This window comes from Nothobranchius furzeri, chromosome 1, assembly GCF_043380555.1.
Source record: "Nothobranchius furzeri strain GRZ-AD chromosome 1, NfurGRZ-RIMD1, whole genome shotgun sequence".
NCBI classification, from domain to species: Eukaryota; Metazoa; Chordata; class Actinopteri; order Cyprinodontiformes; family Nothobranchiidae; genus Nothobranchius; species Nothobranchius furzeri.
The window spans coordinates 99,255,925-99,326,619 of record NC_091741.1 but is presented as its reverse complement, the minus strand read 5'-3'; the positions used below and the strand labels follow the sequence as shown (position 1 = coordinate 99,326,619).

Sequence of the window (70,695 nt, the reverse complement as noted above, 5' to 3'; positions counted from 1 at the left end):
TTGGTGCTACAGTACAAACGGCGAGCATGATCATGGTTTGTTAAGTCACCAAGGAACTTCAGAAATTTAGTATCAGGTTTCTCTGGGGGGTAGATTTCAGGAGACTCCTGTGATCTACCAGTAGTGTTCCCCCAGCTGATCAGGTAGGTCCTGGCCACGCTGGGAGGTTGAGCCACGCCTAGTCATGCGGACGTTGGCTCTGGGTCTGGCTTCTTAGAAGCAGACTTTGGTGCAGGGGTCTCATCTGCAGATCTCAGCTGTTCCTTCTGTTTAGCTAGGAACTGCTGAAACATCTCCTGGACGTCGGCTTTGGTCAAGTACTCACCTGCGGACTCGTGTTCAGGACCTACCTGTGGGCGGCGCTCCTTAAACCTTCCATTGTTCCGACCTGCCTGCCGTTGGTTTTGGTTGGGCCACTTCCTGTCTGATTGTCCAGACCTAGGCGGCCAATCAGCACCCCCCTTCCCCTGTTGAGGAGATTGGGACTGCTTTCGCGGTTTAGCAGGTCTAGGTTTAGCAGATTTTGGCTTAGTGGGTGGAGCTTCTGTGCCTTCGAGCTCCAAACGCGGCTCGGCGTCGGGAGCTAGGTGCATGACGCGGTGATGTGCGTCAGGCTTTTGGGGCTTTCCGCCGGCTTCCCAAGCCTGTTGAGCGTATCTCCTAATCTCCTGAGTTGTCAGTTTTTTCATCCGACAATACATTGAGACTTCGGAGCGAACACACTCGTGCAGGTTGTGAATGAACAGGGATCTGAAGGCAGGGTCTTCCTCGAGCCCAGGGCCGTTTCGACCTTGGAAGTAAGCACTTTTGAGTCGGCGATAATACTCTCTGGGGGGTTCGTTCCTCCCGTGTTTGATGGAGAAGGCCCCCATTGTAGCTGACGCAGAGTCTGCATACGTGGCGTATTCATCTCTCAACGCTCGGCAGAGCGAGGAGTACCGATCACGAATGTCAGGTGGTAGAGTTTCCATGAAACCGTGCACCGTTCTAGATGTGGTTTTCCAAATTAGCTTGAGCTTTTCCCTTGAAGAGGGTGCTGGAAGATCAAGCAGACAACGTTCTATCTCCCTGAGATAATCGTCGACATTGGATTCATTGGTGTTAGGATCAAAGCGTTCTATGTCTTTAGCTAGCGATTCAATTTGACGTACACGGAGCCCTGACTCACGGTACGGCACGTTATCCTCTGACTCTGACCCACGGTCTGTCTCAGAGGGCGCTGGATATCGCTGGTGTGCTCTGGGCTCCCAATGTTGACTCCTGGGACCCAAATTGGGGTCTGGCATGCTGTGGCGAGCTGCTGGCACGTCACGTGGGTGTCCTGGGAGGTCCTCCTCCCGGGGCACGTCTGCGTAGTATGCTCTGTCATGCAGCTGGTTATCGGCATGCCGAATACCGGAGTAGCTAGGATGGGTAGATGGTTGAGGTGCAGCTTGGGGTGCATAACCCCAATCGGCACCTTGCACCCTTCGTGGACTGGGGGAGCGGTCTAAATAGAGGTGCCGCTCGGCTGGTCGGCTTCTCACTAATTGAGAAGGCCGTGAAGATGAGGGTGGTGGTCCAACCTGGGGTTCGAGGGCGAACTGCCCTCAGCCCCTAGGTGGTCCTGAATGCCCTATAGTGTGTGTAGGGAACGGGGCCGCAGGTTGGGACAGATGAGCTTCATCTCTCCCCTGCGGCGTGCGTCCGTCCAGAGAGTCCTGGTGTTTCCCCCCTTCCCACTGTCTGTTGTCATCAGCAGAAGGGGGCGGGGTCTTCTCCCCATCTTCCCCAGAATCGGTGCTGGTGTTGTCTTCCTCGATCAGCCTTCCATTTCGCTGTTTTTCAGCTAGCATACTCTGGAGGTTCATGATCTTCTGACCACGTTGGAGTCCTCTCTGATAGAGGATCAGGGCTAACTTAGCTAAGTGAACCTGGATTGGTTTTGTACCATCCGGGTTTTCTATTTGATCAATTACAGCTTCTAGCTCGTCGCTACGCTGTTCTTCAGTGAAATCCCTAGAAGGGTAGTCGGGTTCTCGAGCAACCGCGACCAGTTTGGACAATATTTGTCCAGAAAGTAGGCCAGGTTCATAGTCGTGGGCCGCAGCGCCACCTGGTTGCTGGGAGTTGGTCAGTTCACTACTCTGTCCCTCCATTTTAACAACCGAACCAAAAATAGCCTAGTAGAGCTTCTGCAGATAGCTCAAGGCTGCACCTTTGGCAGCAACTGCTAGCTTTGTAGCAGAAAAACACTAAATTAACCTTTGTGCGCACAGGTTTTAGCGTTTTAAGATTGCATGGAATGCCGTGACTAACGCCTAAAATACTATTCCTTTCAGTATTTTAGCAAAAGCTGGTGCGTTGCCGTAGCAACGTCTTACAACACTTGCAGTGTTAAATATGCTAATTATTCCTTCAGAATATTAGCAAACAAGGTGTTATCAGTCTTTGAGTGAAGGTTTCAGTTAGTTATAATAGCCACTGTGAGTTAAAGTTGCTAAATTAGCAGTTAATTTTTTTTTTGCCTAAAAGGGTTAGTCAGAATTACTTACACACTGCACCTTTAATGAGGAACTGAATTTTAACCTAAAAGGTTAGCCAGAATTAATTACACGTTGCACCTTTAAAGAAGCACTGAGTTACTGGTGAGAGTTCGATGCAGCTTCCTGCTCAGCGAAATCAGCACCACTCTGTTGCTGGTTCAAGGCTGAACAACTGATTATTTTTAATTCAAGCTCTTTGGATTTATTTGTTTGTTTGTGCCGGATAGAAATCTCTGTGTATCCAAACCTCACACGGCCGCACCAATTAATGTTGGGGTTATTAGGAGCGAACAATTAGTAAGCTTCAACTTACTTTTGGATTCTTCAATAAATTCTGTAAATATGGGAATATTTACTGATTTATTAATTAATTAAGATATTCTTAGATATACGGGGCACCATTCCCCTTTAACCGGGGAAAAATTGAATCCAAAACTCTTATCAGTCTTTCTTGAAGTTCGTAGAATCCTTGGAGCAGAGACTTCTCTTCGACACAACAAAGCTACTGGAGACGAAAATCTGAATTTTATAACGTTTAATTAACAATTTGTCAAATGAATAAACAGTGGCATAAATGAATAATAACCATGTGATATAATAAAAGGATGTATATTCAAAATAATGTTCAAGGTGTTTGTGTGGTGTGTGTGAGTGAGTGTGTGTGTGTGTGTGAGATGAATGGGTCTTTGTTTCCCCAGAGTAGGTGGGGGGGGAGTGAGCTGTGAGTGTGTGTGGGGCTCTTCCCCTCCCCTCGCATTCAACAGGAGACCTGGATGTGTAAAGTTTTCTACTTTCCCGAACACTTAGTGGCTTAGAATCACAGTAAAACTTAACTCAAACACTTCAAAAGTTAACCAACAACAAAAGGGTCACTTGTAAATTATTTAATCTAAAAGGAGTCGGCAGCCTGGCCAGAGCTGACGACTAAAGATATTAGCGATGATCAATAAGCAGTTTATTCTTTCAAAATGACCCGAAGGACGAATTGGGAGCGAAAGAGGAAAACACGAAGCTACTTTTTAAGCAATAGCGCGGTTTTATTGCTTATTCTGGACTATAGAGGAAACGGGAGAAGAAAAGGAGAGAGAAAATGAGTTTTCTGATCACCAGATGAAGCAGCAAGGCGTCCCCGCTGTTATGATTTGACGGTTCTCCGTTTTTCTCCGCAGTTTTCAGCGTCATCCGTCGGTTTGATGCTTTCTCCGTTGTTTGGCTCCACGTGTGTTTCTCCACGGCTGGACACAAAGAGAACGAAGTTTCTTTTGTGCTGAGTTTGACAACTTACAGCGTCTCTGAGAGCTGAATGGAGCTCCGCTCGTTCCCAGTCAGGTCCCGATGGAGTTAAGAGTGGTTTCCAGCGGTTGCGTGGCTCAACTTGGCACTTAGAGCTTCCGCGTGCTCAAGTTGTCGGAGCGTTGACAAGCGTGTCCTTACCGCCAGGTATCCTGGGCAAAAGAAACGAGGTTTCTTTGTCTCTGCTGAAGATTTATGGTCTTAGTTCGCGGGAAAGCTCCACGGCCTCCCGCACATGCGCAGAACGTGTTTCTGGTACTAGGCGGTAACATCACCCAATGCTTCCGTGTGCAAAGCATCATGGGAAATGAAGTTTCTTGGCGCTGATGTGATTATTTGCTTTCCAGAGCAATTTAAGCACAGTCATTTTGGAGAAAATCACTGCATAGTAATTTCCTCATGAGGTCAGACCCTCAACAACTGGTTCCCTTTCAGTAGATCTATGGAACTGACAAAGACTTTCCTCCTCTTGGAAACCATTAGCTAACACACGTGTGAAACACTTTTCTCATTCTGTTTGGTCTTTGACTGAAACTTTGAGAGGATCTATAATTACAGGAGCATTTCCATTTACAAGATTTGTTTTACGCCAGCCTCCAACAGGAAGTTGCTAACAAATATCCCTCAGCCTGGAAACGCTTTTCCTTGTTAAGTTACCAGTTGCAATAACAGATTAAATATTAAGTAGTTAAAAGTGTTTTATGTGAAACTGTCCTGCAGTCTTTCTACTGAATGAGTAAAGAAGAAGAAAAGATCTTTTCTATAGCGCCTCTCAAGATAAAAATCACGAGGCGCTTCGAAAAACAAAAAAATGTAAAATATAAAAAGAATTTAGAAAATTATTAAAGGTATATTTAAAATGAGCAAATAATAGACAATTTTGATTAAAAAGTGTAAAGACAGAGAGAGAGAGTTAAAAAAGAAAAAGGGAAATCAGTGGATACTGATGAAGGTGGAATAGGTAGAAAGAGCAGAACAAGGAGAGAGTGGTGAAGGTCACACCAAAACCAGCCTGAACAGGTGAGTTTTCAGTTGCTTTTTCAAGGAGACCACTGAGTCCACTGATCTCAAGCTCAAGGGGAGAGAGTTCCAGAGTCTGGGGACCACAGCAGCAAATTATCTGTCACCTTTGGTCTTTAGCTTGTTGCACTGCACAACCAGTAGGCTTTGATCACTGGACCTCAGGGACCTGCTGGGGGTGTAGGGACTGAGAAGATCACCAATGTAAGATGGTGCTTGTCCATGTAAGGACCTATAGACCAGAACCAGGATCTTGAAATGAACCCTGAAGTTCACTGGTAGCTGGTGATGCTGGAGGAGAAGCGGGGTGATGTGGGTGTGCTTGGAGGACATGGTCAGAAGCCGAGCACAGGCATTCTGAACCACCTGTAGACGGTTCAGGGAGGTTCTGCTCAGACACGTGAAAAGAGAGTTGCCGTAGTCTAAGCGTGAGGAGATGAAGGTGTGGATAACAGTCTCATGTTCAGAGCGGGACAGAATGGGACTCAGCTTAGCAATGTTCCTGAGATGGAAGAAGGAAGAGCGAACAAGAGAACTGACATGAGAAGCATAGTTAAAATAACCCTTTTGTCTTTTCCGTGTGACAGCGAAAGTTTTCTTGAAACAAACAGACTCCAGCAACCAGTAATGTTCAGTATTTGTTCAAAACTCTGCAACATGTGGAAATGTTCCCTTCAACTTTAAAATTATAAGAAGCTTCCAGGGACTTTTATTTATAATTTTTGAATACATCTAGAAATGGCTAATTAATAGAAAAACACAACCAGTTCACACCTTGCCTATTCAGATTACTAATACATTCTTACATAACAGTTTTGCTGCCTAGGCAAGTTTTTTAAATGAAGTCTAACCCAATCAGTGTCTTATTAAAAAATGTTTATCATCTTTCAATGTGGAGTCTCGTTTCACCAATTCCTCCCAGTGGTTGGAAAGTCCTACGGATGATTGTGTTTTTCACATCTGCTTTGAAGTGACTCAGAAGAACAAGGGACAATGCTGTCATAGAAATCTTTGTCAAGTCAACCACCCCCTCAGAAAGCCGATTCAACTCATTCAACAATACAAGAGATGTCTGAGATATGGTTGAGACGACCCAGCAACACGAGGCCAGAAGAACAAACAACCTGAAACTAGAAATTCCACATTTTCCCCACAAGGAATTTTCACAGACCATTATGTCTCTTTTCAAACAGCTGTTCCTTATCTAGACTATGGTACCTGAGGAAAGTACAGGCATCAGTTACAAGTGAGTAATTTCCTGTATCGGCTGATAATGTTTACTAGAAATATATTTAATTGTTTGTACATAATATTGTAAATGTGAATGTTGAAGTGGATGAATGGATGGATGGATGTCTGTTAGGGACAATAATAGTCATGGCATCGAAGAGAGAAAGAAGTCTTCTAAGAAACAAGAGAGATTAAACAGCCTATTCCAACTGAGTCACCTGAGAAGCGAGCTTTGGTAATCAGGCGAACTCTAGTCGAGTAGATGGTGGTAGATGGTGGTGATGGGGGGTAGGTCGGGTTTTCACAGCATCTGTCTGCATTCCTTCGTGGGGGGTTTGTTGTTGGCACCACAAGGCTGCCATGGCGTCAGATTTGGATAACAAGACTTTGTTTGGGTCAGGCTGAGATAATTTTCCCCTCTGCCTTCAGTCTGTAACTGATCATTCAAGTCCTCCAGTGAAGCCAATTTAGGTTTTAAACATCTCCACACCATCCAGTGACCCTCTCCGAGATGACATCCATTTTGCGCACTAACTTTGGTATCGCAGCTAGAACATTGTCCAGCTTGCGATTCACATGAAGTAGCATCCCAGTCTGTGAGGTCTCCACAAGGACGGTGCACTCCGTGGGTGCGGGTCGCCCTCCAATCGCTCCTGTCTTCCCAAATTTCCAGAGAACCAGACATCCTTCCACTCCAATCAGAAGTAATCCAGTGATCATCAGGCCAAACATCCACACGTCTACGACGTCCTCAATGGACGGCTGGGAGAGGCATACGATCTTCCACTATTTCCAGGAATCCATCACATTTCCTGCCGGGTGTGTCCTTTGCGGGCAAGTGGGAGCCCCCTGCTCCGTTCTCATTATTGAAAAAATCTTATCAATTGCGTTGAGTGACCAATTTATCAAATTCATTCCTAAAAAATAGGGTTTTTAAGAAGAAGTGCAGAGAAGCGCTCTGTGGGTAGACAGGACAAAGAGCCTTGGGAAAAAAGATAAGGGAGCAAAAAGAGAAGCGTCTGTTCTCTGTGACTGCCGGAAAAGAAGTGAATATATATATTCAAAGAAAGAAAAGAAAAGATTATATATATATATATATATATATATATATATATGTATAGAGAGAGAGAGAGAGAGAGAGAGAGAGAGAGAGAGAGAGAGAGAGAGAGAGAGAGAGAGAGGGAGAGAGAGAGAGAGAGAGAGAGAAAGAGAGAGAGAGAGAATGCCGCGTAGCATTCCTGGACTCGTCTATCTTGACTCACGACAGGGAAGGCTGTTGTTGGTTTAGGGTCCAGGAAACAGCAGACAATGTGTCCAACAGTCTAAGCTAACCGTTAGCATTAGCTACTTCAGGCCAATCCTCAACTCTGATGTGGCTCATTTCTACTTCCTGAAACTGTTCCTGAGCTCTGTTTCTCCAGAGTACGACTTACAAGGCCTTCATTACTACTAGAGACCACTGCAAATGTATTGATTAAACAAGGGATCCCCATATTTAAAGAGCTCATAATAAAATTAGATGGTTGAATTGTTTCAGAGTTCTTGAGCTGCTAATGACCTCTGACAAATAACTAGATGCTTTCAAGTGCTTAATTAGTAATTGTTCAAAAATATGTCTATTTCTGTCAAGCTTTTAAACACCATTGTTGTTATTGTTTTATCTGAAGATCTGAATAAAGATGTACTGAGGGGGAGAATGCATTCATCTAGAAAACATTTAGTAATTATTTAAAGATGCAAGCCTTAATAAACTTTAGTTGTTTTATTGCACAAATAAATTAATGCACGAGAGAGCTTCAATGCAGAAACCACACAAAGACATTCTTTCTGTTTTACAATGAGTTCAAACATTATAAATTAAAAAAACATAAATACTTATTTACACATTCAAAGTGTTTGTGTTGATATATTTTGAAAATAAATATAACAATAAATATATAAATAATGCAAAACATTGTGGACTTCATGCAGTTTAAGATGACTTTTGAGTTAGCCATCTATCTATGCATCCACTAAGACACAAAAGTTACATCCATATAAACACACATCTTTAGTTTTCTTTTTTCCTCTTTTGCTGTTTGTCAGTATGAAAAGCAAAGCACAGCTTGGGTTAGACAAGTTAACTTGAATGTGATCAGCCAGGTAGACAGTCTTCGCTAAGAGACACTCAAATCATGGAGTTCTTCAGTCTGTCAAAGATCTGTTGGACTTTGATAGCAGGGACACAGCCTTCTCTCACAATGGTGATGACTCCTGAATGAAGGTTAGAAGAGCTTCAGTTAGAAACTTGACCTTAAACAGCCCCAGTAGGAAGAAATCATGGCCCCTTACCTTCATCAATCCTCAGGCAGTTGACCACAGTTGAAGCAACTACTTCATTCGAGTCACCATCACAAAGTACTCCTTGGATCTTGTGTCCCAGTCGACTGCAGCAAAAGAAGCAGTTTGAAACAGTAATTAGTGTATGGTGCTAAAAGTTTTAGAGATGTGTTGTTTGTTAGTTTGCATTAAACTTCTTTGAGGAGACTCTTACTTAATGACCATGCTGTGGTGGGTGCTGTCTGATTCTCCACTGGGATTGGCTGATGTTATGGCCAGGGGTCCAGTGATGTCACATAGGTGGCAGGTCACGGTGTGGTCTGGGACACGGATCATGATGCTGTCTCTGGTACCAACACGGTCATAAGCAGGTCCAACTCCTACAGAAATGAGGTTAAAGTTCACGTAAAAACTGAATACTGATACAGAATTCTGCCACTCAACATTCAAACACTCTACACTGCTGACCTAGTCTGTAAAGCCAGTCTCCTTTGCTGACAATGCAGCTGATGCCTCCAGGATACACATTCCTCATGAATTCCCACAGCAGAGGGCTGAAAGGAGGCCTGGCTGCAACCAGCTGTTCCACACTGGAGATGCAAATGCATATAGGCTTCTCTGCAGGTCTGTCCTGCAAAAGGTCCAATTCAACAAGATGGTGACTTCATGAAAATGTATATTGCTGTTAAACAAGCCTCCTCTATCTTCTTACTTTAATGTTGTAGATTTTTTCTATCGCCTGAGGATTCTTGCAGGAAGCAGCCAGAGCGTACACAGTATCTGTGGGAATACCACACACACCCCCGTCCTCGAGAAGTCGAGCTATCTTCAACAGACCGCTGGTGAGACGCGAGCTAGCCACCGGACAGGACGGCTCGTCACAAGCTTCCTGTTTCACTTGTTCCTAAAACAAAACACACACACATTTTTATTAATTATTCACGCTGATTCTTAAAGGTAGGTCAATCTAAACTTGAATCATTACCTTTATTATGGGAGGACCCATTGGGATCACTCTTTGTGAGAAGATGCAGTTCATCAGTGAAGCCAAAGTGCCATAAAAGCAAATGATGGATACCAATGCAAGCATGGCAACTGCAATACATCGTTTCTGGATGTTAGACTTTATTTGTTCTGATGAGAGTCAGTATCGTAAATACATAAAGTTTATAACAGGCGGTTATAACTCACTTTCAAGTTGGTATGGAAGTCTGTGCAGGGTGGAGAGAAGGAAGCAGACAAGAACAACCTCCATGATTGTTGTTAGAAACAACAAAACCACGTTCCTATAAGCAGCTAATAGAAGAAACAAAAGTACAAAATTATGAATCAATAAAAACTGTGAATTCCAGCGCTGAAAGCAGATACTAGACCTTACCAATCAGCATGAGGAAGGCATTATTGACCAGTAAAGCAACACCTCCAGCTGTGAATCCATAGGCTGCCTGGAGTGATAACATTCCTAACACTCCTGGTTCTCCGTAGAAACTGGCAGGAAACCCGTCTGCTGTCATGGTGTTTCTGTAGACAATCCAAACATATGATAAAAGTCTACAATGGTAATCGTCAACAACAACATTAATATATGAATTTTAAAAGGAACCAATGAAAGATTGAGCATAATATAATATAATATAATATAATATAATATAATATAATATAATATAATATAATATAATATAAAACGGTCCTTGCCTGTCATAAGTAGGCTGAGCCACTCTTGTCATGTAACTAATGTAAAAGTCATTTATTACGGCGCTCCTCTAACAGGCTCTCTGAAGAGGAAGAATTTATTCTAAATGAAAACAATTTTATCAATAGAATAATACCCCTAACATTACTGTTATTTTCATATTGTTGAAAAACTACAGGATATTGCAATAATAGTTTTAATATTTATAAATAAACTCTTGTCAGGGAGCATCCTTTATGCAGATTTAGGTCTGATTCAATCTACAAAGCAGAGTATATAATAATCTAGCTACAGGTTTAAGGATCTTTGATGGGTGACATGCAGAAACAAAATATTTACTCCTGTCAGCAATAAAATAAAGAACAAAGTTTTACCTGTTGAAGTTGTTCAGACTGATGGAAAGCTGAGTTATGCTTAAGGAGGGACGAAGGTTTGCCTTAAATATGATCTGTTTGTGTAAAGGAGGAGTTACTGAGAATTCCCCACTCTGTCACACAGCAGCATACTTACAGGTGACATCACTGCCTTTCACTTTACACAAAAGTGGCTTTTCCTCCTTCTTTCTCCTTCCTCCCCCTCAAGGCTATTGATGATGGTGAACGTTACACCACAGATAATGACCCGGGTGGAAAAGCCTCATTCTGATGTGATGCAGGATTGCAAAAGGAACCTGCCCTTCCTGCTCCTTTGGTGTTTCCGGTCATTGTAAGTCCTGGACTATATAAGGCAGGTGGATTTTCAGCCACAAAAGCATCAGCATCCTTCACTGCTCAGCTGCTGCATCCAAGAGAAACAAGAAACAAGATCATTGTGACAGAAACTTGAAGTCATGTTCTCCACGCTACAGGTAAGATTACAGACATATTTATGCTTTTAGTCAGTTTTCAGACTCTAAAAGTGATGGTTTTAAGTCCTTTTCAAATAAAGAAGTCATAAAAATATCTAAAAGTAGAGGTTTGTAGTGCGGCCAAGGCAGGGAACTATAAAATAACTCCTGCTAATTGTTGAGGAGAACACTCATGCTGGGAAACACCTGTTGCACCTCTACACTGGCTCTTTCAAACACAAACATTAGATTAAAGACGTGAACAAGTTAATGCAGGAACTCATCAGCCTGTAGTCATCCTGAGATGTGAAAAATAACTGAAATGCTTTGTTCTGATTTATGTTTTGTCCCAAAGAAAACCATCAGACCAGTGCGGGCTGCCAGAAGACTGCATAACACTGCAGTGGAGGGTAAACAGATATGCTGACTTTGATTAAAAATAATAATAATAACCTTAATTAATAACCTTTATTAAACAACTTTTATCTTTTCATTCCTGCAGTCCAGAAGCACCCAGCCCCAGAAGATACGGTCACAGCCAGTTTTGGGAAGTTCATCAGTGAAATAAAGCCTCAGCATTTGTCTCCAGTTGTGCTCCATCGCAGCAAAAGGATGGTGCTGGACAGCATCGGGGTCGGACTGATAGGGAGCAGGACAGATGTGTTTGAGCTGGCTCTTCAGTTCTGCCAGGTGAGGCAAAGTGAAAGTCTGAGTCAGGTCCAACCCAAATGTGTCCAGAACAGATGAGTGAATGTAGGGTTGTTTCTGTGTTTGTTCTTAGCACATGTATGCTCCGGATCACATCAGCTCTGTGTACGGACGCAGAGGGATCAGACTCTCCCCAACACTGGCAGCTTTCGTTAATGGAGTAGCGGTGAGAAACATAAGTGGAAAACAACCATATATAAATAACCACATAAACATCAGTGGAAACATTTTGTATAAACAGCTTTTCTCAGCTGTTGGTGCAGCGTGGCTCCCAAAGACCACAGGGTTAGGATATAGAAATAGCTGGGTTCTGATCTAGTTATGACCCTCACAGAAAAAGTTATTATTCTGACTCCTTTCAGCTTCAGTATGATGAGACACAAACTCTGGTTGCTTCCAGACTCATTCCATGGACTTTGATGACACGTGGCATCCAGCCACTCATCCCTCAGGAGCTGTTCTCCCAGCTTTGTTTGCTCTCAGTGACATGATGCCGGCTAACAGCAAACCAAGCGGTCTGGACTTCTTACTGGCCTTCAATGTCGGCATTGAGATCCAGGGCCGTCTGATGAGGTTCTCTAATGAAGCACGCTGCATTCCCAAGAGGTCAGTGCCTCACAGCACAAGTCAAGCTTGAACCAGAAAGTCTGGTTTTAGCACGATCTTCATGAACACGTTCGCTTAAAGACGTCCTTGTTTGACTGTGCTGATCTCAGCACTGAGGTGTAAGAGGCCATTTTAGTGATGTCAGTGTAATGATGCTTACTGTAGGAACAGCAGGGGCTCTTGGTGTAATGTTAACAGAATTAGCACAAACCAAACCCTTCATCTGGTGGGTGTTTTAGAAACTCAGGTGACCTGAAACGAGTTAAATCAATTCATCTTGTTCTAAAGATTCAACCAATAGAAACGTTCTTATGTGGTGATGCAGATCAGTGATTGTTTCAGTTACAACAGAATAAATGTCCTAACTGAACTGTGTGTGTGTGTGTGTGTGTGTGTGTGTGTTTGTGTGTGTGTGTGTGTGTGTGTGTGTGTGTGTGTGTGTGTGTGTGTGTGTGTGTGTGTGCGTGCGCGTGCGTGTGTGTGAACAGGTTCCATCCTCCCACTGTGGTGGGTCCTATGGGAAGTGCAGCAGCCTGTTCTCGTCTCCTGTCTCTGGATCCGTCTCAGTGCAGTCATGCCTTGGCTATAGCAGCTTCTCTAGCTGGAGCTCCGATGGCTAATGCTGCCACTCAGTCCAAGCCCCTTCACATCGGCAACGCCTCTCGTTTGGGGCTTGAAGCTGCTCTGCTGGCCTCCAGAGGCCTAGAGGCCAGTCCTCTGGTCTTGGATGCTGTTGCAGGAGTGGCGGGCTTCAGCGCCTTTTATGAAGATTATGTTCCTCAGCCTTTAGAGTCACCTGATGATGGTGGACATGTGTTCCTGTTAGAGGAGCAGGACATGGCTTTTAAGCGTTTTCCTGCCCATCTGGGGATGCACTGGGTAGCTGATGCTGCAGCTGCAGTCCATGAGCTCCTTGTGGGACATGGTCTAGGACAGGTGTCCCCACATCAGGTCCAGGACATCCTGCTCAGAGTCCCCCAGTCTAAATACATCAACAGGCCTTTTCCCGAGTCAGAGCACGAGGCACGCAACTCCTTCCAGTTTAACGCCTGCAGCGCTCTGCTGGACGGTGAGGTGACCGTGCAGTCCTTCAGCCCGCCCGCCATGAGCCGCCCAGAGCTGCACTTCCTGCTGAGCCGTGTTCGCATGGAGCATCCTGAGGACAACCCTGCCAATTTCAACCGCATGTACGGAGAAGTCCAGGTGACTCTAGTTGGAGGAGACATCCTGAAGGGCCGCTGTGACACCTTCTACGGCCACTGGCGCAACCCGCTGACAAACGAGAGCCTGAGGAAGAAGTTCAGAAGCAACGCAGAGGTGGTGCTGCCATCAGAGAAGGTGGAGCGGCTGGTGGAGGTGGTGGAGGAGCTGGACAGGCTGGATGATTGTGGAGCTCTTCTCTCACAGCTGCCGTGATCAATAACACTGAACAATAAGGCAACAATCCTTCAGCATAGAAATAAGAATAATATTATTTTTATATTAATGTTCTGAAATGATCTGCTTAGTGTAGACTGGAAATAAACACATTGTCATGTTTTTCCTCTGGAATTTTCCTCAAGCTGATGTTTCCTCTATTCTTCAAGATTGTCTTTTGGTATTGAATTCTGTTTTTATCGTAACAAAATTCAGATAAAAACATGACTCGTGTGTGTGTGAGTCATATTTCTTGTTTAATGCCTGTTTTTATATTAATATTGTTAATCTATGAAAATGTGTTTCCTGCAACCTTTTCTCAAAATGTGTACATAATAAAGTGTTTTAAACATGTAAAACACATGGTCATAAAGTCACCTGTGTGTGTGTGTGTGTGTGTGTGTGTGTGTGTGTGTGTGTGTGTGTGTGTGTGTGTGTGTGTGTGTGTGTGGTCTCTTCGACAAGGACATGTCATTCAAATCTCACGTTAAATTGGTTTGTAGGATTTCCTTTTTCCACCTTCGGAATATTGTTAAGATTAGAAGTATCCTTTCCAGGAGTGATGCTGAAAAACTAGTTCATGCATTTATTACATCAAGACTGGATTACAGTAATTCATTACTCTCAGGAAGTCCATAGAATGTAGTTAAAAGTATTCTGCTTGTCCAAAATGCTGCAGCAGGAGTTCTGATGAGAATTAAAAAGAGAGATCATATCTCTCTTGTCTTAGCTTCCCTACATTGGCTGCCTGTTTAATTCAGAATAGATTTTAAGATCCTCCTTCTCACATATAAAGCTCTTAATAATCAAGCTCCGTCATACATCAGTGACCTGATTGTTCCATACGTTCCTAACCGAGCACTTCTCCCTCAGACTGCAGGTTTACTGGTGGTTCCCAGAATATCTAAAAATAGGATGGGAGGCAGATCTTTTAGCCATCAGGCTCCTCTCCTGTCGTTAAGCAGCTCCCAGCTTTAGTCCTTGAGGCAGACTTCTTGTCTACTTTTAAGACTAGACTTAAAACATTTTTATTTTGATAGGGCCTAGTTAATATCAATGGAAACTTCAGGGTTAATGTTAAAAACCCTGATGTTGTTAGACATTGTGGAAGAGGGGTAACATAAAAACTGGTGCGGACAAAGGGGGAGTGTAAATAAAATGTATTTTTATTAACACAGGGCTAACACAATTACTCAGTCCTTGACTGGAAAAATGTCAAAACACAATTACACTCGGATATAACTAACGAAGGCGATGGAGAAAACTCAAAACAACTGAGACAAACGGTCTCAGGGAAGAAAACACGAGAATATCGGTACTAACGAAAAAACATGCCGGAGCTAGCTAACTAAAACAAATCTCGATGGCTATAACTATGATAAATATTATTACTACTAGCAAAACTTAAAGAGAGCTCTAAGGCTGAAAAGAACTGAAATTCAAGCACTAGAGCAGATGAAACATGGATCACTAAACGAAAATAGCTAATAATTATTCGAGGATTAAATGAAAAGAACTATCTATTCTAATTATCACAATCATAAAAGTTCTTTATCCAATTCGAAAACATAAGTCCACAAAGATCCACACCGAGGAGAGAAAGACAGGGTGTTAAGCTGTGAGTCTCTCCACGAGAACTGAAAGCTGCAGTCCTTTAAACCATCGGTCTTCATTAGTTGATTGTATGCAGCTGGGACAGCGAAGGCGGGCAGAGGTGGAGGCCAGCCTGACGAGGACCCGTCCAAGGTCCTGAATGGCATGGAGGGAGCAGGACTGGGCCATTCAAGGTGCAGGAGCCCAGGATTCATAACAGTTAAACATGGGCTAAAAAAGATGTGAAGTCCTTTGCATTTGCAAAATACTGTGTTAAAGGAATAACCAAAGGGAAACAGCCAAAAATGTGATAACAATTTATATTGTGTCTCCATGTTTCTGCCCTTCCCCTGAACTTCAACTGTGAGTCTGGGCTGATTCTGTCCTCCATCTCTCAGGCTTTTGTGGTGATCCATCAGATCAGAACAGCTCCACAGAATGACGTATTAAATAGGGTGACCGTACGTCCTCTTTTCCCCGGACATGTCCACTTTTCACTCTCTGTTCGGGGCTTCCGGCAGGGTTTCCTACATGGAATAAAGTGTCCTGTTTTTCATCCAGGAGCAGGGATCGACTTATGGGGTCTATATCTTTCAGGGAAAGATCCATTTTCTACCATTATTACAATATTTATGGACTCTCAGCGTAGCGGGATTCTGTTGAGCGGAGAGGACGCAGAGTGCTGATCGTTGGTGCGCGCGCTGCGTCCGGCCCACGTTACATTCACAAAGTGGCGCAACAAAACATTATTATTAACACATGATCATTCGCATCTGTTTAAACCCTCTGGTATTCTGTCTTTTAATCGTTCCTGACGCACTCCACTCATCGTGTGATGCGGTGATTTCACCTCACTGACACAGCATCGAAACGCGCACTACGCTTTGCGGTCAGGAGATCCCTTTGATCTGCTTAGTTCAAAAGTAACTGATGAGGTGAAAAAGTAAGAATCCAGGCAGCAGTTTTTCTGGAGAGTTTAGAGGAGATGCAGGAAGATGAGAGACAGGCAGGACAGGAAATAGTTCAATAAAAACAAGAAAACAAAGCAAAGTGCTGAAAAGTAAAATGTAGATAGGTTTATCCCCACTACACGTTTTTACCTGTACAAAACAATAAGTTACACACATGTAATATTTATACATCTGATACAATTCAGATCACCTTCAAAACTCAGACAAACCCAGGGCCGTTTCAAGGCATTTTGGGGGGCCAAGGCAAAACAGAACACCCCTCACCCCTATAACTGGGCTCCCCAGAAGTTATACAGTGTTTGTAAAAGCATCTCAGACATCACTGACAGCTCCTAATATTGTCAGACGAAAAACAAAATTGTCGGACACGCTGTCATCTGTTTCTTTTCTAAACTCACAAACAGCGCCGGCGCTCCACACACGCACACCACGCACAGCGCTTAGGGCACCACGCGGGGGGGAGGCGCACCAAACGCAAGCTTATGAAAAAATAATATATATAATAAAGACAGATTTCAATTAGAAGATGTGCAAAGCAAGTTAACAGCATGTTTACAGAGAGAAAACAATACAAAAAGTAAAGGAGATGGACCGTGTCACACCGTCCCCCCACCCCACCCCACACCCCAGCAGTACACCTGCGGAGGATGCAGCGGGCACAGTCATGGCTCCGAAAAGGCTGCAGGAGTCCGGGGCAGTAAAGAGACAAAAGAAAAACAGCGGGATAATGCTGTTCCTTTGATTGCAGGTAAGACAAGTATTTTAATGGAAATTCTTGTTTTTTATCCATTTCCAATTCTAAACACGTGTGATCAAGTTCAGAGGGTCGTTTGACCTAGCTTAAATTCGGACTTGTTACTGCTGTTAATTAATCTGTTTTTGGTCAAATTTTGCCTAATTTGGTAAGCATGCTGCTTTTCAGGACTTTTATTCGGTGTTTTTTGCACTCTGCTTCCGCACATTTAACATTTTGACTCTATCTGCGTGGTTTGGGCAGATTTAGTACTCTGCTTCTCCAGTCTGTTAAAAGTATAATGCGCCACTCTGTCCCGCAGCCTCCCGTCTGCCTACCGGGCGTTCATTAGTAGCTGAGTGAGAGAGGCTGAGAGGGAGAGAAACTCAGAGAAGCTTTAGAGCTTTTTTACTGCTGGAGAAAAAAACGTAGCAAGTCATCATCTTCCTAAATGCAGTTATTCTCTTCTGAATCAGCACTTCTTTAAAGAAGAAGAAATAGTTAAATGCAACAAAGGGAAATATCCTTTTATTCAGCCTGTTCATGTGACTTGTATCAAGAAATAAGTCTGAACAGTGTTAAAGGTTATTCATCTAAAAAATAGACCTTGAAGAGTTAGAAAATTTGTTTTAATAAATTCATCTTAAAACATCTTTCTCAAGTAAAATAAAGTTTCCTCTGTGAGGTCAGATAGGCCCATCTGTGCTGTTTTGCAACAGAGATAAACAAATGAATCATATTTGTCCACCCAAATACTTAAATATCACAAAAACAGGAAGGACAAAAACACTGTCAAGGTAGAGTAAGACATTTTATTTTTAAATAAGCGGCTGTTTGTGATAAATCATGAGTTAACTATGGACATGATTTATATCATTATTAAATAGCCCATGTGGCCTATAGGCTATGTAACTGAGATTTAATATGAAAAATTAGACAAACCTATTTTCAAATTAGGTATTTGCTCTCTTAATATATATCTCATAAACATTTACAGGCCAAGGGGAACACCAGCTGCTGATGGTATAATTTGAAGAAAAAAGTCCATTATGCTAACCTCCTCCCTTCATATTCAGAATTTTCTAGTTGTGTATAAACGTGTATATTGTGCCTCTCTAGTTCTTAAAAAAGGTTAGTTTTGAATTTAGTCATGTCACATGCCAGTGATTTATAAGCCAATATAAACCTATAAATTATCTATTGCAGAATTTTTTTACCATGGTTTAAAACTTTTATCTTATTATAAAATGAATATGACAAGTTATCTTTTTGTGTTTGAATGCAGGCTCAATGAACAAGTACATTCAAGGAGGAGCTCACGCCAAAAGTTCAGATCAGCCACCCACCAGCAGTTCAAGAGCTCAAGATCAGTTGTCAGCCATCACGTCTGAACCTTCTACAACATCACCCAGCCCTGACCAGGAATTACGAAGTAAAGCACACCTACAGACCGAGCACAGCCCACAGCCAGCACCTCTGAAGGCAGAGTGGGTCCTGGATCTGAAAATTACATTGGAGAAACACATGTGCCACAACCGGTGCTTGTGGTGTGTGGACCTGTTACATAGTTCTAAATAATAACAATATGGAGTTCCTGTGTGTATGTTATATTATGTAAATATCAATCCTACTTTTTGGAAATAATAAGCAGTTTGTGCATACAAGAGAATTAAAGAGAATTTAAGGAGAAGCGCTTGCACATACTGTGTTATTGTGTTGTTTTTTCTGCGGTGGGGGTGGGGGGGGGGCACCACGAAGACTTTGTGCTTAGGGCACCAAAATAGCTAGCAACGGCCCTGCTCACAAACATCTGTCAGTAACAAAAGCATCTGAAAGCCTCTATTTGTGGATTCTCTGAAAGTTTCCATGGAGTCCATGACAAACTGTTTTATCATTGATCCTATCGTCTAATCTCACAGCTGAAACAAGCATCCTTAATAATCTGTGCACATGAAGCGTACAGATGCTGTAGTAAAAAAAAAAGGTATAATAATTTCTTATTAACAAAATGTTGTTGCAGCACTTAAGCAGCAGAAAAATGAGATTTTGCAGTAAATATGCAAAATATTTACACATGAATTGTTTTGGAGCCATTTTGTTGGCAGAATCTGATATTAATTTTAGCTCTTCACCTGGGAAAAAAGGGTCCCAACGTGGTTTGTGTGGCGTTGCCATAGTGTGATGTCATCAGTAGGCACAGATCTCCTGTCCTCTTTTTTGGAAGTGGAAATGTGGTCACCCTATATTAAAGCTGGAGCAGACTCTAAGCAGGTATAAAGTCCTGGTTTTCAGCTGAGCTGAGTTCAGTGAACCAGACAGACCCTCTGTGTGCTGACACACTTTGAAGGGTTGACTTTGGTGTGTTTATATATTTATCGTGTGCTGCACCCTGGTTCAGGATGATGTTTCAGTGCTGCCAAGTGAAGAGATTAAATCAGTGAAGTGCACCACCAAGTGGTGGATCTGGGTTCTTTTCTCAAAAAGAAAAAGGAAATCCATGCAGCTGGTCTGTTTTAGAGACATAGTTTCATGTTTTATTGTTTTAGTACAGAGAGAACTGTTTCTATGCTATCTGTGTCAGTCCTGATTCAAACATTTCAATAATAAATGTATTAGCTTTTTGTACAACAAACATACATATACCTCTTAAATCAAATTTACTTTCACTCTTTTCAAAAAACATTTGCATATTTTCTGGCAGAAACATTAATTTTGCTCTAAACATAAATTGCATTATCTTATAATAATATAGATCTTCTATTTTCATAATCCGTGATTTTAAAAACAACGGATCAGTATGAGCATAATAATTGCTCTTGTTTATAACTCGAATAGTTTTCTTTTGAATCGTTTTTATTTCATTTATATGTGTTTTAAAAGTTGAACCCCATATTTCTATACAATATGACATGTAAGGTTGTATTAGTGAGCAGTATATTAAACGTGAGGCCTTATAGTTTAGCCTGTCTTTCACTTTATATAATAGACCCAAATATTTTGCAATTTTTCCTTTTATATAATTTAAATGATGTTGTCAGGATAAATTAGAGTCAATCACAACGCCTAGAAATTTTATTTCAGACACTCTTTCAATTTCAGCATTTGAAAATGTTAATTTAAAGTCCCCATTTTTTACCTTCTTATTTCCAAATATCATTTTTTTTTATTCAATGATAATTTATTTACATCAAACCAAGATTTGAGGACATTTAACTCTTTTTCGGCCTTCTTTAAAAGTTCTTTTACATCTTTACCTGAACAAACTAACTAATTGTGTCAGATTTATGGTTGTAAGTTCTGTTCCATCTGACTGGTGTTCTAATGATTGTTGTTGCCTGTAAATTACTGCTTAATCCTTCAGGTTTGAGTTGAACTCAAGTCTAACAACACTTCTGAAAAGAAAAGCATAACATTAATATTTGGTCTCTTGGTAAAGTCTGAGTCATCTGTTTAAAGGCACTCATGTGAAGACGTAGCTGCAGGGTTTGAACGTTCACCCAAGCTCTGGACAGGAAAGGAAGAAAGTCATTTCCCAGTTACTTTAGTCTTTCTCACATTTGTTTTGTCTTATTTTCACTTCTCCATAAAAACCACTTTATTTTCTCCTGAGCAACATCTGATAATAATCTCATCTGATTATTGTTCTGCCCTGTGTGCTGTCATCATTCAGACAAGTTTCTGATGATGTCATCCTCTGAAAGCTGGACAGATGTCTGTGAGTTGTTTTTGCTGTAATCTAAAATAGTTCTAAAGACAATTACAACTTGATTCGTAATGACTTTTTTTCCCCACAGATTCATGATGGATTTCTTGTCCATGCAAGTGATCCCAACACGTCCCGGAGGAGGCGCTGTGGCTTTGTGATCCGTTATGTTCCCACCTGTGCAAGCCCCATTCAGGTGAGACTAATCTCTTCAGGGTATTTTAGAACGTCTGACCTTCTTTATATAATCATGTTTCTGATTGGTTCTGCTGCTAGGATCCTGATCGACCCAGGAAGTTTCATGCAACAATGTTGGCTTGTGGAGAAGACCAGTTCAATCATTTCTCCAACAAAAGCTCATGAAGGATCAACCATGTGGCTGGCAGCAGTCGTTCATCAAAGTCTTTTCTGTGTTTATCACCATCTCATTGATTTAAGTTACTAACTATGATGATGAACTGAATTGTCTCTGAAACATATAAACAACCCTGCTGTTTTATATGGTTGAAAAAGTAGCTTTGTTACAAACATAAAAGCACTTTCTTACATTTATAGTGGATCTTGTTTCATAACGTAAATAAGCTGTGAACATGCTTAGATGTGGAAAGTAAAATGTAACGTTTTCCAGGGGATTAAGAGGCATTACATTCATGTGTTCAAGTAAATTATAATTTCTTTGTTAACCTCTTTATTTATTCATGACTGCTGGTGTTTTACCATGAGCACACAGAGCCTAGTGAAACACATATACTTTATATTAGATGATCTCAGTGACATTTAAAAGCTGTTTAATGTACTTAAAATAGTATTTGTTTATGTATCTGTCTTTAATTCAATAAAAAATACATGTATGTATAAAAAAGTACTCATGTCATGAAAAGCCAACAACTTAAACTAAATAAAATTTTAAGTCTTCATTTGAAATGGACTGAACTTACCTGTTATTCGAAGGTGTATCTAAACTTTACAGAAAGTTACATCAATTTCACAAAATACATTTTATTATTATTTTTTTATTTATTGTATTTTTTTTATTATTACTTTTCTAAATGTGATCTAATTTTAACTGAAAATAGAAGCTGTTTTAAATGTGGTGGCGTACACTTCCAGGCTGTTTAACTATGAAACTTACAAATGACTCACTGACCAGTTTAATGTGAAAAATGTTCAGAGCTATTTTCTGTCCTTACTTTGCCCAGTTCAGAGTCACGGAGCTCATACCAGTTTTAACCAGGAGAGAGACTAATAACACCTGAACAACAGGATAACAGAGCTGACACAGAGATGTGTTCATAGATTAAATTAGACTCCTAATTACTCTAAAAAAGATGTTTTGGGATTGCAGGGAGGGAACTGAAAAAAAAAAAACATAGATGCAAAAATATGTTTACTGGAAAGTTCCCAGCACAGATTTGAGCAGCTTCTTGTATCACACTGCCCCATCATAACCATTGTTCTGTTACAGTAATGGATGTTAAAGTTGTCGCCTGTCAGTGTGTGTGTGTGTGTGTGTGTGTGTGTGTGTGTGTGTGTGTGTGTGTGTGTGTGTGTGTGTGTGTGTGTGTGTGTGTGCACCAGAAGTGAGCAAATCCCATGTTAATAATGCCAGTTTCACAGCAGAAATAAATGTGTTTATAGCCTGGTTTTAGGCTTAATAGATCTAGTTTTCACTGAATTGTGAGTACTAGCCCGATATCCTCGGTCAGCTTACCTAGTTATGATTTCATTACTAAGCAGGCCAGAGGTGCTTTCACTTTGGAGTTTTTCTTGCTAAAAACGCCCGGGAAAACTCTGTTAGCTTTTGGTTAGCATGTAGCTAAGTACCGCTGATCTCTGACCGTGGAGTGTCTAAAAGCTAAATAACAGTGTTAAAAAGACAGGTGGTTATACATGATTAAAATGGAGATTTTCAATTAAAACAGACATCTAAAAAGCTCCCACACATGTCACAGAGGTCTACTGACCATACTCACAAATGTTTGGAGCTGAGAGGGAGCCAGCACTCTGGTCCCTCGTCTGTTTTAAAAGCCAAAAAGCTTTATGGCTTTCTCCCATCTAAAATAGTTCAAACTAAAACCCTTAAAACACTAATGAAGTCAAAAATGAGACATGGCACAGATATGTGCAAATCAGATCAGACAAACACAAGCAGCCAGGCGACTCTTCCTCTGGCTTTCTCCAGTCTTCCACCAATATTTTGTTCTGTTACCAATAAATCACAGCAAACGTGTCTTTAGTGTACTGCATGATTAAGTCTAGAAGCATCTGATGCCTTTTTTTAGCCTATTTTCTGATTGTTTTTCAACAGCTGAACCAACCCTAACCCACACAATATTGTCTGTGTTGTTAGGCTCTCTCCTGCTGTTGGTGAACGGCTCTGCCAGCTCTCCTCTAAAAGACTTCATCCCCCACACTTCCCTGGGGGTTTTGCTCCTCATCAGCACAGTCCTTGTAGCTTATGCAGGTTTGTTTTGAAGGTTTCTGCTGACCAATGTGATTTACTTCCTGTTTCCAGCCTGCTAACTGGACCGTCTCTCCCTCCTAGGTGTCCATCACAGCCTGTCCCATGCCCAGCTGTTTTCCACTCTGTGTCTCACCGTCTCTGCTCTGTGGTGTGCCTCAGGTCTGATCTACATTCTGGTAGGACAGGGGGTGCTGCAGCCCACAGACCTGAAAGCCTCACTGGTTCCTGGTCTGGCAGCGTTTACTCTAGCCTTGTTCATCATAGGCAGTGTTGCACTCTTTGTGAAGACACAGGTTCTGTTCCTCATAGCCGTCTGCATTTCTTTAGCTTCTGCCCATCAAATCGCTGACCTGTGTGCTGCAGGTTTTTGAAAGTCTGCCACTGCTGCAAACTACCTTCTTGTCTGTCTGGTGTGTGTTCACTTTGGATTTGGACGTCTTCTGTCCACAATCACTCAGGGTACAGTGAGACCCCCAGGAGTTGCCCTGAAGCTGAAAGCTGAGCTGAAAAGAGACCAGAACCAGAGGTGCAGTGATGTAGCACGTGTAGGTTTGGTGATGAACTTGTTGTCTGCCTCTGTGTTGGCCTGTCCCCTGTTACGTGTTGTCCCTACACTCTCTGTTGGACTTGTCCCCATGCTGTGGACAGCTGGAGTCTTCCAGCTAAGCCTGTGTGTCCTCTTTTATCGATCTTTGGACATACTGGCTGCTACTTTCTATGGTTTTACAGCCCTGCTGAGGTTTGCAGAGGGCTCACAGTACTTTGTTGTCCTGGTACTCCATCCAGCCTTTCTCTCCGGTTCCCTTTCCTGTTGTCTTTGCGGTGGTTTTCTCCACTCTGGCCCTGTTCAGCTGTCAAAAGAGCCTGCTGGTGGGCCTCTACCAGTTATTCTTGTAGCCTATTGTATTTCCATTGCAGCACAGCCCAAAGGCTTATTCCAAGGAGGTACTCAGGGAGTGCAGGGTGCTATATTTGTAGCTACGGTTGGAATGCCGTTAATCACTGCATTCAACATGGTTTCCAATACCAAGATTCCTGCAGGGCAGGGTGTGTTTAAGGCTTTAGTAACCAGGTTGGGGAAACTCAAGCCCAGAGGTCTTTTTTTTTTTTTTTTTTTTTTTTTTTACCATGTCTGGCTGTGAAGCAAGCAGAATTAATGTCTGAATGCTGGTGACAAGCCTTACAGATTTACTCTCAGGTGGTGCATCAAAGCATTTGCTTTTAATGTCACGCCTGATACTTAAAACTTTATTTATACTGTTGTTGAATGCTTGGTAATTCCGACCAGACACGGAGACAGAGGTGAAAGAGAAAGGAAAAGAAAAGGTGGTGGTGGTGGTGGGGGGGTGGGGGGTGGTTCCACAAAAATAAACAATGAACAAGAGTTTGCTTCTAGACCTGCAGAAAAGACAAAAAAAAGCAAAAGGACACAAAAAAATGGGACACAACAACAATACAACAGGATCAAGCTATCCCTGCGTCAACTTGATGAAGAAATATATAATCAACATTGCTTATCTGAAGAATCACGATAATAAATCACAGTGCATTAAGTGCCCACCATAGTCTTAAGATCTGTGTTGAACGTGCCCAAGCCCATACTTTTGAGAGCACCATGTGAGCACCTGTGTGTGTACACGCGCTTGTTTATTGAAGGTTTCTCTACAGGAGCGTCCAACAGAGTGTGAGGGACCCCAGATCCGCCCCCCAAAGATGCACAGGAGACGGGGAGAGCTCCAAGTTCCAGAGATCCAGGCGCTGCACCAGAACACAGGAACCCCAAGGAGACTGCAACCAGAAAGGCCCCCGCCCCCCTCGAGAGGCACAGAGGATCGCCCCGGGGGACCACAACCAGCAGCCGGCAGAGTCCCGGGAGATATCAGCGGCAAGCCCATAGGCCCGCCCGCAGCCTCCCATCCCCTAGCCGGCCGAGCCCGGGACCCAGCGACCCGGGACCCAGGGGCGACCACCCCCGCCGGGGACCCAGCAGAGCCCAGGGACCCAGACCCCACCAGGCAGCCAGCGGTATCTATCAGGCAGATGCCAAAATCTTAAACCCCCAGACCCGGTTGCCACGAACACTCAGGCAGACCATGGCACAACCCCTCACACCAGGTGTGGCAGGGGGAGGGGGGACAAAGATCTATATCATCAAGAGAAGTTCCAGGAGAGGAGAGGAGTCAAAGGCCCCACCTGACATATACAGTCATACACAAACACAGTCACACACTCCCTCCCTCATGCTCACACATGCACATACAACCCAAGACTTACAAAAATGCACGCCGGACACCCACTCAGGCTCCCCATACACACCCTATTCACTCTGGTCCCAGTACTGCTGCACATTGGGTACAACCATCACCGGTAACCAGAGTTTGACCCTTTCTGCTGGGGTGCTGATGAGCAGGCTCCCCCGCCCAACACTTAGCACAGCAACCCACCACCCCAGACCCCCACCAGACGGCCAGATCCCCCTCCTAGCCTCCAGCCCCAGGAAGCCTAGCAACAACAGAGGTGGCAAAGACCCCTAGTCTCCCTCCGCCTGCTCCAATATAGTGTTGTGTAAACATGAGGCGTATTCCATGGCTGTGGTGAGTGGGCAGTGCGGGCATCATCCGGGCTATGCCCGCTAATGCCACCGCACCACCCCACTCACACCTTCAGCCATCAGTGTCTAAGTGCAGTTTAAAATTGGAAGTGGGCACTGGCACCCGGGAGGAGGCTGAAATATCCCCCTGCCAAATGCCATTGAATGTGCTCACTCCCAAGGCCCTAAGTGTGTGTTTGTGTGGAATGTCGTCAGTGGAAGCGTATAAGGTGCAAATAAAATTGGGGGGCAGGTTGCCACAGGAATGCGGAAATGGGGTCCATACCCGCACTCCCTGACTTGCCCACCCCCCTAGATCCTATGTGTATGTTTGTGTGATGATGTGAGGGAGCAGGAGGAGAGAAATATGCAGTGATTGGGAGGAATGACTGGTTGGGCTTAGCCCTCCAGGGATCCAGCTCCCCTACTGGCCCCTGGAGGCACCTCTGTTGTCAAACTGCCACCCAGGGCATGGAGACCCCAGCCCATCCTGCCAGGGCCCAAAGCAGCAGCATTACAAAGCCTCACGGAGTCCGAGGGCACCAACCCAGCCCCACCCCAGCAGAATATCTATGCCCGTCCCTGCATTTGCACAACTTCCAGAATATATAAGACATGGGACATCCAGGTAAGGTTGGGTCCTCCCCCTCCTGGACCTCCCCCTCCCCTGTGATGGAACGGCAGAGGAGCCAAGGCCTACCTGAGGCCCCCGAACCCGGGCCAGGCACTGCTGCGTGTTCCTGCCTTCTTCCCGGCAGCATACATGTCAGGACCCGACCCCCAAGGCCCCGCCCAGATCCCCACACGGGGCCGGCCACCCCCAAACCCCGAGCCCCCAGGCCCCCACCCAGACCCGCCCAGGGGCATTGCAGCTGCCAGGCAGTGACCCATGGCCGCCACCAAGATCCCCAAGGGGCCCCACTCACAACCGCCAGTAGTCCACCCCCCCGAGGCAACCCAAGCACCTCCAGAGGGGGGCAACGGCCGCCCAGTCCCAGACACCCCCAGTGAACCCACCCCCACGGAACATCCGGATACTCCAAACTCAGACCCCACACCCCCCCACCCACACCATATGGCAGGACAACATCAACGGCCCCCCACCCTCGCTATGTGATGGAACCGATCAAAGGAGCCCAGAGAGATTCATCTGAAGTGGAAGCAGAGGCTATATCAAGTGCAATATGATCTAAATAAAGATTTTTATTCTGGTTAAAGCAGAGAGTTTCTCTATTTTTCCAATTCAAGAGGATAGTTTTCTTAGCGATGCATATGGCAGTCAGAACCACGTGAACCAAAGATGTTTCAATCGGGACATCGTCCAGGTTTCCCAGTAAACAAAGAGAGGGGGAAGTTGGGATATGACATTTCAGACATTTTGACAGATCCTCACATACTCTACCCCAAAATTCCTGGACAGGTGGGCAGGACCACAGTGCATGAATGTAATTGTCAGGAATGTTGTTTGTGCAGTGTGTACAGGTGTCAGACGACACAAACCCCATCTTGAACATCCGATGACCTGTATAGTGTACTCTGTGTAGAATTTTGTACTGAATTAATTGTAAATTAGGGTGTCTGATCATTTCAAAAAATTTTAAACAAGTTTGGGACCAGAAGTCCTGGTCAAAGCTAACTGATAGATCCACCTCCCATTTTTCAATAGGGAGTGCAATTTTATCGTTTGAATACAGATTTAATTTGGTGATATTCTAAAAAGCTATTCTTCCAAATTGTGAGACTATTTGATTAAATGGGATGAAGTCCAATCCTTCATATATGTGTTCCAGGTATAGGATTCCTTTATTTTTCCAGTCCGGAAAGTTAATCATTTTGTTGTTTTGCAAAATGTCAGGATTATTCCAGATAGGTGTGCGTCTGCATGGTACTAGTGAAGACTCGGTCATTTTAAGATACTCCCACCATGCTGTCAGAGAGGTGCTGATACTAATACTTTTGAAGCTTTCATGTTTTCTTATGCTTGAGCTAATAAATAGTAAGTCTGAAAGCTCTATCGTATTGCAAAGTGTCTGTTCTATATCTAACCAGGACTCATCTAGTGGGTTATCTTGCAACCATCTTGGTATATATTGCAGCCTGTTGGCTAAGAAATAATAATAAAAGTTGGGTAAATCCAGTCCTCCTCTGTCTTTGGTCTTCTGAAGTGTTTTTAAGCTAATTAGTGGAGGTTTATCCTGCCAAAGGAATTTGGTAATTGAGGAGTCCAGAGATTTAAACCAGTCAGCTGGTGGTTTGTTTGGGATCATCGAGAATAAGTAATTTATTCTGGGTAAGACCATCATTTTAATTGTAGCAACTCTCCCCATGAGTGATATTGGTAAGGATTTCCATCTTGCAAGATCATCTTCCACTTTCCTTAAAATTGGGATGTAGTTTAGTTTGGTTAGATCTGCTAACTTGGGAGAGATATTAATTCCCAGGTATGTGATATTCCCTGACTCCAATTGTGTATTAAGCAAATTGACAAAAGAGAAATTAATTGGTAGAACTGTGGATTTTAACCAGTTTATAGAGTAATCTGAAATTCTTGAAAAAGAGTTTATCAGTTCTATTGCTTGGGAGAAAGAGGATTGAGAATTCTCGAGAAAGAGTAAAACATCATTTGCAATAAGACTGATCTTATGTTCTATTTTCTTACTCTTTATCCCTTTAATATCTGTTGTTTGCCTAATTGCTGCTGCTAGTGGTTTGATAAAGATAGCAAATAGTGAGGGGGAGAGTGGGCATCCCTGCCTGGTCCCCCTCTGAAGAGAAAAGCTAGCTGATATTTGGTCGTTAGTCCTGACACGTGCTGTTGGTGAACTGTATAATGTTTGTAGCCAGTTTATGAAGAAGTTCCCAAAGCCAAATTTATGTAAAGTTGCAAATAAGAACTTCCAGTTAACTCTATCAAAAGCTTTTTCTGCATCTAGAGATAATATACTAGTTTATATGTTTCTACTGTAAGAGAAATCTATCAAATTAAGTAATCTACGTGAGTTTGTGGATGACTGTCTACCTTTAATGACACCAGTTTGGTCAGGGTGTATTATGGAGGGGGTTACCTTCTCTAATCTTTTGGCCAGGGCTTTACAAATTATTTTGAGATCAACATTAATAAGAGAAATTGGGCGATAGCTGGTTGGAAATGTTGGGTCTTTGCCTGGTTTTAACAAGAGACTAATATTGGCTGAATTCATGTTTGGCTGTAATCTGCCGCTCTCTTCGATTTCCCTCACCATTCTGAAAAATGTTGGAGCCAGAATGATCCAGAATTCTTTGTAGAATTCTATTGGGAACCCGTCTGGACCTGGAACTTTCCTATTAGTCATGGATTTAAGGGCTTCCTGGAGCTCCGCTGATGTCAGTGGCGAGTCCAGGACTGTAACTTGGCTGTCTGATAATTTAGGAAGTGTTATCCTGTCAAGGAACTCATTGATCTCATTATCTGATGGGTTTATCTGTGGTGAGTACAAAGTTTGGTAAAAGTCTCTGAAAGTTTTGTTTATTCTTTCAGGGTCATTAACTATATTCCCGGTTGAGTCTTTAACAGCAGATATGGTAGTTTTCTCTTTATTTATTTTTAATTGGCTAGCTAAGAATTTACCTGATTAATTACTATGTTCAAAGTTTTCTATTCGTTGTCTTTGTGCTAAAAATTGTGTCTTTTTGTCAATAAGTTCATGAAGTTCTGATTTAGCTTCACGTAATTTGCTCATTGACTCTTCTTCTTTGGATGCCTCTAAAGACTTGATGATTTCCTCTAACTCCTGAATAAGTTTTTTTCCTATGTGATGAGAAAGAGATTATTTTACCTCTCATCACTGCCTTTCCTGCCTCCCAAAGAATAGGTGCTGATGTTCCAGGCAGGTCATTATGTTCTAAATATAAAGCCCACTCCTTTTTAAAAAAAATCAATAAAACCTTCGTCTTTAAGCAGTGATGTATTAAACCTCCAGTTTTTGCTTGGTGGGATTGTCTTCTTATTTACCAGAGTTAAAGAAACCGGAGCATGGTCGCTGACAACTATGGGGTGTATCTCAGTGTCTGAAATGTCAGCCAACAATGAGCTGCTGACTAGAAAATAATCCAAACGTGAGTGAGAGTGATGGACGTGCGAAAAAAAGTATACTCTCTACGGTTAGGATGAAGAGATCGCCATGCATCACAAAGCCCATAATCACTCATGTACTGTTTAACTATGTTAGTGGATTGCCAATTGCGCTGAGTCCCAGCTGTACTGAGCATGTCTGTTAAGGAATTCATCCAAAAATTAAAATCACCTCCAAGTATAAGTGGACAGTCCAAGTGTTCGGAGAGTACAGAGAAAAAATTATGAAAGAATGGAGGGTCATCAATATTTGGGCAGTATATGCTGACGAAACATAAGCGTTGGTTCTGTATGGATATTTTTAACATTATAAATCTACCCTCTGGATCAGAAACTGTGTCCAATACTGTGAAATTGATGTTTTTGTGTATTAAAATAGCTACACCTCTTTGCCTAGTGTTATAGCAGGCAGAGAACATGCTGGGAAACTCAGGTGTCTTAAGTTCATCTGTGGATGTGGCAGATCTATGAGTCTCTTGTAACAATATTACGTCTGCTTGCACTCTCTTTAACTGATCAAAAAATTTTAATCTCTTCTCTCTAGAGCCAGCCCCATGTAAGTTCCATGAGACAAACCTTAGTGCACCCATAGATGTGTGTGTGAGTAGCTAAAATATGACGCCTTCATGTGAATAAGATGGAATAAGTATATAAATGTATAAATAGTATGTTAATAAATAACAGAAAAGTAAATAATAATAATAATAAAGATCCAACAGTTTTTGTGGTTGTATTATTTGACGCATAAATTATGATATTTTGCTGTGAATTTAATATATCCATCTGTGTGTGTGTGTGTGTGTGTGTGTGTGTGTGCGTGCGTGTGCGTGTGTGTGTGTGCGTGTGTGCGTGTGTGTGTGTGTGTGTGTGTGTCGAGTCTGACGCAGTGTTGGAAAGTTGTGTGGTTGTGCCATACAGGTGTAAAGGTACAGAAGCAGGTAAAGAGGAAGGGAAAGTACAGATACAGGTTAAAAAAGAAGAAAGAACTAAAAAGAGGAGGTGATGGGGTGTAAGGTGGTGATGAACAGGTGATCTTATCATCTAGAAAACGGATTTAGCAGCTGTTAAATCCTGACGTGATCAAACCCAGTGAATCCTGATAAGAATAATAAATGTCTGACCTGATGTTGGGCTAATACAGCCAGTCTGTCACTCCTCGCTCCTTGTAAAGTTTATTGTCCACATAATGCTTATCCACCAAGATGACAGCCCTCTTCCCATCCTGGATAAACTTTTTATGCAGCGGAAAGAGGACTCTGTGCCGATCCAGAATTTCCTTCGGGACCTGATCATTCACGGTGAAATCTTTCCCTTTGAGCTCTCTTCCGTGACTTTTAACAAGATCCTTCTGCTTAAAATGTTCAAATTTAGCCACGATGGGATGTCTTCTGCTGTCCACTCGTCTAGCTCCAAGGCGATGTGTCACGAACTCCTCCAGCTGACTGCATTCCATTCATTCCTGCCACTAACGTGGCGACTGACGTCATCACGCCGACACTACTTAAGGAAGTGCCGGCGTTTCATTCATTGCTCAGTCATCGTTCTCACCAGACTTTGTATCGAGTCTCCAGGCTTACCAGCCCTCTAAACCCTCAAGCTACACCTACAGGAAATAACCACGCCGGTTATCTCCGTCTCTCCGCGTCTGGGCAACAGAACTCTCAGTCACGCTCAGATCTGCCAACGAACCTGAAAGGATGACTGAGCCTAAAGTTGACCCAGCGGAGTTCGCGCGTCTGCGTGCCGAAGTGGCTCAACAGAGCGCAACCTTGGATCAGCATACGGCAGAAATGAACCAGCTCCGTGCCATAGCTGATCGCCAAGCAACTAAGATCGAGTCACTCACCGAGCTAGTACTCCAGCTGACCACCGCTCTGCAACGTCAGACCGCAGCTGTTCCTGACAGGATGGAACCACGCCTCAGCCTTCCAGAGAAGTGAGACGGAACCAGGGGATCCCCGGAGGGCATGTTGGCGACCCTGGCCATGACTTTCGAGTGCCAACCGGCACGTTACCCCACATCCTGCTCTCATGTCGCCCTGCTGACCTCACTGCTGACAGGTCGAGCCGGTGAATGGGCGGCGGCTCTTTACAATCAGAAATCTCCTGCCTGCAATGACTAAGAGACTTTTGTAAAGGAGATGAAAAAGACTTTTGTGTACCCCAGCAGCGAGGTCTCGGACGAGACGCGGCTGCTTCAGCTTCGCCAGGGCTCCCAGACGGCGGCTCAGTACACCTCTCGCTTCCGGACGACAGCAGCTCGGTTGAAGTGGGATGACGCCGCCCTAAAGGCCGTTTACCTGGAGGGACTGTCACCGAGAATCCGGGAGGGCATGATCGGGCACGAGGTCCCAACCTCCCTGGACCTGGCAGTGGATCTGGCTCTCCAACTGGACCGCTCCATCCTGAACCGGCCGAGCACCGTGTCAGCCCCCGTACACACCAGGACGTCACCCCGCCGGCCGGCTCGCAAACTGACGGAGGAGCCGATGCAGCTGGGACATCTTCCCCCTGAGGAACGGGTACGGCGCTACCAGGAGGGAAGATGCGCTTACTGTGGGGATTTGGGTCACCACCGTGGCATGTGCCCAAAACGACCGGGAAAAGGTCCCTCCAGGTCGGAGTAGGAGCTGTCCCGCCCGGAGTCTCCACCTTTCCAGCTCCACACCGAAACACTCTCCCGGTCTCCCTCCACCTGGACCAAGGCCCGACCAGACTGGAGGCACTTTTAGACACTGGGGCTGCGGAGTGTTTTATCGATCACGGACTGGTTACTCGGCTCAAGATACTCCTCACCGCCCTCGACCGACCCATTCCCGTGACCTCTGTGGACGGCCGGCCCATCATGCCGTACCCTCTCACCCACCGAACTCAGGGTCTCCACATGACTATTGACCAACACCGGGAGACCCTCCACTTCCTGGTTATCCAGGCTCTGGCTACGCCACTCATCCTGGGTCATTCCTGGTTCTGCCGCCATGAGCCTCACATCTCCTGGTCCACCAGTAAAGTCCTGGCCTGGGGCAAGGGTTGCCATAACCACCGGGACTCCCCTGCACCTCGGACTGGAGCAGCCACTCCCACAGACGTAGACCTGACGCTCATCCCTCCTCAATACCACGACCTCACTCAGGTCTTCGCTAAAGAACCCACTACCAGGTTACCTCCTCACCGACCCTACGACCTGGAGATCAGGCTCCAGCCCGGCACCACCCCCCCTCGGGGTCGCCTGTTCTCCCTCTCTCCGGCGGAAACCCGGGCTATGGACAATTATATAACTGATGCCCTGCAGAAGGGATTCATCCGACCCTCAACATCCCCCGGGGCCGCGGGGTTTTTCTTTGTAAAGAAGAAGGAGGGGGATCTCCGGCCCTGCATAGACTATCGAGGGTTAAACAAAATAACGATCAGGGACCGTCACCCTCTCCCTCTCATGGGCACCGCTCTGGACGCCATCACACAAGCCACGGTGTTTACTAAACTGGATCTGCGCAGCGCCTATAACCTCATCCGTATTAAGGAAGGTGAGGAGTGGTAGACCGCTTTTATCACGCCCACTGGCCACTATGAATATTTGGTGATGCCTTTTGGACTCTGCAACAGCCCCGCCGTCTTCCAGCGGTTCATTACAGATGTGCTGAGAGACATGTTGGGCCGCTGGGTCTTTGTCTATCTAGATGACATCCTCATCTACTCAGGCACGGCCGAAGAGCACATCCGTCATGTTCGAGCGGTTCTGTCCCGCCTCCTGGACAATGGACTTTACTGCAACCTGGAGAAGTGTGCGTTTCACCAGGAGTCCACCTCCTTCCTGGGTTTTACCATCTCCTCCCAGGGCCTGAAGATGGCCCCACAGAAGGTTCAGGCCGTAGCTCATTGGCCTCTACCCACGACCCTGAAGCAGCTGCAAAGCTTCCTGGGTTTCTTGAACTTTTACCGGAGGTTTATACGCAACTTCAGCTCCCTCGCAGCACCACTGACCTCACTCACCAAAACCACCAATCAGCCTCGCCCTTTTCGCCTTACTCCAGAGGCTGTCCGTGCTTTCCATGAGCTGGTCGGACGTTTCACTAAGGAACCCATCCTCCTCCACCTAGACCAGACCCGGCCCTTCGTCGTGGAGGTGGACGCCTCAGATGTGGGAGCGGGGGCCGTTCTCTCGCAACGGGGTCCAGACTCTAAGCTCCACCCATGTGCCTACTTCTCCCGGAAGTTTTCCCCCACACAGCAGAACTACGGAATCGGCGACAGAGAGCTGCTGGCAAGAAAATGGGCGCTGGAGGAATGGAGGCAGTGGCTCCTGGGGACCACCGATCCCTTTCTGATCTGGACCGACCACCAGAATCTCATTCATCTACAGACTGCCCGCCAGCTCAACCCACGTCAGGCTCGGTGGGCCCTCTTTTTCGAGCCGTACCACTTCCATATCGCCTACCGGCCCGGCTCCAAGAACCTCAAGGCGGACGCTCTCTCTCGGCGTTTCGCACCAGATGCCGCCCCCCCGGAGCCTCGGACCATTCTGCCGACTCAACGCTTCCTGGCCTCCCTCCAGTGGCCGTTGGAGCAGTCCATACAGGCGGCACTTCCTGGCGATCCAGCGCCGCCGGAGACCCCACCGAACCGTCTCTACGTTCCCGCCTCCTGCCGGCAAGAGGCGCTCACGTGGGGGCATTGTTCGCGGCTCGCGGGACATCAAGGACAAGCCCGTACCCTCCAGTTCCTCCGTCGGGCTCTCTGGTGGCCGTCCATGAGGAAGGACGTCCGCGAGTTCACGGCTGCTTGTGATGTGTGTGCTCGCTCCAAGTCCTCCAACCGACCCGGCGCTGGAGAGTTGCAGCCTCTCCCTGTGCCCAAGCGGCCGTGGTCACACATCGGGCTGGACTTTGTCACGGGACTGCCGGCGGTCGACCACCTGGACACTATAATGACTATCATGGACCGTTTCTCCAAGGCCGTGCACTTAGTGGCCCTGGCCGGCCTCCCCACTGCCAGGAGAACGGCCGAACTGCTCCTGGAACAGGTGGTGCGGCTCCATGGTTTCCCTCAGGACGTGGTTTCCGACCGAGGACCCCAGTTCGTCTCACGCTTCTGGAAGGCGTTCTGTCGCCTGGTCGGTGCTTCCACCAGTCTGTCCTCTGGATACCACCCGCAGACAAACGGTCAGACAGAGAGAGCTTACCAGCAGCTTGGACGCTACCTGCGCTGCTTCGCTTCGTCCCAGCCGAGCACCTGGCCCCGCTTCCTCCTGTGGGCGGAGCTGTCACACAACCTCCAGACCTCCTCTGCCACGAGTCTGTCTCCCTTCGAGACCTGTTACGGTTATCAGCCTCCTCTGTTTGATCATCAGGTGCCCGAGGTGGAGGTCCCTGCTGCCCAGACGCTGGTCCGCCGCTGTCGGCTCGCCTGGATCCGGGCCCGTGCGGCCATCACCCGGGCCAACACGGAGTATGCCCGTCAGCATCGCCGCCGCCACCGGTCTGGCCCCGTCTTCCGGTCTGGCGACCAGGTGTGGCTCTCCTCCGCTAACCTGAGGATGCCGGCTGGCTCCCGGAAGCTCACTCCTCGCTTCCTGGGTCCGTTCCCTGTCCTCAAGGTCAACAATCCAGTCACCTGCTGTCTACGCCTCCCGGCTTCTCTCCGGATCCACCCGGTCTTTCACGTCTCCCAGCTTAAGCCGGTGATCTCCTCTCCTCTCCACCCTCCACCGGTCCGGGTGCCTCCGCCCCGCGGTGTTGAGGCGGATCGCACCGACACGGTCCGCAGGATTCTGGACGCCCGCCGCCGGGGACGAGGTTGGCAGTACCTCGTGGACTGGGAGGGGTACGGGCCTGAGGAACGCTCTTGGGAGCCCACGAGCTCGTTTGTCGACCCTGCCCTGCTAACAGACTTCTGGGCCCGCCGTCCTGGGACTTCGGTTGCCGTCCCTAGAGGGGGGGGGTCCTGTCACGAACTCCTCCAGCTGACTGCATTCCATTCATTCCTGCCACTAACGTGGCGACTGACGTCATCACGCCGACACTACTTGAGGAAGTGCCGGCGTTTCATTCATTGCTCAGTCATCGTTCTCACCAGACTTTGTATCGAGTCTCCAGGCTTACCAGCCCTCTAAACCCTCAAGCTACACCTACAGGAAATAACCACGCCGGTTATCTCTGTCTCTCCACGTCTGGGCAACAGAACTCTCAGTCACGCTCAGATCTGCCAACGAACCTGACACGATGTCCCCGGTGAAATGTGATCTTTTGTACCGTTTCTTCGGGTATCTTCATTTCGGTCTGGAGAAAGTTCTTGATTGTATGCTCGCAGTTCTCCGCCCCACCCGTCTGCTCCGGCAGACCTGCGAACACCAGATTATCCCTCATGCTACGGGCCTGAAGGTCCAAAACCGTCTCCTTCAGAGTTTTGTTGTCCTGGGTGATCCGCGTCATTCCCTCTTCCAGGGAAGAAACGGACTCCCGCAGAGACCCGTTCTCAGCAGCGAGCCGCTCAACCTGTTCCTGACTGAACTCCAGAGATGTTCGGAGGTTCTGAAACTCCTGGTGAAGAACCTCGAGCAGATGAAGTTGCCCCTCAAATCCCAGAAGCTGTTCATCTATAGAATCTAATAATTCTAATACGTCCTTCCGGGGAGATGAGGCCTCAGGCGAGTCCTGAGGACGGCTCCTCTTGGTCCCAGCAGGTGTTTCAGCCTCAGCTGCTGATTTCTTCGGACCCATGACGACAAACTCAAAAACTTTGTCAATATAATTTAGTAAACTTTCTGAATTTTCTTCACTTACCTCCAGATTGAGTGAGTTATACTTACCAGATTATTTTTTGCATTGTCAGTAAATAAATTAGGCGAAAATGTGTCTTAATTGTTTGTGGATGTTTGTTAACGAGCTGCCATCAGCTTCAAACGCTGCCGTGTATCCGGTGACCGTCCGTCAGCGCATGCTCACTCTCCTCCTCCTGTGTCTGTGTGTAGCGGATGTTTGGCTCTTAAAAGAGCCGTCTGGCTGTGTCAGCCTACAGTGTGCAAAGAGGCTTTGACTGTATGTCAAAAGCGATGTCTGGAAGATGCTTGTTCCTGAATTGGCCGGTTCGAGAGTCAGCTAGAAACTGAATTAATTGGGAAGTAATTCTTGTTTTAATAAATCACAATGTTATGAGTTTTGGTCAAGTTTGGCAAATCAGAATTTTGCTAATGTAAATATTACATAAACATATTGTTTTTGATTTTTCAAACATCTACTGTGATTACAACAGAAAATGTGTTTTTCAGATTACAGTACTTTTCTGTTGTGTATTTACACCATTTTTATGTAAATTTCATGGTCATTTTTTACTGTGCAGTGATGTATGATGTGCCACCACTTATACAAATATGATAAAGTTTTAATGACTCCCTGAGATTTCTGGCTGGCCCTGTTCTCAATCACAGCTCTTTTACTGCTACTTCAGAAATCCTACGGTTTTCAGTAAACACTTTCCCACAAGTACCGGTGTCATTCGGAAACAAGCTGCAGAAAAATAAAACTGGTTCCCTTTCAGTAGATCTATGGAACTGACAAAGACTTTCCTCCTCTTGGAAACCATTAGCTAACACACGTGTGAAACACTTTTCTCATTCTGTTTGGTCTTTGACTGAAACTTTGAGAGGATCTATAATTACAGGAGCATTTCCATTTACAAGATTTGTTTTACGCCAGCCTCCAACAGGAAGTTGCTAACAAATATCCCTCAGCCTGGAAACGCTTCTCCTTGTTAAGTTACCAGTTGCAATAACAGATTAAATATTAAGTAGTTAAAAGTGTTTTAGGTGAAACTGTCCTGCAGTCTTTCTACCGAATGAGTAAAGAAGAAGAAAAGATCTTTTCTATAGCGCCTCTCAAGATAAAAATCACGAGGCGCTTCAAAAAACAAAAAAAATGTAAAATATAAAAAGAATTTAGAAAATTATTATAGGTATATTTAAAATGAGCAAATAATAGACAATTTTGATTAAAAAGTGTAAAGACAGAGAGAGAGAGTAAAAAAGAAAAAGGGAAATCAGTGGATACTGATGAAGGTGGAATAGGTAGAAAGAGCAGAACAAGGAGAGGGTGATGAAGGTCACACCAAAACCTCCCTGAACAGGTGAGTTTTCAGTTGCTTTTTCAAGGAGACCACTGAGTCCACTGATCTCAAGCTCAAGGGGAGAGAGTTCCAGAGTCTGGGGACCACAGCAGCAAATTATCTGTCACCTTTGGTCTTTTGCTTGTTCCACTGCACAACCAGTAGGCTTTGATCACTGGACCTCAGGGACCTGCTGGGGGTGTAGGGACTGAGAAGATCACCAATGTAAGATGGTGCTTGTCCATGTAAGGACCTATAGACCAGACCTAGGATCTTGAAATGAACCCTGAAGTTGACTGGTAGCTGTTGATGCTGGAGGAGAAGCGGGGTGATGTGGGTGTGCTTGGAGGACTTGGTCAGAAGCCGAGCACAGGCATTCTGAACCACCTGTAGACGGTTCAGGGAGGTTCTGCTCAGACACGTGAAAAGAGAGTTGCCGTAGTCTAAGCGTGAGGAGATGAAGGTGTGGATAACAGTCTCAAGTTCAGAGCAGGACAGAATGGGACTCAGCTTAGCAATGTTCCTGAGATGGAAGAAGGAAGAGCGAACAAGAGAACTGACATGAGAAGCATAGTTAAAATAACCCTTTTGTCTTTTCCGTGTGACAGCGAAGGTTTTCTTTAAACAAACAGACTCCAGCAACAGGTTATGTTCAGTATTTGTTCAAAACTCTGCAACATGTGGAAATGTTCCCTTCAACTTTAAAATTATAAGAAGCTTCCAGGGACTTTTATGTATAATTTTTGAATACATCTAGAAATGCCTAATTAATAGAAAAACACAATCAGTTCACACATTGCCTATTCAGATTACTAATACATTCTTACATAACAGTTTTGCTGCCTAGGCAAGTTTTTTAAATGAAGTCTAACCCAATCAGTGTCTTATTAAAAAATGTTTATCATCTTTCAATGTGGAGTCTCGTTTCACCAATTCCTCCCAGTGGTTGGAAAGTTCTACAGATGAGGATGTTTTTCACATCTGCTGTGAAGTGACTCAGAAGAACAAGGGACAATGCTGTCATAGAAATCTTTGTCAAGTCAACCACCCCCTCAGAAAGCCGATTCAACTCATTCAACAATACAAGAGATGTCTGAGATATGGTTGAGACGACCCAGCAACACGAGGCCAGAAGAACAAACAACCTGAAACTAGAAATTCCACATTTTCCCCGCAAAAAAGCTTCACAGACCATTATGTCTCTTTTCAAACAGCTGTTCCTTATCTAGACTATGGTACCTGAAGAAAGTACAGGCATCAGTTACAAGTGAGTAATTTCCTGTATCGGCTGATAAAGTATACTACAAATATATTTAATTGTTTGTACATAATATTGTAAATGTGAACGTTAAAGTGGATGAATGGATGGATGGATGTCTGTTAGGGACAATAATAGTCATGGCATCGAAGAGAGAGAGAAGTCTTCTAAGAAACAAGAGAGATTAAACAGCCTATTCCAACTGAGTCACCTGAGAAGCGAGCTTTGGTAATCAGACGAACTCTAGTCGAGTAGATGGTGGTAGATGGTGGTGGTGGGGGGTAGGTCGGGTTTTCACAGCATCTGTCTGCATTCCTTCGTGGGGGGTTTGTTGTTGGCATCTCAAGGCTGCCATGGCGTCAGATTCTGATAACAAGACTTTGTTTTGGTCAGGCTGAGATAATTTTCCCCTCTGCCTTCAGTCTGTAACTGATCATTCAAGTCCTCCAGTGAAGCCAATTTAGGTTTTAAACATCTCCACACCGTCCAGTGACCCTCTCCGAGATGACATCCATTTTGCACACTAACTTCGGTATCGCAGCTAGAACATTGTCCAGCTTGCGATTCACCTCAAGTAGCATCCCAGTCTGTGAGGTCTCCACAAGGACGGTGCTCTCCGTGGGTGCGGGTCGCCCTCCAATCGCTCCCGTCTTCCCAAATTTCCAGAAAACCAGACATCGTTCCACTCCAATCAGAAGAAATCCAGTGATCATCAGGCCAAACATCCACACGTCTACGACGTCCTCAATGGACGGCTGGGAGAGGCATACGATCTTCCACTATTTCCAGGAATCCATCATATATCCTGCCGGGTGTGTCCTTTGCGGGCAAGTGGGAGCCCCCTGCTCCGTTCTCATTGTTGAAAAAATCTTATCAATTGCGTTGAATGACCATTTTATCAAATTCATTCCTAAAAAATAGGGTTTTCCTCACATACATAGAGTATGTGAGGATCTGTCAAAATGTCTGAAATGTCATATCCCAACTTCCCCCTCTCTTTGTTTACTGGGGAAGCTGGACGATGTCCCAATTGCAACATCTTTGGTTCACGTGGTTCTGACTGCCATATGCATCGCTAAGAAAACTATCCTCTTGAATTGGAAAAATAGAGAAAGTCTCTGCATTAACCAGTATAGAAATCTTTTGTTAGATCATATTGCACTTGATATAGCCTCTGCTTCCACTTCAGATGAATCTCTCTGGGCTCCTTTGATCGGTTCCATCACATAGCAATGGTGGGGGGCCGTTGATGTTGTCCTGCAGGATGGTGTGGGTGGGGGGGTGTGGGGTCTGAGTTTGGAGTATCCGGATGTTCCCTGGAGGTGGGTTCACTGGGGGTGTCTGGGACTGGGGGGCCGTTGCCCCCCTCTGGAGGTGCTTGGGTTGCCTCGGGGGGTGGACTGCTGGCGGTTGTGAGTAGGGCCTCTTGGGGATCTTGGCGGCGGCCATGGGTCACTGCCTGGCGGCTGCAATGTCCCTGGGAAGGTCTAGGTGGGGGCCTGGGGGCTCGGGGTTTGGGGGTGGCCGGCCCCGTGTGGGGATCTGGGCGGGGCCTTGGGTGTCGGGTCCTGACATGTATGCTGCCGGGAAGAAGGCAGGGACACCAAGCAGTGCCTGGCCCGGGTTCGGGGGCCTCAGGTAGGCCTTGGCTCCTCTGCCGTTCCATCACAGGGGAGGGGGAGGTCCAGGAGGGGGAGGACCCAACCTTACCTGGATGTCCCATGTATTATATATTCTGGAAGTTGTGCAAATGCAGGGACGGGCATAGATATTCTGCTGGGGTGGGGCTGGGTTGGTGCCCTCGGACTCCGTGAGGCTCTGTAATGCTGCTGCTTTGGGCCCTGGCAGGATGGGCTGGGGTCTCCATGCCCTGGGTGGCAGTTTGACAACAAAGGTGCCTATTGGGGCCAGTAGGGGAGCTGGCTCCCTGGAGGGCTAAGCCCAACCAGCCATTCCTCCCCATCCCCGCATATTTCTCTCCTCCTGCTCCCTCACATCATCACACAAACATACACATAGGACCTTGGGGGGTGGGCAAGTCAGGGAGTGCGGGTATGGACCCCATTTCCGCATTCCTGTGGAAACCTGCCCCCCAATTTTATTTGCACCTTATACACTTCCACTGACGACATTCCACACAAACACACACTTGGGGCCTTGGGAGTGAGCACATTCAACAGCATTTGATAGGGGGATATTTCAGCCTCCTCCCGAGTGCCGGTTCCCACTTCCAATTTTAAACTGCACTTAGACACTGATGGCTGAGGGTGTAAGTGGGGTGGTGCGGTGGCATCAGCTGGCATATGCTGGATGATGCCCGCACTGCCCACTCACCACAGCCATGGAATACACCTCATGATCACACAAACACTATATTGGAGCAGGCGGAGGGAGACTAGGGGTCTTAGCCACCTCTGTTGTTGCTAGGCTTCCTGGGGTTGGAGGCTAGGAGGGAGATCTGGCCGTCTGGAGTGGTGGGTTGCTGTGCTCAGTGTTGGGCGGGGGAGCCTGCTCATCAGCACCCCAGCAGAAAGGGTCAAACTCTGGTTACCGGTGATGGTTGTACCCAATGTGCAGCAGTACCGGGACCAGAGTGAATAGGGTGTGTATGGGGAGCATGAGTGGGTGTCCGGCGTGCATTTTTGTAAGTCTTGGGTTGTATGTGCATGTGTGAGCATGAGGGAGGGAGCGTGTGACTGTGTTTGTGTATGACTGTATATGTCAGGTGGGGCCTTTGGGTCCTCCCCTCTCCTGGAACTTCTCTTGATGATATAGATCTCTGTCCCCCCTCCCCCTGCCACACCTGGTGTGGGGGCTTGTGCCTTGGTCTGCCTGAGTGTTCGGGGCAACCGGGTCTGGGGGTTTAAGATTTTGGCATCTGCCTGTTAGATCCCGGTGGCTGCCTGGTGGGGTCTGGGTCCCTGGGCTCTGCTGGGTCCCCGGCGGGGGTGGTCGCCCCTGGGTCCCGGGTCGCTGGGTCCCGGGCTCGGCCGGCTAGGGGGTGGGAGGCTGCGGGCGGGCCTGTGGGCTTGCCGCTGATATCTCCGGGAACTCTGCCGGCTGCTGGTTGTGGCCCCCCGGGGCGATCCTCTGTGCCTCTCGAGGGGGGCGGGGGCCTTCCCAGTCTCCTTGGGGTTCCTGTGTTCTGGTGCAGCGCCTGGATCTCTGGGACTTGGAGCCCCCCCCCCCCCCCCCCCCCCCCCCCCCCCCCATCTCCTGCGCATCTTTGGGGGTTAGATCTGTGGTCCCTCACACTCTCTGTTGGGCGCTCCTATAGAAAAACCTTAAATAAATCAGCGCGTGTACACACACAGGTGCTCACATGGTGCTCTCAAAAGTATGGGCTTGGGCACGTTAAACACAGGTCTTAAGACTATGGTGGGCACTTAATGTGTTGTGATTTATTATCGTGATTCTTCAGTTAAGCAATGTTGATTATATATAAATATATATTTTTTCTTTTAATCAAGTTGACGCAGTGATAGGTAGATCTTGTTGTATTGTTGTTGTGTCCCTTTTTTTGTGTCCCTTTGTTTTTTTTAAATCTTTTTTCTGCAGGTCTGGAAGCAGACTCTTGTTCATTATGGTTTGTTTTTGTGGAACCCCCCCCCCCCCCCCCCCCCCCCTCTCCCCACCTTTTCTTTTCCTCTCTCTTTCACCTCTGTCTCCGTGTCTGGTCGGAATCACAAAGCATTCAAAATAACAATTAAGTTTTAAGTATCAGGCGTGACATTAAAAGCAAATGCTTTGATGCTCCACCTGAGAGTAAATCTGTAAGGCTTGTCACCAGCATTCAGACATCAATTCTGCTTGCTTCACAGCCAGACAGGACACGGTAATAAATAAATAAATAAATAAATAAATAAATAAATAAAAGGTTTTTTCAGAAGAAGTGCAGAGAAGCGCTCTTTGGGTAGACAGGACAAAGAGCCTTGGGAAAAAAGATAAGGGAGCAAAAAGAGAAGCGTCTGTTCTCTGCGAGTGCCGGAAAAGAAGTGAATATATATATTCAAAGAAAGAAAAGAAAAGATTATATATATATGTATATATATATATATATACACACATCCATATACAGTGTATATATATATATATATATATATATATATATATATATATATATATATATATATATATATATATATACATACATATATATATATATATATATATATATATATGTATATAAATAAATATATATATATATATATATAGAGAGAGAGAGAGAGAGAGAGAGAGAGAGAGAGAGAGAGAGAGAGAGAGAGAGAGAGAGACAGAGAGAGAGAGAGACAGAGAGAGAGAGAGAGAGAGAGAGAGATAATGTCACGTAGCATTCATGGACTCGTCTATCTTGACTCACGACAGGGAAGGCTGTTGTTGGTTTAGGGTATCCAACAGTCTAAGCTAGCCGTTAGCATTAGCTACTTCAGGCCAATCCTCAACTCTGATGTGGCTCATTTCTACTTCCTGAAACTGTTCCTGAGCTCTGTTTCCCCAGAGTACGACTTACAAGGCTTCATTACTACTAGAGACCACTGCAAATGTATTGATTAAACAAGGGATCCCCATATTTAAAGAGCTCATAACAAAGTTAGATGGTTGAATTGTTTCAGAGTTCTTGAGCTGCTAATGACCTCTGACAAATAACTAGATGCTGTCAAGTGCTTAATTAGTAATTGTTCAAAAATATATCTATTTATGTCAAGCTTTTAAACACCATTGTTGTTATTGTTTTATCTGAAGATCTGAATAAAGATGTACTGAGGGAGAGAATGCATTCATCTAGAAAACATTTAGTAATTATTTAAAGATGCAAGCCTTAATAAACTTTAATTGTTTTATTGCACAAATAAATTAATGCATGAGAGAGCTTCAATGCAGAAACCACACAAAGACATTCTGTTTTACAATGAGTTCAAACATTATAAATTAAAAAAACATAAATACTTATTTACACATTCAAAGTGTTTGTGTTGATATATTTTGAAAATAAATATAACAATAAATATATAAATAATGCAAAACATTGTGGACTTCATGCAGTTTAAGATGACTTTTGAATTAGCCATCTATCTATGCATCCACTAAGACACAAAAGTTACATCCATATAAACACACATCTTTAGTTTTCTTTTCCCTCTTTTGATGTTTGTCAGTATGAAAAGCAAAGCACAGCTTGGGTTAGACAAGTTGACTTGAACATGATCAGCCATGTAGACAGTCTTCGCTAAGAGACACTCAAATCATGGAGTTCTTCAGTCTGTCAAAGATCTGTTGGACTTTGATAGCAGGGACACAGCCTTCTCTCACAATGGTGATGACTCCTGAACGAAGGTTAGAAGAGCTTCAGTTAGAAACTTGACCTTAAACAGCCCCAGTAGGAAGAAATCATGGCCCCTTACCTTCATCAATCCTCAGGCAGTTGACCACAGTTGAAGCAACTACTTCATTCGAGTCACCATCACAAAGTACTCCTTGGATCTTGTGTCCCAGTCGACTGCAGCAAAAGAAGCAGTTTGAAACAGTAATTAGTGTATGGTGCTAAAAGTGTTAGAGATGTGTTGTTTGTTAGTTTGCATTAAACTTCTTTGAGGAGACTCTTACTTAATGACCATGCTGTGGTGGGTGCTGTCTGATTCTCCACTGGGATTGGCTGATGTTATGGCCAGGGGTCCAGTGATGTCACATAGGTGGCAGGTCACGGTGTGGTCTGGGACACGGATCATGATGCTGTCTCTGGTACCAACACGGTCATAAGCAGGTCCAACTCCTACAGAAATGAGGTTAAAGTTCACGTAAAAACTGAATACTGATACAGAATTCTGCCACTCAACATTCAAACACTCTACACTGCTGACCTAGTCTGTAAAGCCAGTCTCCTTTGCTGACAATGCAGCTGATGCCTCCAGGATACACATTCCTCATGAACTCCCACAGCAGAGGGCTGAGAGGAGGCCTGGCTGCAACCAGCTGTTCCACACTGGAGATGCAAATGCATATAGGCTTCTCTGCAGGTCTGTCCTGCAAAAGGTCCAATTCAACAAGATGGTGACTTCATGAAAATGTATATTGCTGTTAAACAAGCCTCCTCTATCTTCTTACTTTAATGTTGTAGATTTTTTCTATCGCCTGAGGATTCTTGCAGGAAGCAGCCAGAGCGTACACAGTATCTGTGGGAATACCACACACACCCCCGTCCTCGAGAAGTCGAGCTATCTTCAACAGACCGCTGGTGAGACGCGAGCTAGCCACCGGACAGGACGGCTCGTCACAAGCTTCCTGTTTCACTTTTTCCTAAAACAACACACACACACATTTTTATTAATTATTCATGCTGATTCTTAAAGGTAGGTCAATCTAAACTTCAGTCATTACCTTTATTATGGGAGGACCCATTGGGATCACTCTTTGTGAGAAGATGCAGTTCATCAGTGAAGCCAAGGTGCCATAAAAGCAAATGATGGATACCAATGCAAGCATGGCAACTGCAATACATCGTTTCTGGATGTTAGACTTTATTTGTTCTGATGAGAGTCAGTATCGTAAATACATAAAGTTTATAACAGGCGGTTTTAACTCACTTTCAAGTTGGTATGGAAGTCTATGCAGGGTGGAGAGAAGGAAGCAGACAAGAACAACCTCCATGATTGTTGTTAGAAACAACAGAACCACGTTCCTATAAGCAGCTAATAGAAGAAACAAAAGTACAAAATTATGAATGAATAAAAATTGTGATTTCCAGCGCTGAAAGCAGATACTAGACCTTACCAATCAGCATGAGGAAGGCATTAATGACCAGTAAAGCAACGCCTCCAGCTGTGAATCCATAGGCTGCCAGGACGGGGAGCTGAAGCTGAAAACCTGTAGAACAATAACTCCAGATGAGAATATTATTCAAATCAGTCAGAAAAAATTTATTTTGCTCATACTTTATGCTGACATACCTGCAAATCGAAACCACGTCCAAGTTGCCCATAGAACCACGTAGATGGATGAGATGACTGATCCAAACCGGCCCTCTCCGGTGACTTGTAGCCTGCTGACATAGGTCTGAATGATGCCTCCAGAGATGAGGACCCAGGGGACAGTCAGATGAAGGAATGAAGGGTTCCCACTTGACACTTCTGAATGAAGAGCTGAAAGTGCTGCAACCCCGTTGGTGAGATAAAACAGAGCATCTGAGGCCTGGTCACTGTTGGGCAGCTCTTTTTGTTCTCCCTGTTGAGACCTTCTACACATCAGAGCTCTCTTCAGCTGCTCGGAGGAGACCGGCTGTGGTCCCACAGGGATTAGAGACTTCTCTGCGATGGTGTTTATGAGGCGTGAGAAGGTACCGTAGACTGAGACTGCAGTGAAGAGAGAGCAGGCTACACCAAAGAAGATGTAGTAACCCTGCAGGGGGATCTGGGGGATTGTTGAGACTGTGAGCAGAACAAAGAGCAAGTTGTGGATCAGCTCCAGAGTGTCCATGTTCAGGCTTCCCACACAGAGCACCAAGCCTGCCACCACAAAGAACCAGTCTCCCACCATGGCTTCCCTACCAGCAACAACTTGACTGTGCTCCACAATCAGGGCAGATGCCACAAACTCATCCCAAGCCTTGATCAGCCAATACATGGCATGAATCCCAAATTTTGTAGTGTGGTAGCTATCCTGGCGCAAATGAGTGTAGTAGCTGGAGAACAGCTGGGCGACTGAGATGATTGATACCCATGCAACTCCTAAACCAAACGATTTCATGTACCCAAAGCTGTAGAAGGCAACGATGAAGGGAGCAATAGAGTCACAGAAGAAACCCAAGGCCATGGGCTCTGCATATTTTGTGTTCTTCTTCTTCTCTTGACCAGGTTTCTGAGCACCTGTTGAGTTGGTGGTTCCTAGCAGGAGAACATTAAAGAGGGGGGTCCCAAAGCCTTTAAGAACTAGACGTTGAGTCAGCCCTTTGATGAGTAGAGCAGCTGAACCATAGATGGCAAAGATCAAAATGAGCAGCTCCAGAACCCCAGAGACCACCAGAGCCCAAGGGCCTGTCACCAGAGCTGCTGCTTCAAAGATCAAAGTGGCCGTGATGGCTCCAAAAACAAAAGGCATGATGTAGTTGACCGTGGCAGAGCAAAATGCCAGGATAAAGGACAGAAGGATATAAGGGATCAGACCAGCAATGGCTGACTCTTCTATGGACACACATAAGTGGCACTGTGTTGAGTTTTGAAGAGAAGTGTTGACCATGATGTTGGTGGTTGAACCATTGAACATGTGCTCTGATACTGGTGGTATAGTCTGATTGTTAAATAAAGCACCATAGTAGATTCTGGTCGCCCCATAGCTACCCCAAAGGGCAGCGTAGCCGATGAAGGCAGTGCCACTCAGGTGATCGTACTTTCTAAAGGAGAGCAGTCCAGCCACCAGCTGGCACAAACCACCAATCAGGATGAGATGAACACCTGGAAGAAGTGTTGGAAACTGCTGTAAGCCACCTTCACAGGTTTATATATGAATAGATATTTGTGTTTATGTCAAGAGTTTTACCTGCAAGTATGTTCTCCACTCCAACTGGTTTAATGCCAGTGTGAGCTGTGCTGAAGTTCTGTAGAAGTACAAGGAATGCGCTGATCCCATTGGATAACATTCCTAACACTCCTGGTTCTCCATAGAAACTGGCAGGAAAACCGTCTGAGGCTGCCATGGTGTTTCTGTAGACAATCCAGTCAGTACAGGTAACATATGATAAAAGTCTAAAATGGTAATCCTCAACAACAACATTTATATATGAATTTTAATATGACTGTATAATATAATATAATATAATATAATATAATATAATATAACATAAAACGGTCCTTGCCTGTCATAAGTAGGCTGAGCCACTCTTGTCATGTAACTAATGTAAAAGTCATTTATTACGACGCTCCTCTAACAGGCTCTCTGAAGAGGAAGAATTTATTCTAAATGAAAACAATTTTATCAATAGAATAATACCCCTAACATTACTGTTATTTTCATATTGTTGAAAAACTACAGGATATTGCAATAATAGTTTTAATATTTATAAATAAGCTCTTGTCAGGGAGCATCCTTTATGCAGATTTAGGTCTGATTCAATCTACAAAGTAGAGTATATAATAATCTAGCTACAGGTTTAAGGATTTTTGATGGGTGACATGCAGAAACAAAATATTTACTCCTGTCAGCAATAAAAGAAAGAACAAAGTTTTACCTGTTGAAGTTGTTTAGACTGATGGAAAGCTGAGTTGTGCTGAAGGAGGGACGAAGGTTTGCCTTAAATATGATCTGTTTGTGTAAAGGAGGAGTTACTGAGAATTCCCCACTCTGTCACACAGCAGCATACTTACAGGTGACATCACTGCCTTTCACTTTACACAAAAGTGGCTTTTCCTCCTTCTTTCTCCTTCCTCCCCCTCAAGGCTATTGATGATGGTGAACGTTACACCACAGATAATGACCCGGGTGGAAAAGCCTCATTCTGATGTGATACAGGATTGCAAAAGGAACCTGCCCTTCCTGCTCCTTTGGTGTTTCCGGTCATTGTAAGTCCTGGACTATATAAGGCAGGTGGATTTTCAGCCACAAAAGCGTCAGCACCCTTCACTGCTGTTGAGGGTCTGACCTCATGAGGAAATTACTATGCAGTGATTTTCTCCAAAATGACTGTGCTTAAATTGCTCTGAAAAGCAAATAATCACATCAGCGCCAAGAAACTTCATTTCCCATGATGCTTTGCACACGGAAGCATTGGGTGATGTCACCGCCTAGTACCAGAAACACGTTCTGCGCATGTGCGGGAAGCCGTGGAGCTTTTCCCGCGAACTAAGACCATAAATCTTCAGCAGAGACAAAGAAACCTCGTTCTTTTGCCCAGGATACCTGGCGGTAAGGACACGCTTGTCGAACGCTCCGACAACTTGAGCACGCGGAAGCTCTAAGTGCCCAAGTTGAACCCACGCAACCGCTGGAAACTACACTCAACTCCATCGGGACCTGACTGGGAACGAGCGGAGCTCCATTCAGCTCTCAGAGACGCTGTAATTTGTCAAACTCAGCACAAAAGAAACTTCGTCCTCTTTGTGTCCAGCCCGTGGAGAAACACACGTGGAGCCAAACAACGGAGAAAGCATCAAACCGACGGATGACGCTGAAAACTGCGGAGAAAAACGGAGAACCGTCAAATCATAACAGCGGGGACGCCTTGCTGCTCATCTGGTGATCAGAAAACTCATTTTTTTTCTCTCCTTTTCTTCTCCCGTTTCCTCTATAGTCCAGAATAAGCAATAAAACCGCGCTATTGCTTAAAAAGTAGCTTCGTGTTTTCCTCTTTCGCTCCCAAAACACGTCCGCCGGGTCATTTTGAAAGAATAAACTGCTTATTGATCATCGCTAATATCTTTAGTCGTCAGCTCTGGCCAGGCTGCCGACTCCTTTTAGATTAAATAATTTACAAGTGACCCTTTTGTTGTTTGTTAACTTTTGAAGTGTTTGAGTTAAGTTTTACTGTGATTCTAAGCCACTAAGTGTTCGGGAAAGTAGAAAACTTTACACATCCAGGTCTCCTGTTGAATGCGAGGGGAGGGGAAGAGCCCCACACACACTCACAGCTCACTCCCCCCACCTACTCTGGGGAAACAAAGACCCATTCATCTCACACACACACACACACTCACTCACACACACCACACAAACACCTTGAACATTATTTTGAATATACATCCTTTTATTATATCACATGGTTATTATTCATTTATGCCACTGTTTATTCATTTGACAAATTGTTAATTAAACGTTATAAAATTCAGATTTTCGTCTCCAGTAGCTTTGTTGTGTCGAAGAGAAGTCTCTGCTCCAAGGATTCTACCAACTTCAAGAAAGACTGATAAGAGTTTTGGATTCAATTTTTCCCCGGTTAAAGGGGAATGGTGCCCCGTATATCTAAGAATATCTTAATTAATTAATAAATCAGTAAATATTCCCATATTTACAGAATTTATTGAAGAATCCAAAAGTAAGTTGAAGCTTACTAATTGTTCGCTCCTAATAACCCCAACATTAATTGGTGCGCCCGTGTGAGGCTTGGATACACAGAGATTTCTATCCGGCACAAACAAACAAATAAATCCAAAGAGCTTGAATTAAAAATAATCAGTTGTTCAGCCTTGAACCAGCAACAGAGTGGTGCTGATTTCGCTGAGCAGGAAGCTGCATCGAACTCTCACCAGTAACTCAGTGCTTCTTTAAAGGTGCAACGTGTAAATTAATTCTGGTTGACTTTTAGGTTAAAATTCAGTTTTTCCTTAAAGGTGCAACGTGTAATTAATTCTGGTTAACCTTTTAGGTTAAAATTCAGTTCTTCATTAAAGGAGACATAACATGAAAAACCCACTTTTTAATCCATTAACACAGTGTGTTTCACATTTTAAGTGTCTAAGTGAGCAAAAAGGCTTATATTATTCACTGGAGTTGCTATTTAGATATTTAATAATTAAGTTTTGGGCATATTTGTCCACCCGTTCAGTTTTTACATAATCTATTACATCAGTAATTAATTTAGTGAGGATAACTACCAAATATGGTAATGGCCCTCGGCTAAACACAGAGCCAATCCGCCATTTTTTCTTCTCGCTAAGATTTTTTGTAGTCCTATTGGAAAAATGCAGAATGTCTGGTTATTTTAGCCACACACAGCTCAAAACTGTTCCTCGTTTTAAGGAAGGGTGGTGTGGCAGTATTTAAACCCAGGAGCTGATGACACTACTGCTAAAAAAACACAGAAGAAAAAGTAGTGTGTTTGTGTTTGTGTGTGTGTGTGTGTGCGCGCGCGCGCGCGCGTGGTTCGTTCTTTCGTGTCTTCAGGCTAGTAAGTACTGAGGGCTTCATCTATCTAAAAGGAGTCATTTTTATCTGAATGTGGCAGCACCGGGACACAGCAGCAGAGCGGTAAGCTTCATATCACTCTAAAATGTCGACAAACTTTACTTTAGATTTACGGGCATTAGCAGCACTAAAGCATTAGCATCCGGCTTGCTATCGCTAGCACAGTATGCTAGTAAAGTTAGCACCCAGATTAATGCGGATTTGGCTGATTTTCGTGGAATAAAACGTGATTTCTGATCAACGCCTTCTTTTACACCAGATGATAACCTCCCACTGATTGTAACAGCAGAGAGCCTGTGTGTTATTCTACGTGAGTGTGATGTAATCTTAGCATCCAGTAAATAAAGTCCCATATCAGCTAAAATGCAGCGTGACAAAGTCATTAAAGTGCGTCAACACAGTGGATTTAATAGAGTAGTAAGTCTGTCTGCACTGCTCTCTAATGAGCTTCCTTTCATAAGGAATCATTTGTATAATTTTAGTGTCACTATTTTATTACATTTGTAAGAATATGAAGTCACTGCAGCAAAGTGAACTTGTGAACAAACACAAACGTGACTATAAACATGAAAGCTAAAGAAACGACTTTCCTAAAGCTGCTTGTAAACAAAATATGTCATTAAAGTTATTGTCTATCATTGCAGAATATGACGATGACATCATGGAACTGGTCTTTGGAAAAGTTTTCCCTGAACCAACTCCGTTTCTAGATGAGGTAGAGAAGATCTGCATCTCACCAACCCTCTGGTCTCAGTATTCAGACAACGGAGGTCTCCCACTGTTATCCAGGACCAGTTTGAAGCCCACATACTGCCCCTCCCTCATCATCAGGAAACATCAATCCGTATCCTGAGGACAACAGAAGACGGCAGGAGGACAGGAACTCTGAGACCTAGACACCACCAGCACCGAGACACAAATTACCTGTGTGCACAACGCCTGTTTAACTACTAAAGCCTGTTTATTATATTGTTCTACTTATTTGCTGTGAGGTTAATACTTAGAAAATTTGTATATTAATGTAAACAATTAAAAAAAATCACTGATTGTATGTTTTCTTTTAGATGTAATGGTCCAAACTCAGCCTTGTAGACATTTATTGCATCCTGTAGGTAAATACACAGAACAGGCTCAGGTCCAGGATGACCCAGCATGCTCTTCTTCCATTCTGGCTGTTAGGGATTTTATCAATAACTCAATGCCTACTGATGTTTTCACCTAACGGTATTTATTTAGAATGCAGGTAAGATTTAACTATATTTGTTAGCAAAGCAGACTGATCTTGGGAATTTCACTGCAGCACTGATGTCCACCTCTCTGTACACATTAGAGAGAATTACCACTTTACAGCTAAACACATTTAATAAAGATATAGGCTACGCATTGCAGACAATAAAAACAAAGTTGTAAGCATTAGAATTATAATGATCACATTAAAGAACATTTGGAGGAATGTTCTTTATTTTTGACTCGAATCTCAAATCTTTAAATTAAAATGTAACTGCTTTTTATCCATTTTCAGCCATTAAGACACCCAATATTAAATAAGACTACTTATAAAATTATTTATAATTATATGTATGTATATATATAGATAGAGATCTTAAAAAATTTATTCTTTTAATGGTGTTTTAATGAGCTGTATCATTTTTTAAAACGTTTTTTATAGAAATAAATAAGCAAGCAGCATTCCTTGTGTGTGTGTGTGTGTGTGTGTGTGTGTGTGTGTGTGCGCGCGCGCACACGTGCCTGCTAGCTTGTCCCTCCGTCGGCCGTGACGGGTGTGTGTGAGTGACTACAGACAAATGCATGAGAGAGTTAGCAGCCTTGAAACAGCTTGATGAACTACCCTCCCCACATGTTTTAAAAATGCTAATATGCTATGCTAAATCTGCTATGCTAAATAATGATTTCTCTATAGAACTACAAAGTCCGACTAGGGGAGGAGAGTACAGGTCTGCACTATGGAGGGGGGCGGAGTTTACAGCTCCTCCTCCAGTTTAAAGAGACAGTACCCAAAAACGGCTCGTTCTCAAGACTCTCCTCAGAACAGGGGTAGATGAGGGTCTGTAGAGCAACAATAATGAGGAAATCAGACCAAAGAACTGCAGTTCCACTGTATTTAGACCCCAACTGAAGGATTTAGATGTAAAAAGGAATAACTTAAAAGCATGTTATGTCTCCTTTAAAAGGTGCAGTGTGTAAGTAATTCTGACTAACCCTTTTAGGCTAAAATTAACTGCTAATTTAGCGACTTTAACTCACAGTGGCTATTATAACTAACTGAAACCTTCACTCAAAAACTGATAACACCCTGTTTGCTAATATTCTGAAGGAATAACTAGCATATTTAACACTGCAAGTGTTGTAAGACGTTGCTACGGCAACGCACCAGCTTGTGCTAAAATACTGAAAGGAATAGTATTTTAAGCGTCAGTCACGGCATTCCGTGCAATCTTAAAACGCTAAAACCTGTGCGCACAAAGGTTAATTTAGTGTTTTTCTGCTACAAAGCTAGCAGTTGCTGCCCAAAAGGTGCAGCTTGAGCTATCTGCAGAAGCTCTACTAGGCTATTTTTGGTTCGGTTGTTAAAAATGGAGGGACAGAGTAGTGAACTGACCAACTCCCAGCAACCAGGTGGCGCTGCGGCCCACGACTATGAACCTGGCCTACTTTCTGGACAAATATTGTCCAAACTGGTCGCGGTTGCTCGAGAACCCGACTACCCTTCTAGGGATTTCACTGAAGAACAGCGTAGCGTCGAGCTAGAAGCTGTAATCGATCAAATAGAAAACCCGGATGGTACAAAACCAATCCAGGTCACTTAGCTAAGTTAGCCCTGATCCTCTATCAGAGAGGACTCCAACGTGGTCAGAAGATCATGAACCTCCAGAGTATGCTAGCTGAAAAACAGCGAAATGGAAGGCTGATCGAGGAAGACAACACCAGCACCGATTCTGGGGAAGATGGGGAGAAGACCCCGCCCCCTTCTGCTGATGACAACAGAATGTGGGAAGGGGGGGAACACCGTGACTCTGAGGCTGAGCCAGAGTGCTCTCCCACACCGGTACGAAAGCAAGCCGGCAAAGCCAACCAGGGTCCGCCCAGGACGATCGCCAAAGACCAATTGGTTTCCTCCACCCAAGGTAGCGAGGGACCGCCGTCCCGCCGTAAAGGTAGGCTACCTCCTGATACGTCTCCATACGATAATCAACAGTATGTGGTGTGGGACTCGCTGGACGGACGCACGCCGCAGGGGAGAGATGAAGCTTATCTGTCCCAACCTTCGGCCCCGTTCCCTACACACACTATAGGGCATTCAGGACCATCTAGGGGCCGATGGCAGTTCCCCCTCGAACCCCAGGTTGGACCACCACCCTCATCTTCACGGCCTTCTCAATCAGTGAGAAGTCGACCAGCTGAGCGGCACCTCTATTTAGACCGCTCCCCCAGTCCACGAAGGGTGCAAGGTGCCGATTGGGGTTATGCACCCCAAGCTGCACCTCAACCATCCACCCATCCTAGCTACTCCGGTATTCGGCATGCCGGTAACCAGCTGCATGACCAAGCATCATACGCCAGTCTGTACCCGGACAGAGCGTATTACGCAGAAGCCCCAGTTGAAAGACGCAGGCTGCACTACGCAGACGTGCCCCGGGAGGAGGACCTCCCAGGACACCCACGTGACGTGCCAGCAGCCCGTCACAGCATGCCGAACCCCGATTTGGGCCCCAGGAGTCAACATTGGGAGCCCAGAGCACACCAGCGATATCCAGCACCCTCTGAGACAGACCGTGGGTCAGAGTCAGAGGATGACGCGCCGTACCGTGAGTCAGGGCTCCGTGTACGTCAAATTGAATCGCTAGCTAAAGACATAGAACGCTTTGATCCTAACACCAATGAATCCAACGTTGACGATTATCTCAGGGAGATAGAACGTTGTCTGCTTGATCTTCCAGCACCTTCTTCAAGGGAAAAGCTCAAGCTAATTTGGAAAACCACATCTAGAACGGTGCACGGTTTCATGGAAACTCTACCACCTGACGTTCGAGATCGGTACTCCTCGCTCTGCCGAGCGTTGAGGGATGAATACGCCACGTATGCAGACTCCGTGTCAGCAACAATGGGGGCCTTCTCCATCAAACACGGGAGAAACGAACCCCCCAGAGAGTATTATCGCCGACTCAAAAGTGCTTATTTCCAAGGTCGAAACGGCCCTGGGCTCGAGGAAGACCCTGCCTTCAGATCCCTGTTCATTCACAACCTGCACGAGTGTGTTCGATCCGAAGTCTCAATGTATTGTCGGATGAAAAAACTGACAACTCAGGAGATTAGGAGATACGCTCAACAGGCTTGGGAAGCCGGTGGGAAGCCCCAAAAGCCTGACGCACATCACCGCGTCATGCACCTAGCTCCCGACGCCGAGCCGCGTTTGGAGCTCGAAGGCACAGAAGCTCCACCCACTAAGCCAAAATCTGCTAAACCTAGACCTGCTAAACCGCAAGAGCAGTCCCAATCTCCTCGACAGGGGAAGGGGGGTGCTGATTGGCCGCCTAGGTCTGGACAATCAGACAGGAAGTGGCCCAACCAAAACCAACGGCAGGCAGGTCGGAACAGTGGAAGGTTTAAGGAGCCCCGCCAACAGGTAAGTCCCGAACGCAAGTCCGCAGGTGAGTACTTGACCAAAGCCGACCTCCAGGAGATGTTTCAGCAGTTCCTAGCTAAACAGAAGGAACAGCTGAGATCTGCAGATGAGACCCCTGCACCAAAGTCTTCTTCTAAGAAGCCAGACCCAGAGCCAACGTCCGCATGACTAGGCGTGGCTCAACCTCCCAGCGTGGCCAGGACCTACCTGATCAGCTGGGGGAACACTACTGGTAGATCACAGGAGTCTCCTGAAATCTACCCCCCAGAGAAACCTGATACTAAATTTCTGAAGTTCCTTGGTGACTTAACAAACCATGATCATGCTCGCCGTTTGTATTGTAGCACCAACGTAGGTGGATGCATACAGGTTGATGCTCTGCAGGATACTGGCTCAGAAATCACCCTGATATGCTCCACACTGTTCCATCGCTTGTCTGACACCATGCGGTCGCTCGGGAAACCAGTCCAGGTAGAACCCTGTGACCTGAAAATCACCAGCTACACCCAGACCCGGGAGTGTATCACTCACCGGGCGTGGCTGGACATCACCTTCCAAGACATGACTCTGGTTCACCCGTTTTATGTCTGCCAGCTAGACACTGAACCACTTCTCATTGGTCAGGACCTGCTTGAACGTCTAGCTCCCCTCATCGACTGCCAGACGGGTCAACTGTGGGCCCAGGTGGACACACCTAAGCCCTGGAACCCGGATAGCAGCCGACCATCCTCCATTCTTGAAGTCAGCATAAGTGAGCCGCAAAACCCTTGTTCCAAGGTCATGCCCCTCCCTACGGCTCCCACAGACGAGGACCGCCTGCAAAGGCACGAAACCGCTCCTGGAACTCCGCTCTGCACACATTCATCTTTTCTCTGCTCGCTGAAGAACGTCAGCCTGCAGCCATATGCACCACACATAGTTGGTGGTCTTACCATCAACTGCACCCACATCTCAGATGCTCGCCTTGCTCTTTGGTCAGAAAAGTCAGCCATCAGCCAGCAGACGTTTGAACACCTGCGTCAGAAGGACCCCCTTCTGGTCAGTGTGACACGTAGCCATCGGCTCTTGTCACCTACTTGGCCGCAGAGGCTCCTGAAAGCGCCAGAGGTCTGCTCTCTGACTATCCAACTTGGAGCAAGACAGCTCACACATACATTCAGCATCATACCACAGCTTGATCCACCTGCACTCATTGGAGCAGATCTGCTGGTTCGACTCGGTGCCCAGCTGGACACTTACAATCAAGTCCTTTGGGCCCGGGCCACACCATCCTCTGAGCCTCGCTCAGAAGGCCCTGAACACTTGCTGTCCGGACAGACCATTCCACAGGCCTGCCGTGCAGTGGTTGAGGCCAGCACGGTTCTGCCCCCACTGGTCAAAGGAGTGCCTGTTCGTCTGACTCTGATGAAGCATCAGAAGCTGCCAGGCACACAGGCCTTCTTCGAGCCATCACCACACTTCTTGGAGCTCAACTTAGCCGTCTGTGGCACGCCACTCTTGGAGCTGAACAATCGTTCTGCCTACTTGTTGGTCGAAAATCCGACCCGGATTCCTATCCACATGCCGGCAGGAAAGCCCTTGGGCATGCTGATAGATAGCTCATTCCATGACTTCGAACTTTCAGTCCCCGTGATCGGGCAACTTCCGTTGTTCTTGAACGACAGACAGGTTGGTGCAGACACATTCAGTACTTTCCCTTCACAAATGATTACCATCAAGCGGCATGAAGCCCTTCCTGAGGAACCCATTTGCAGTGCAACCTTAGATACTGACAACAGTCAGTGTCTAACGGTTTTTGCAATAAATACTCAACCCTCTGAGTCACCGGTTGAAAGCCCGGAACATCAGAGACCCTACTCCTCTGAACCTTATGACGGCTTCGAGGCCGAAGTCAGCCAGCAGCTTGACAAAGCGGATGCGCTGGAGTCAGAGGAGCAGAGAGCAGAGCTTAGAAGCCTGTTCTATGAGTTTCAGTCCGTCTTACCCAGGGAGTCCCTGGACTGTGGACTCACAAACCTGCACACGGTTCGCATTCCGACGAACCCGAATGCCCCTCCTACTTTTGTACGTCAGTACAAGATTCCCCTCGCTGCTTATGAGTCGATCCAGGAGATCCTCGATCAGCTGAAGGAGAAAAACATCATCAGAGAGTGTAACTCCACTTACAACTCTCCCATCTGGCCGGTTCTGAAACCGACTGGGAAATGGCGTCTCACCATAGACTATCGTGCACTGAACAAACAAGTACCTCTCTCCAGGTGGCCTATGATCCATTTAGATCAGGAGCTAGCCAGAGTCAGAGATGCTCGTTTCTTCTCTACGGTTGACGTAGCCAACGGCTTCTGGACCATGAAGGTTGAGCCGGCGGACCAGTATAAACTGGCTTTCTCCTTTGGAAATCGCCAATATACTTGGAACCGCTGCCCCTTTGGCTACTCTAACTCACCTGCCGAGTTCAACATCTTCCTCCACAAAGCCATGTCAGATGCTGCTTCCAGAGGGAACCTCATATATGTCGATGACATCTTGATGAGGAGTCGAACCTTCGAGGAGCACCTGGCCGAACTCCGTCACGTGCTGCAACAGCTCGCTGACGCCGGAGCTAAATTGGCGATTCTCAAGGGACAGTGGTGTCGAACCAAAGTGGAGTATGTTGGACTGCTGGTTGGCCCTAATGGAGTCGAGCCCCAAGCGGGACGCATTAGAGCCATTCAGGACATCAAAGCCCCAGCTAATCTGACTGAACTCAGGAGCTTCCTCGGAGTCTGCAACTACTCCAGGCAGTTCATTGAGGAGTACGCTGAAACAGTGAGGCCCCTCACTGAGCTGCTTCGGAACGACACACCTTTCGTGTGGGACAGACCCCAAGAACTCTCCTTCCAGTTCCTAAAACAGAAGTTGGCGTCCGCACCCTGTCTGGCTTACCCAGACAAGGATAAAGAGTTCTACATAGAGGCGACTTTCTCCTCTCACTGCCTGAGCGCTGCTTTGAAGCAGAAACACGATCAGGACATGAGAGTTGTGGCATACGCCAGCAAGCCTCTGAGCAAGGTGGAACTCCAGTTCTCAGACTGCGAGAGAGCTCTCCTCTCTACTGTCTGGACCGTCGAACACTTTCGTAGTTACATCGGTGGACAGAAAGTGATCATTGAAACGTGTCATCAGCCCGTCACCTTCCTAAACAGCCAGCGTCTGCGCGAAGGAAGAGTGTCAAACAGCCGCATTGCGACGTGGATGATGGTGCTCCAAGGATACAACATTGAGGTCAAGTATGGTCAGAACACCAAGCTAGCGCTAGGACAAGGGCTAGCAGGCTGCCAGCACTGTGACTCTGACTCCGTCATGGGCCCCCTGGACACACCTGCCGCAGTCTACCCAACCGCATCCAATCATCGCTACTTTGATGAGAATGTTTGCCAAGGGCTTCCGAAAGTTTACACTGACGGATGCGCCTACCTTCACGAAGGCCAGCTCCGTGCCGGGGTTGGAGTCGTTTGGGTGGACTGTGACACTAAGCAACCAAATCACTACCGGTTGGGCCAAAAGTCTAGTCAGTACGCCGAAATTGCTGCAGTGTTGATAACCCTCCAGCAGGCGGCAGCCTTGGACATCACTCAAATCGTCCTTTGCTCAGATTCAAACTACGCTAGACACAGCTTCATTTCTCACTTCCCCATGTGGAAGGAGAACCACATGAAAAACGCCAGGAACAGAGATGTGAAACACTCGGAGTTATTCCTAGCGTGTGATCTGCTCACCACTGAGAAAGGCATAATGGTCTACTGGAAAAAGGTCAAAGGTCACTCCAGGACCATAGGTCCGGAGAAAGATGGTAATGACGAAGCTGACCGCCTTGCTAAGCTCGGTGCTGACCAGGGAACCTGTTGGGAATTCAAAGACGAGTGGCTTCCACCCAAGGCCCTTCACGAGGTCTGCGCGATAACTCATCGCCATGCTAAACAGGCAGACGAACCTCGGACCGTTGAAGTACCCGTGTTTCTAGGCAGACAACCACATGACGCGGACCTAGTCACCATGCAGGAACAAGATCCTGACCTGAAGCTCATCCGCGAGCTTCTCCAAAAGGGACCGATGCCTGAACAACCGTCACCACCTACTGGCGCAAGTCGAGATTTGGTAACCCTGCATCGTCAACTCACGCACCTGAAACTACAAAACGATTTGTTAGTTTACATGCGTGACGATCACAGCCCGCCGCGCTGGGTTGTTCCACTCGACCACAGAGGAGTGATGCTTGCCTACGCCCACGACACTCCGGTTGGAGGTCACCGCGGAGCAAAAGCTACCCTCGCGTCACTGACAGAAGTAGCATATTGGCCGTCGATGTCCAAGGACGTACACAGCTATGTCCAAGGCTGCCTCATCTGTGCCCAGTTTCAACAGTCCCAGCCGCTTGCTAGAGCACCACTGCAACGCAGGGGAATAACCTTCCCTTGGTCCCACCTGCAGATCGACTGGGTTGGACCGGTTCCCAAATCGGCAAGAGGGAACAAATATATGCTAACTGTAACTTGCAGTTTCACGAAGTGGGTGGAGTGCCTTCCAGCGCCAAACGATACAGCCGTCACAACCGCTGTACTGCTGATTAACCACGTTTTCAGTCGATGGGGACTTCCACTCTGCATTGACTCTGACCGAGGAACTCATTTCACATCCAGTGTAATGACGTCCCTGTTTGAACTTCTGGGAGTGGAAGTGAGATTCCACCTCCCCTATCACCCACAGTCATCCGGACAGGTCGAACGGATGAACCGCACGGTCGTCTCTATGCTCAAAAAGTACGTCTGCTCCACTGGGAAGGACTGGGACGTCAAGCTCCCTCTGGTCCTGATGGCCATACGGTCCACTCCCCAGCGATCCACAGGGGTTACGCCCTTTGAGATGATGACCGGCAGACTGATGACTCTACCACTGCACCTCCTGTATCACCCAGAGGATGTCAGTGTTGCCACTGCCTATACCGCTCATCAGTATGTGGCAGACTTGAAAACACACCTTAGAGCTACGTTCGCGCACGCTCAGAAGAAACTGGAGACCAACGTAGAAGGCGCTAAAGCCTACTACGACCAAAAGACAACCAGCCGCGAATACGAGGTGGGTGACAAAGTATTCTACTTTCGGTTCGCCCAACCGGCACGCAAAGCTAAGAAGTTCCTGCCCTGCTGGTCAGGACCATTTGAAATCGTGGCAAAACTCTCTCCAGTTGCATACAGGTTACGCATCACCAAAGCGAGACAGGAGCCTGTCTACAAATGGGTGCATGCAAACCAAATCAAACCCTATGTCAAACCATCCCCGCGGGTACAGAGACCAGACTCCCCGCAGGAGGTAGACGTAGTCTCGACATAGTTCTATGCATGGAAATGGAAAGGGGGGGAAAGTGCACGTTTAACCCACTAACATGTACTAACCGACAAAGAACCAGCCCCCCCCCCCCCCCCCCCCCCCCCCCCCCCCGCCGTCACTTTCACTAACCAAGAGAAACTCCTTCCTAGTCCGCTAACAGGATGTACCTACTAAAACCTTACAGAGTACTCTGGTACCTACACTAGGCTCTGATTAATGAATCTCTACGTGCAATCAAGACTTTGTCTGAAACCATACCTCAGGATATTGTGTACACACGAGTGGTGAGAGATTTGATGTAGGACCTGCTCAGGGAAGTAAGTTCCACGCTGGACAGCTTGGTTGAAAGTCGTATTTCCCCGTACTTGGTACCACTGGACCTGCTCAAAGTTAGCTTGACAGCTGCTACCCCTCTACTGTGCACCTTTCACAAATCCACCTAGCGTACAGCCTAGGTAGTGCAATTCCCATTCACGTTGATACAGAAAATTAGAACTCGGTTTCCTGTCAAACGTTCCCATAATTGTGACACCTCACATCTATAGGTTTAAGTCGATGCTGAACATTGGTATTTGAAAGGACGGTAGGCATTTCCACTTTGAACTAGAAACCTGGCACTCCATCATCTCAACCTCGAACAGCATGACTCAGAGATTGAGATCATGGACGCTTTCCAGGGTTATAACTTTGCCTTCGATTTAGAAATTGACCAACAATTACTGATTGAAGGAACCAAACTCGTTAAGTTCACACAAACCCCGCGTGAACTTACTTTGATGCTACATTAGCTGCGTTTTCATGTGGCAAATTTCCTCAATCCGATTGAAATCTTGGTTGATCGGAATTTCCGAATCTCTGTTCACATGGACACGAACTGAAATGATCCGATCATGCCGTGCGTACATATGCACCAAGCATTTAATCCGATTAAATAGGTTGAGCATGCGCAGAGTTGCCTTTCACGAAAGAAAAATTGTAAACAAACGCCATGAAACGAAAAGAAAAATGTAAAAACAGAAATAACTATTCTTCCTGCTTTCCTGATCCATTTATTCAATTTAATATTTTTATTTAGCTCATAGAAGTTACGTTTTCTTCAGTGAATAACTGCAGATATATGCTTTGCTGCATTTTATTGTTGATTAAAATAAGGGAGGGTTATGTCTGCCTCTTGATCAGCTGGTCCGCAGGTCTGAATTGACAGCTGTTGCGCTGCGCTGCGGCACAGAGCGGGGACGGGCGGTGGGGGGGGGGGAGGGGGGGGGGGTTAGCCTCATGTTTTATTACTGAGCTCTGTTGTGGCTTATTATTAATAACATGTGACGATCAGCTGAAACTGTTGAGAAAAATCTGTTCAAACAAAATAACAGAAGATGTTCAGAAAGTTTAGAAGCCTGTGTTCATCATTAACGAACCGCATCTCAGGTCATCTGCGTTTACGTGCTTTTAACGAACACGGACTTTACTGTCGTCCAGAGTATTTAACCGAGGACGTTTTCCTACCCAACATCAGCCTCCAATCAGGTCTGTAAAACCCAGATTATCCTGTGTTCTTTACAAGCGTGTCTCCATCACCTGCTGCAGAAGCTGCTGTGTTCAAAGCTGACAGAAACGGGGATCCGTGCGCTGCAACCCCCGCAATAAACCCGCGTATTTCCAGTAAAGATTTGAACATCTTTGTCGAATGATTTGTGCAATAATCAGATTTTTATTTTACTTCCACAAAATGCAAGTTCTGAATTAAATATTACTGAAACGGGACGGCTTGTTGTCGGATTTAAAAGCCGCCGCTCGTTAATTACACCGTCATTTTTGAAGTCAGGCAGTCCAAATGACAGCGGAGAGGCCCGCTGGCTGTTGCACACATGCGCAGTGGGCATTATTTTACCCCAACAATCCGAATGGCTGTGCACATGCACGTCAATCGGAATGAAGAACGGAATAAACCACCTCTCTCAATCGGATTGAAATTTCAATCCGATCGGGCCGAATCGGATCAGAATATTCTGATTGACATGTTTACATGCAGAATTTTCAATCTGAATGGGCATTCAATCCGATTAAATATGCGCATGTAAACGTGGCTATTGACACAGATTATACCACCTTAATCTGCACATTGGTCGCCCTGGGGATGGGATGGCTCATCACGGCCGTGATTGCTTATTCCGCCTACAGGCGTGTTAAGAAACTCCAAGATAAGATGCACTTGCTCACCTACGGTGTGCCTCGTGACCGCGTTCGGGGAGACTCCAAGCGTGAATGTACCACACCTGTCTAAAGGGGGTGAGCAACATTTTCTTTGTTATTCTGTAAACCTAAGAGTAGTTCTCATTTTAGTCTACCTCACATATTTATCTGAGTGTTGCAGTATGTCACATTCTTTATAAGCTACACACTGTCTGTATGACCTAAGAATGTATTTTATGAGACCTCAAGGTTGCTATGAATTTTCTTGGATGTTATATGTTTTTTTTTTTTTTTTGGGTTTTCTGTATTTTTGTTTCTTACTTGGTCACATATTAACTAGTGGTTATGTGCCGGCCCAGCTCAGTCTGTCAATGACTCTGTCTGACGCACCAGCACATTGTAGTACCTCTTAGTTTTATGGTCCTTGTTTTAGCCCAAAGACTGTCCTGATCCACCCTTTGGACCAAAAAGGGGGGAATCTTGGGACCACATAGGTCAATGCGTGTTTGCGAACTATGGACCTCGTACATCACCGCGTGCTCCATAAACTGAACTGTATGGCCGGCGGTGAGATGCCTTTGTGTCCACTCGTGGAGTTAACCGCCCACCGACCTTCCTCCTTCTACACTACTACCTCTCGCATGGACGACATCATCATTGCGTACCACCTGCGTGAGTGGCTTCTTCTCATTATGCGCGTTGGGGACTATCCCGTTTCCTATCCTCTTTGTGCCTGACAAAGACAAAGACCAAAGGCGCCAGGATCCAAGACAAAGACCAAAGACAAAGGCGTCCAAGGAGACCAACGTCCTAAGGGACAAACCCACCTGTGCTTCCGACAATCAAGTCGACCTACGTTCATGAGGAACAAACCCATCTGTGCTTCCGACGATCGAGCTTTGGGCGCGATCCCCGAAACCAAAAGGGGGAATGTTGAGGGTCTGACCTCATGAGGAAATTACTATGCAGTGATTTTCTCCAAAATGACTGTGCTTAAATTGCTCTGAAAAGCAAATAATCACATCAGCGCCAAGAAACTTCATTTCCCATGATGCTTTGCACACGGAAGCATTGGGTGATGTCACCGCCTAGTACCAGAAACACGTTCTGCGCATGTGCGGGAAGCCGTGGAGCTTTTCCCGCGAACTAAGACCATAAATCTTCAGCAGAGACAAAGAAACCTCATTCTTTTGCCCAGGATACCTGGCGGTAAGGACACGCTTGTCGAACGCTCCGACAACTTGAGCACGCGGAAGCTCTAAGTGCCCAAGTTGAACCCACGCAACCGCTGGAAACTACACTCAACTCCATCGGGACCTGACTGGGAACGAGCGGAGCTCCATTCAGCTCTCAGAGACGCTGTAAGTTGTCAAACTCAGCACAAAAGAAACTTCGTCCTCTTTGTGTCCAGCCCGTGGAGAAACACACGTGGAGCCAAACAACGGAGAAAGCATCAAACCGACGGATGACGCTGAAAACTGCGGAGAAAAACGGAGAACCGTCAAATCATAACAGCGGGGACGCCTTGCTGCTCATCTGGTGATCAGAAAACTCATTTTTTTTCTCTCCTTTTCTTCTCCCGTTTCCTCTATAGTCCAGAATAAGCAATAAAACCGCGCTATTGCTTAAAAAGTAGCTTCGTGTTTTCCTCTTTCGCTCCCAAAACACGTCCGCCGGGTCATTTTGAAAGAATAAACTGCTTATTGATCATCGCTAATATCTTTAGTCGTCAGCTCTGGCCAGGCTGCCGACTCCTTTTAGATTAAATAATTTACAAGTGACCCTTTTGTTGTTTGTTAACTTTTGAAGTGTTTGAGTTAAGTTTTACTGTGATTCTAAGCCACTAAGTGTTCGGGAAAGTAGAAAACTTTACACATCCAGGTCTCCTGTTGAATGCGAGGGGAGGGGAAGAGCCCCACACACACTCACAGCTCACTCCCCCCACCTACTCTGGGGAAACAAAGACCCATTCATCTCACACACACACACACACTCACTCACACACACCACACAAACACCTTGAACATTATTTTGAATATACATCCTTTTATTATATCACATGGTTATTATTCATTTATGCCACTGTTTATTCATTTGACAAATTGTTAATTAAACGTTATAAAATTCAGATTTTCGTCTCCAGTAGCTTTGTTGTGTCGAAGAGAAGTCTCTGCTCCAAGGATTCTACGAACTTCAAGAAAGACTGATAAGAGTTTTGGATTCAATTTTTCCCCGGTTAAAGGGGAATGGTGCCCCGTATATCTAAGAATATCTTAATTAATTAATAAATCAGTAAATATTCCCATATTTACAGAATTTATTGAAGAATCCAAAAGTAAGTTGAAGCTTACTAATTGTTTGCTCCTAATAACCCCAACACTGCTCAGCTGCTGCATCCAAGAGAAACAAGAAACAAGATCATTGTGACAGAAAGTTGAAGTCATGTTCTCCACGCTACAGGTAAGATTACAGACATATTTATGCTTTTAGTCAGTTTTCAGACTCTAAAAGTGATGGTTTTAAGTCCTTTTCAAATAAAGAAGTCATAAAAATATCTAAAAGTAGAGGTTTGTAGTGCAGCCAAGGCAGGGAACTATAAAATAACTCCTGCTAATTGTTGAGGAGAACACTCATGCTGGGAAACACCTGTTACACCTCTACACTGGCTCTTTCAAACACAAACATTAGATTAAAGACGTGAACAAGTTAATGCAGGAACTCATCAGCCTGTAGTCATCCTGAGATGTGAAAAATAACTGAAATGCTTTGTTCTGATTTATGTTTTGTCCCAAAGAAAACCATCAGACCAGTGCGGGCTGCCAGAAGACTGCATAACACTGCAGTGGAGGGTAAACAGATATGCTGACTTTGATTAAAAATAATAATAATAATAACCTTAATTAATAACCTTTATTAATCAACTTTTATCTTTTCATTCCTGCAGTCCAGAAGCACCCAGCCCCAGAAGATACGGTCACAGCCAGTTTTGGGAAGTTCATCAGTGAAATAAAGCCTCAGCATTTGTCTCCGGTTGTGCTCCATCGCAGCAAAAGGATGGTGCTGGACAGCATCGGGGTCGGACTGATAGGGAGCAGGACAGATGTGTTTGAGCTGGCTCTTCAGTTCTGCCAGGTGAGGCAAAGTGAAAGTCTGAGTCAGGTCCAACCCAAATATGTCCAGAACAGATGAGTGAATGTAGGGTTGTTTCTGTGTTTGTTCTTAGCACATGTATGCTCCGGATCACATCAGCTCTGTGTACGGACGCAGAGGGATCAGACTCTCCCCAACACTGGCAGCTTTCGTTAATGGAGTAGCGGTGAGAAACATAAGTGGAAAACAACCATATATAAATAACCACATAAACATCAGTGGAAACATTTTGTATAAACAGCTTTTCTCAGCTGTTGGTGCAGCGTGGCTCCCAAAGACAACAGGGTTAGGATATAGAAATAAAATCAGCTGAGCTGGCCTTAAAGTTTCCCATCAAACATTTCCAAAGAAGCTACTTTCTTCCCCCTCGATGGCCTGATTTAGGAATGAAAGTCATTTTTCTTTTGAAAACACACCAGGAACAGAAAACATGTCAGTGTTCACTTCAGAAAAAAAAATCATAAAGAAGTGGATCATTCAGACACGGCACAGGCAAGGTGTTCATAGCTGGGTTCTGATCTAGTTATGACCCTCACAGAAAAAGTTATTATTCTGACTCCTTTCAGCTTCAGTATGATGAGACACAAACTCTGGTTGCTTCCAGACTCATTCCATGGACTTTGACGACACGTGGCATCCAGCCACTCATCCCTCAGGAGCTGTTCTCCCAGCTTTGTTTGCTCTCAGTGACATGATGCCGGCTAACAGCAAACCAAGCGGTCTGGACTTCTTACTGGCCTTCAATGTCGGCATTGAGATCCAGGGCCGTCTGATGAGGTTCTCTAATGAAGCACGCAGCATTCCCAAGAGGTCAGTGCCTCACAGCACAAGTCAAGCTTGAACCAGAAAGTCTGGTTTTAGCACGATCTTCATGAACACGTTCGTTTAAAGACGTCCTTGTTTGACTGTGCTGATCTCAGCACTGAGGTGTAAGAGGCCGTTTTAGTGATGTCAGTGTAATGATGCTTACTGTAGGAACAGCAGGGGCTCTTGGTGTAACGTTAACAGAATTAGCACAAACCAAACCCTTCAAATGGTGGGTGTTTTAGAAACTCAGGTGACCTGAAACGAGTTAAATCAATTCATCTTGTTCTAAAGATTCAACCAATAGAAACGTTCTTAAGTGGTGATGCAGATCAGTGATTGTTTCAGTTACAACAGAATAAATGTCCTAACTGAACTGTGTGTGTGTGTGTGTGTGTGTGTGCGTGCGTGCGTGCGTGCGTGCGTGTGTGTGTGTGTGTGTGTGTGTGTGTGTGTGTGTGTGTGTGTGTGTGTGTGTGTGTGTGAACAGGTTCCATCCTCCCACTGTGGTGGGTCCTATGGGAAGTGCAGCAGCCTGTTCTTGTCTCCTGTCTCTGGATCCGTCTCAGTGCAGTCATGCCTTGGCTATAGCAGCTTCTCTAGCTGGAGCTCCGATGGCTAATGCTGCCACTCAGTCCAAGCCCCTTCACATCGGCAACGCCTCTCGTTTGGGGCTTGAAGCTGCTCTGCTGTCCTCCAGAGGCCTAGAGGCCAGTCCTCTGGTCTTGGATGCTGTTGCAGGAGTGGCGGGCTTCAGCGCCTTTTATGAAGATTATGTTCCTCAGCCTTTAGAGTCACCTGATGATGGTGGACATGTGTTCCTGTTAGAGGAGCAGGACATGGCTTTTAAGCATTTTCCTGCCCATCTGGGGATGCACTGGGTAGCTGATGCTGCAGCTGCGGTCCATGAGCTCCTTGTGGGACATGGTCTAGGACAGGTGTCCCCACATCAGGTCCAGGACATCCTGCTCAGAGTCCCCCAGTCTAAAAACATCAACAGGCCTTTTCCCGAGTCAGAGCACGAGGCACGCCACTCCTTCCAGTTTAACGCCTGCAGCGCTCTGCTGGACGGTGAGGTGACCGTGCAGTCCTTCAGCCCGCCCGCCATGAGCCGCCCAGAGCTGCACTTCCTGCTGAGCCGTGTTCGCATGGAGCATCCTGAGGACAACCCCGCCAATTTCAACCGCATTTACGGAGAAGTCCAGGTGACTCTAGTTGGAGGAGACATCCTGAAGGGCCGCTGTGACACCTTCTACGGCCACTGGCGCAACCCGCTGACAATTGAGAGCCTGAGGAAGAAGTTCAGAAGCAACGCAGAGGTGGTGCTGCCATCAGAGAAGGTGGAGCGGCTGGTGGAGGTGGTGGAGGAGCTGGACAGGCTGGATGATTGTGGAGCTCTTCTCTCACAGCTGCAGTGATCAATTACACTGAACAATAACCCAACAATCCTTCAGCATAGAAATAAGAATAATATTATTTTTATATTAATGTTCTGAAATGATCTGCTTAGTGTAGACTGGAAATAAACACATTGTCATGATTTTCCTCTGGAGTTTTCCTCAAGCTGATGTTTCCTCTATTGTTCAAGATTGTCTTTTGGTATTGAATTCTGTTTTTATCGTAACAAAATTCAGATAAAAACATGACTCGTGTGTGTGTGAGTCATATTTATTGTTTAATGCCTGTTTTTATATCAATATTGTTAATCTATGAAAATGTGTTTCCTGCAACCTTTTCTCAAAATGTGTACATAATAAAGTGTTTTAAACATGTAAAACACATGGTCATAAAGTCACCTGTGTGTGTGTGTGTGTGTGTGTGTGTGTGTGTGTGTGTGTGTGTGTGTGTGGTCTCTTCGACAAGGGCATGTCATTCAAATCTCACGTTAAATTGGTTTGTAGGATTTCCTTTTTCCACCTTTGGAATATTGCTAAGATTAGAAGCATCCTTTCCAGGAGTGATGCTGAAAAACTAGTTCATGCATTTATTACATCAAGACTGGATTCCTGTAATTCATTACTCTCAGGAAGTCCACAGAATGTAGTTAAAAGTATTCAGCTTGTCCAAAATGCTGCAGCAGGAGTTCTGATGAGATTTAAAAAGAGAGATCATAACTCTCCTGTGTTAGCTTCCCTACATTGGCTGCCTGTTTAATTCAGAATAGATTTTAAGATCCTCCTTCTCACATATAAAGCTCTTAATAATCAAGCTCCGTCATACATCAGTGACCTGATTGTTCTATACGTTCCTAACCGAGCACTTCTCCCTCAGACTGCAGGTTTACTGGTGGTTCCCAGAATATCTAAAAATAGGATGGGAGGCTGATCTTTTAGCCATCAGGCTCCTCTCCTGTCGTTAACCAGCTCCCAGCTTTAGTCCTTGAGGCAGACTTCTTGTCTACTTTTAAGACTAGACTTAAAACATTTTTATTTTGATAGGGCCTAGTTAATATCAATGGAAACTTCAGGGTTAATGTTAAAAACCCTGATGTTGTTAGACATTGTGGTAGAGGGGTAACATAAAAACTGGTGCGGAGAAAGGGGGAGTGTAAATAAAATGTATTTTTATTAACACAGGGCTAACACAATTACTCAGTCCTTGACTGGAAAAATGTCAAAACGCAATTACACTCGGATATAACTAACGAAGGCGATGGAGAAAACTCAAAACAACTGAGACAAACGGTCTCAGGGAAGAAAACACGAGAATATCGGTACTAAAGAAAAAACATGCCGGAGCTAACTAACTAAAACAAATCTCGATGGCTATAACTATGATAAATATTATTACTACTAGCAAAACTTAAAGAGAGATCTAAGGCTGAAAATAACTGAAATTCAAGCACTAGAACAGACGAAACATGGATCACTAAACGAAAACAGCTAATAATTATTCGAGGATTAAATGAAAAAAACTATCTATTCTAATTATCACAATCATAAAAGTTCTTTATCCAATTCGAAACCGTAAGTCCACAAAGATCCACACTGAGGAGAGAAAGACAGGGTGTTAAGCTGTGAGTCTCTCCACGAGAACTGAAAGCTGCAGTCCTTTAAACCATCGGTCTTCATTAGTTGATTGTATGCAGGTGGAACAGCGAAGGCGGGCAGAGGTGGAGGCCAGCCTGACGAGGACCCGTCCAAGGTCCTGAATGGCATGGCGGGAGCAGGACTGGGCCATTCAAGGTGCAGGAGCCCAGGATTCATAACAGTTAAACATGGCCTAAAAAAGATGTGAAGTCCTTTGCATTTGCAAAATACTGTGTTAAAGGAATAACCAAAGGGAAACAGCCAAAAATGTGATAACAATTTATATTGTGTCTCCATGTTTCTGCCCTTCCCCTGAACTTCAACTGTGAGTCTGGGCTGATTCTGTCCACCATCTCTCAGGCTTTTGTGGTGATCCATCAGATCAGAAAAGCTCCACAGAATGACGTATTAAATAGGGTGACCATACGTCCTCTTTTCCCCGGACATGTCCACTCTCTGTCCGGGACG

General features: G+C 45.4%; 5 protein-coding genes across 6 annotated transcripts; 3 read left to right on the top strand and 2 right to left on the bottom strand.

Annotated features, from left to right (window-relative positions):
• Window positions 1–12,565: 12,565 nt before the first annotated feature.
• On the top strand, window positions 12,566–14,109 carry LOC139071346 (cis-aconitate decarboxylase-like). Its single transcript, XM_070553860.1, has one exon. The coding sequence runs from the start codon at window positions 12,737–12,739 to the stop codon at window positions 13,634–13,636; it is 900 nt and encodes a 299-aa protein (XP_070409961.1). The 5' UTR covers window positions 12,566–12,736; the 3' UTR covers window positions 13,637–14,109.
• A 29,918-nt stretch (window positions 14,110–44,027) lies between these two features.
• Window positions 44,028–47,892, bottom strand: LOC139072188 (uncharacterized). The gene is made up of 4 exons (XM_070555573.1): window positions 47,686–47,892; window positions 46,101–47,600; window positions 45,925–46,017; window positions 44,028–45,842 (listed from the first exon to the last, which is right to left on the bottom strand). Exons 1-4 carry the CDS (start codon window positions 47,840–47,842, stop codon window positions 45,691–45,693), a joined length of 1,902 nt encoding a protein of 633 aa, XP_070411674.1. The 5' UTR covers window positions 47,843–47,892; the 3' UTR covers window positions 44,028–45,690.
• Window positions 44,395–45,636, bottom strand: LOC129160706 (threonylcarbamoyl-AMP synthase-like). Its single transcript, XM_054737706.2, has 6 exons — window positions 45,532–45,636; window positions 45,259–45,450; window positions 45,015–45,177; window positions 44,761–44,926; window positions 44,559–44,653; window positions 44,395–44,480 (listed from the first exon to the last, which is right to left on the bottom strand). Exons 1-6 carry the CDS (start codon window positions 45,634–45,636, stop codon window positions 44,395–44,397), a joined length of 807 nt encoding a protein of 268 aa, XP_054593681.2.
• Window positions 47,893–48,675: 783 nt separating the features above from the next.
• On the top strand, window positions 48,676–55,857 carry LOC139070372 (uncharacterized). Of its 2 annotated transcripts, none has more exons than XM_070552534.1 (2): window positions 48,676–49,377; window positions 51,687–55,857. In XM_070552534.1, exon 2 carries the CDS (start codon window positions 53,924–53,926, stop codon window positions 55,853–55,855), a length of 1,932 nt encoding a protein of 643 aa, XP_070408635.1. In that variant the 5' UTR covers window positions 48,676–49,377; window positions 51,687–53,923; the 3' UTR covers window positions 55,856–55,857. The 2 variants fall into 2 exon arrangements, with proteins under 2 accessions (XP_070408635.1, XP_070408629.1); XM_070552528.1 differs by having other exon boundaries at window positions 48,676–51,105.
• Window positions 55,858–62,305: 6,448 nt separating this feature from the next.
• LOC129156247 (cis-aconitate decarboxylase-like) lies at window positions 62,306–68,993 on the top strand. Its single transcript, XM_070552540.1, has 6 exons — window positions 62,306–65,704; window positions 66,039–66,093; window positions 66,189–66,376; window positions 66,468–66,560; window positions 66,999–67,204; window positions 67,689–68,993. The coding sequence occupies exons 1-6, from the start codon at window positions 65,687–65,689 to the stop codon at window positions 68,614–68,616; spliced, it is 1,488 nt and encodes a 495-aa protein (XP_070408641.1). The 5' UTR covers window positions 62,306–65,686; the 3' UTR covers window positions 68,617–68,993.
• Window positions 68,994–70,695: the final 1,702 nt, after the last annotated feature.

Coding starts and splice junctions, on each gene's coding strand:
- LOC139071346 (XM_070553860.1), top strand. CDS start 12,737: ATGGGAAGTGCAGCAGCCTGTTCTCGTCTCCTGTCTCTGGATCCGTCT.
- LOC139070372 (XM_070552534.1), top strand. CDS start 53,924: ATGAACCTCCAGAGTATGCTAGCTGAAAAACAGCGAAATGGAAGGCTG.
- LOC139072188 (XM_070555573.1), bottom strand. CDS start 47,842: ATGGCAGCCTCAGACGGTTTTCCTGCCAGTTTCTATGGAGAACCAGGA. Junction 46,018..46,100: donor GACGTGGTTTCGATTTGCAG/GTATGTCAGCAT, acceptor ATTGTTCTACAG/GTTTTCAGCTTCAGCTCCCC. Junction 45,843..45,924: donor TGCCTTCCTCATGCTGATTG/GTAAGGTCTAGT, acceptor TTCTTCTATTAG/CTGCTTATAGGAACGTGGTT.
- LOC129156247 (XM_070552540.1), top strand. Junction 66,094..66,188: donor GCATAACACTGCAGTGGAGG/GTAAACAGATAT, acceptor TCATTCCTGCAG/TCCAGAAGCACCCAGCCCCA. Junction 66,561..66,998: donor CTTTCGTTAATGGAGTAGCG/GTGAGAAACATA, acceptor GGTTGCTTCCAG/ACTCATTCCATGGACTTTGA.
- LOC129160706 (XM_054737706.2), bottom strand. CDS start 45,636: ATGCTTGCATTGGTATCCATCATTTGCTTTTATGGCACCTTGGCTTCA. Junction 44,927..45,014: donor AGACTGGCTTTACAGACTAG/GTCAGCAGTGTA, acceptor TCATTTCTGTAG/GAGTTGGACCTGCTTATGAC. Junction 44,654..44,760: donor CACCACAGCATGGTCATTAA/GTAAGAGTCTCC, acceptor CTTTTGCTGCAG/TCGACTGGGACACAAGATCC.